We start from the raw sequence: 72,089 nt of genomic DNA, 5'->3' as shown, positions 1-72,089 counted from the left end.
ACATAATCCGTAGAAACCAATTCTCTGACTCACCAGTGACCCGTACTTTGATTGTGGTGATGGTTTCATGGGTGTTTGCATATGTCCGAACTCATCAAATTATACACATTAAATATGTGCAGTTCCTTGTATTTTAGTTATACCTCAAGAAAGCTGTTCTGGAAGAAAGAAGAGAAGTAAAATGGCTCGGTGCAAAATAAAATGAGCTGGTCCTTTCCAATGTTTACTTTTGGGAGGCAAAATTGGAAAAAAATAAATAAATGAAACCGATGTAAGCAGGCAGTTTGCAATAAGAAACCAAGCTGAAAAGCCATGTTGTAAGACAAGCAGGGGCCATTGTGGGCCATGAAGAAGCCCAGTTATGAGGAAGGAGAAGCCTGAGAGGGCAGAGCAATAAGGGGGTAGGAAGCCTGAGGGAGGAAGCTGATAGAAAAAGATGACAGCGAGCACTGGGAGGGCAGCAGAATCCCATTAACAGACTGATTAGAGTGAAGACCCCTTGAACTACAGCAAGGCTAATGGCCACTGTGGGTCTGGAAGACGGCCTCATTCCACTCTGCTGCCAGGCCGCTTGCTTTCCTGAAGTCTCCATGGGTAGGCATCCTGACTACACATTGCTCAGGCCTTGAGGTCACTTAAGGTCAGGCATGTTCTTTAGTGTGTGTGTGTGCGTGCTGCTTTTCTATTTGAAATACTGTTTAGAGGCATGGGTTGTTCAGTCAGTTAGGCATCTTTCTTTGGCTCAGGTCATGATCCATGGGTCCTAGGATCCAGCGTCCAGCTCCCTGCTCGGTGAGGACTCTGCTTTTCCCTCTCCCTCTGCCCCTCCTCCCTGCTCATGCTCTCTCTCTTTCTGTCTCTCTCAGATAAATAAAACCTTAAAATAAATAAATAAAATTAAATACTGTGTATATGTGATTTAACATCAATTACCATTATGTCTAAGAGCAATATCAGATACCATGTATATGCTTTCCACAGGACGCTGCGGTTCAGTGGTTCGTTCTTTATGCCAGTTGCAGGTAAATAGAGGTATTAGCATAAGATGCAAATAGTTCACTGTTATATTTAAAAAGTATTTATGCACACTGCGTTTATTTAAGATGTGTGTGTGTGTGTGTGTGTGTGTGTGTGTGCCTGTATTTCTTTAATGTTATGGAACAGCATTGTTCCCAGGTCACTGTTTCCACATACGTTGTAACAGAACATAAATGAACATAGGGATACACATCTCTGCCAAAACAAGGCTCGGCTTCCTGAGGACCCTGACTTCAGGGATCACTTCTCCCTCCCAAAGCACAGAGAGAACCCAGAGGCTGGCCATCGCAAATGTCACTCGGGCACATTGAAACATAAACACAGCAGTATGAAATTAGGGGATGCTCCCTCCTAGAAAAACAATACTGGTGAGAAAATAAATGATCATGATTGAAAAAAATACCACAGCACTGCATTCTCTTCACATCTCCAGTTCCATTTTGCTTCCTTAATTACTTCTCTTTTATTTCCTTTTCATTTCCCGGTACAGAAGTCCAGTGACTTTGCCCTCAGCCTCTGTGTGCAAAATGACTGTGGGGACACAGACACGCAGTAATGACCCATGACCCCATAGAGGCTTGGTCTCTGCCTTTGGAACAGTTGCTCGTGCTCTGGCTTCTTGGGCCAGGGCTGAGCTCCTGGGCCGCTTCTCAAAGCCCTTCCTAGCCAGGGCCCGCCCTCTTCATCTAACTTTATTTCCCTTGCCAATAATAACCCATTAACGCAGGCCTAAACTTCCATCTTTATAAAAGGGCTCGTGTAGATTTGCTACAAGCAGCTAATTTGTCATAACTTCTAAGCACATTATACCCCCGGGACAGGGCCAGAAAAATAACGTCTGGGCCCTTGAAGATATTTCTTTGCCTTGCTGTTGTCACAGCTAAATGGAGTGATTCATTAGCCCTTGTGAGAAACTCCTGGCTGTCATTCTTAGAAGCTATTCCCCTTACCATGCCATATCAAGTCAGTATTCAAGGAAAACTGAAATCTCTCCTTCTCTGAACTCTCATAGTACTTTGAGTCTACAATTCCCACAGCCCTTATCAACAGAGCCCTGTTCCTGGATTATTTCTGCCCTCATAGGGCCCAGCGCCCTGCCCGACTTCACTCTGCAACATCTGCGCAACTGGCTCGGGTCAGCTCCCTGTGCCTCACTATGGCTGGCAGGACGAAGGTAATCGTAATTGCTTGAAACTTAGTTTTCCTTTTTCCTTTTTAAAGGAGCTACATGTATTACCCATCTTGCTTGCTCCAGACAAGGGACTACATGATTTATGCATCCTGTTGAATTATCTCCTTGAATCCCCAGAATGAATTTAAGAAGCCAGCATCACTCCCATATCCATGATCCGGACTAATGTAAGCGTTCCTTTGCCAGTAAACCCACCTCCCAGTCTTCTCTTTTTCCAGTGGCTGAGAAAGTAATTGAGACCTTCAGAGTAAGAGAAAAATACAACCTCAACAGCAAGCAATGTAAATTAACCTCTTCAACCTGCCTTCAAGTGTTTCTCCATGTGTGGACCTCAGGAAGCAGCAGAGTCACAGACTAAACCAGAATTTCTGTGGACAATTTAACATACAATTAAATGAAGATTCCTGGGCCCCCCCCTCAAATCTACTGGATCAGATGCTTTATGGTGAGGTTTTGTTTGTTTGTTTATTCATGAGAGACACACACAGAGAGGCAGACACATAGGCAGAGGGAAAAGCAGGCTCCATGCAGGGAGCCTGATGTGGAACTCAATCCCAGGACCCTAGGTCATAACCTGAGTTGAAGGCATGACGCTCAACCACTGAGCTACCCAGGTGCCCCTAGGATGAGTTTTAAAGCACTTAGGGTAGTTTTGATGAACACACAAGTTTGAGAAATGGTCTTAGACTCAGTCTGTGTATTGGTCAGAATATGTTAATTATGCTGCGGTAACAAACAATGCCAAAATCTCAGGGGCTTAATGCAAGAAAAGTTAATATGTCCCTCAAGGTGGGTATGAGTAACTCTCCAGGGAGTTGTTTTCTATGTGATAATTCAGTGAACCTAACTATACTGATCTTGTGGCCCCTCCATCATTCACTGTGTCAGAAGGGAACTTGCCTCCAGAAGGAGTTATGAAACAATATTCCATGTTCACAATCTTCAGAAAAAAGAGAACTGAAAACACTAGTTGATGTGGTTTGAAGTGTTGGGGTTCGGAGCCAACAGCCAAGAAAGAATTCTTGAGATGTCTTTCATGCAAAAAGGTGGTTTTATTAAAGCACTGGGACAGGACTCATGAGCAGAAAGGGCTGCACTGGGGTTGTGAGGAGTGGCTGATTCTATAATATTTTCTATCCTGGGGCGGGGAGGGTGGTGTTAAGGTCCCAGGAGATTGGGTCTATAGGTTTCTGGAGATTGCTTTTTTCTTGTAAATCATTAAGACAGTTGCAAACTGATGGAGACTCATGTCCTGCTAGACTGTGATCTCTATCAGTTAACCACTTATTTTTCTCTTTCCTTTGTTCTCGAGCAGCCTGGAGTGCCTGAAGAATGGCACATATATCCCACCTGGGGTGTGGGGGTGTTAGCTTATGCTTTGCCCTTAGCTTGCCTTCTGTTCCCTCGTCCTGAGTGATTACCAGTAAATTATACCTTCTATAAAACAGTGTTTAAGTCCCCATGAACACATACTACCCTTCCAGGAAGCCCTGATTTGTTCTCTAGTTTACGAAATCCTAGAGTGACAGGTGAGAAGGGTGTTTAAGTTAGTATTTGCATCTTCCAGGTCCATTCCAGGAGCATTTTAGACCCCTAGGAGAAGAGCCATGGCAAAAGACAGTGATCATTTGCCTCATTACCTCCCTTTCTTTGTGTTTCCATGTGAAGAAAATGAACTAGAGGTAGAATTTTCCTCATGTCATGTTCACAATGAGGGCAAGATGTTCATATTGCTAAATACTCCTAAGGAAGCCTCCTGGTGCTACATACTTATCTGGCCCACTTCTAGATGCTGGAGATATCTCAAAGACAGTTCCCTTGCAAGACTTGGGGTTGGACTACTCAATCACTGCCTTTGCACTGCCTTCCCTGCCCCAGAATTTTCCTACTCCTTGGTTTACCATGGAGCAGGCAAATCAACAGTTTCTCCTTCCTTCCCATCTCCCTGAAAAATAGTACAAAAGCCCTCTGGTTTGCACATTACAAAGGAGAAATAGCCACAGGTCAACAGAATAATGAGGACAAGAAGTGTAAGAAAATGTTTATCTTAGGAAAAAGGCTGGTAAAATGGAGGTCACATAAAGGCATATGTTAATCTGCCTGAATTGTCCTGTCTTCCCACCAGGAGGAAGGGACCACATGCCCTTTGGCTAGGCAGAGGCTGAGTGGAGGAAAGGATCAGTGAACAGAAGACAGAGGCCAACTGCGTTTCCAATTACGCCTCAGGAGGAAGCCAGAGACTCTAGAACAGTGTTCTCCACAAGAACCTTGAAAAGACTTTTGCAAGCTCCATAAGTTTTTGTTATTCTTTTTCTCCTCAGATAAGAAATGGCATCCTATGTTTCAACCAGACTTTTATGTACTATGTTTATACAAATGTATGCATGTACATACTAGAATGTTCTATGAGAAAGGAAGGAGGGTGCTGGAACTAGTATGACCTGAAAAGGGGGCCTGGTTATAACCCTGGGATGGGTTCAGTGACAGCTCCTTTAGGAAGTTACAAAGCAATATAATTTTTTTTAATTTTTAAGCTTTGTGCAATAACCATCCAAAGTCAAAATTGAAGTTGACCCACCTCTAATTTTTCTTTCAGGAGTTGGTGTTGGCTACACCTCTCTATTTGTTAGATATGAGGGCTGAAAGAGGACGTTGGAGAGTGAGCTTAGAAACTTCATTTTATGGACAAGGAAATTGAGGCACAGAATTACAGTCATCTGAGATGAGTCCATCCTTCATTCCAAGGCTCTTTCCTTCCCGACAGCCCACTGCCACTCCATCTAAAGGAGACAGTGAAACAATGGGAAACTTTGGCAGTCTCTTCCCTCTATTCTCAGAATGGGTTTCTCTAAGTGTTCCTCTCTTCAATAAGTGTATCTTACCATTTTCTTGGTAATGGAGTTAAAAATAAAGTCTAATGATGAGCAACTAAACTAGTCACATCTCAGGCTCAGGTCTCAGATGAGAGACTTTTGGTTTCTGGCCAGAAAAGTGATCTGCACTGAGTCACTGACAAGGAAGCACAATGAGAGGCCAAGTATAGGTCCACATTTACCTTTCTCACCTCCTCCCTAAAAGTCTTTTTCTGGTGCTTTTAATGCTGCACCAGATGGCTAAAGCCTGGGTACATGGGAAAAGTCTTATTTCCCTGTGGTTCCTCCTCTTAACAAGAAATAATAGTGCTCAATTCCATCCTTGTAAGAGGAAGCCTAAGTAGATAATCACTCACTTTCCTGTTTTCAGATTTCCAAGATAAAACTGGCTTACTATGCCTACAAAGACCATTAAATCTCTTATTTCACCAAAGAAGGGAGTCCCAGGTACTGTTAGCTTCATGCATCTGGCCTGCCATGTCCCTCACGGCCAGGGCAGCCCAGAAACACACAGAGACACTTCTCTGAAAACAGAGACTTTGTTCATGGATACCATTGTTACTGTTTGTGGACTTCCTGAGTTTTCTACTCAGTTGCTAAAGACTCTTGCTTCTCACCCAAAATAGTTGAATATGTTGAAACTGATGCTGGTAGAGAAAACTATGCAAGAATGAAACAAACATAATCTTCTCTGGATATTTTTTCACACTAGAAATCTTTCAACTCTTCACCCCAATCCTAATACCAGGTCACACCGAAGATTGTATTCCACCTTTAGAGACAAGTGGCTGAATGGCTACCATCAGATACATTCCATATTCCTTCATGAAGAGGTAAGGCTATTGACTGCATGCGCCAATCCTGACTCCTGCCTTGCTGACAGCTCTGTCTAAGGAATTTCACCACATGCTAGTCATGCAAACCTCTAGGACTTTGTTCCTCTTCTGTAAACTGAAAACAATCATAGAACAGCTTCATGGGTTGATTAAGTGAATATGAAAGTGAATTAAATTAATATTGATTAAATAAATGTGACGATTAAATAAAACAATATATATAAAATGCTCATAACAGTGTTCAATAAACCTTAACTTCCCTTACACCTTTATCATTATGTGACTCCGCTCCCTCCCTTGGGAATAGCCAGTTGGACCATTACTGTGTACCTGAACCTAGGACAGCAACTGAATTCATAGACTGGACAACAATTTTTTGCTGTGGCCCATCAGTGGACATCTTCTTGTCCGTGCAGCCTACCCTAGAAATATGAACTCAGAAACATGCTGAGAAAGGCAGGTAGATAGAAATGGAAGCAGGCATTGAAAGTGAAGATAGAGAAAAGCAGCTACTGAGCACCAGGCCAAAGACCCCTAAGTACTGCTTGTTCTAGAGTGCTAGTTTCTTGAGGCCTCCTCTTTCCAGTGATAGACCTTTCCTGGAATCCTGAGTACATGCAACCCTATAATAAGCCATCTAGTATTTGAAGTACCCAAGTAGACCTCCTTTTCTTGCCAAATTATAACAAAACAAAACAACAACAAAAACAAAAATGCATAATCTGACTCCAGCCTACCTTTCCACGCTCATCTCTCAGCTTACTTCTACTAGATATAAGGCAATATAGCCACACCAACTACTTTCTCACCTCTAAACACATCCTATGATGTCATGCTTCAGAGCCTTTATTCAGGCTTTCACTTAGCCTGGAATGCCCTTCCCTCCTACCTCACATCATCCTCATGAACCTCAGATGAAGTGGACACTGCTAAGGTTTCATCCAGATTCATCCAGATTCATCCAGATTCCAAACATTTTGTTTCTAATGTTCCACACCTGAAACAACCTACAGAGGCCCACTCTCTGGCTACTGGAACAAATCTGCCCATTAGTTCTTCCCAACCCTGTTCACCATGGCCCTTAGCCAATGACCAACTAATGTGAGACTATGAAAGTCCAGTCCCTTTGCCTGGAAGCAGGGGCAAACTCTGAAGTATAAATAATTCTCTGGAGTTACCCCATAGCATCAGGCTAAACTACTCTCCATGGAACTCGGCCAGAAATCTCATCCTTGCGTGGGTCTTCTCCTGACCCTCTCTTCTTTTCTCTACACTCCCTTTTTAGGTCTTCCCAGGAACACTTCCTTAAGAAATCACTTGTCAACTCACCTCCTTCTGAGGAGCCCAAGCTAAGATGCCAGGTAAAAATTATCTTCCCAGCTTCCCTTGGTCAGTTCCCTTCTGCCCCTATAATCTACCACGGCATTAGTACAACAACAGCATACTTAACTGCTTTCCATATCTGTCTAGATGGTGAGTTTCTCGAAGGGGAAGGTTTGTCTTGCTGTTGTTTATTTCCCCAGTGCCTTAACACAATCCTTGAAAACCATTTTTTAAAAAAAGTATGTGTTGTACAACTATCTACTATCTACAATATCCCTAGAGCTATAGAAGAGAAAAATCATATAAAGTTACTGACTTCAAAGAGCTTCTGGGCTTCAAATTTCTCATATTTGAGAAGGTGATGATTATCTCTAAGTTTCCCCCAATCTATGATCTTATATTTGAGCAGAATGATGACAATTTCTCATAATCAGCTGTGCCATTTAGTGTTCCATATGCAAGAAAGGCTTGAACACCTGAATAGTCATCTTTTACCTCTGAATCGAGATATCTGATTATCCAGCAACAACTTATAAATTTTCAATTTTATAAATGTCTAAATATGACTTGGAGAGGTACAAAAATATTTTGAAAACTCAGACTCACAAATTCACTCATTAGTTTATTATCCAACAAATATTTATTGAATGAGTACTTTGCTCAAGGCATTGTAAGCAACAGGGTGATAAAACGGACCTGGATATACAACAGTTTAAATATATCAATTTACTGTTATGCCTTCATACACAGTAGCTCAATGCCTAACACAATTGTGAGGTCACGAATATGCATTTTTTTCTAGGCCCCATAGCCAGATGGAGGGGCTCACACAAGATCACACAGTCAATAAATGAGGAGCTTGAGCCTATGAGGTCTCTGACCTTAGACATCTAGCCATTTCCACTCCACCACATTGCTTTCCTTTACAAAACATCCACAAGTATCAGCCTTTACCACATTTTCTCATTTGTTTTAGCTCGTAGAGCTAGAGGTCACCTTGAAATGTCTCAGAACATCACCCTTTAACATGGGCCTTTTAAATGATAAACATTGAAAATACCTACTTAATAAGGTAAAGACTGCTTGCATTCATTTAAGCTCTATTAAGTCTTCACAAATAATGTGATTTTATTCCTAAGTACAAGTGACACATTCTTTGTTGGGCATATGTACCAACTGAATAGAAATGTAGAAGCTTATGATAGATCACACCTGTAAATAAATTTATATCTTTATAGATGAATTCAGTTATAATAATAAGTCATACATAAGGATACATTTAGTTATAGAAATCTAAACATATGTTTATATGAGATGCCAACATATTTCTAGATAATGGTATCTGGCAAGAGCACAAAAAGCTTTAAAGCACTTGTTATTTATTCCCAGGAAACCAGGATCAGGTTCAGAGCATTCAGAGTAAGGTGGGGGAAAAATGACATAAAACATAAGTAACACAAAAACACCAACACCATAAAAATAACCAATGAGATATCTAAATTAGAGTCAAGAAACATACATAGGGAATCACCCCTGTCAGCCCCCACAAAGTGGATCTAAGTTTTAATCTATGTCAGAATAAAAACAAAAAAAAAACCCTGACATTTGGGAGATTGTATGAGGAGTGAAGGTATGAATACACAGAAGAGAGTCAGCTTTGTAAAGGAGGAGGCCAAAATGTTTAAGGAAATAAGAACTAGGGCTTTTGCGATTAGAAGGTCAAGAAATTCAAATACTAAGTTTGCAAAGATGCCTCAATAGCAATGAAGTTGCCTGTTTGGTGACAAAGATCCAATTTCAGCACTATCACAGTTTAAGGCTTTCCAAAGTGAGGCACCTAACCCCTGACTGGATGGTCTGTATGCCATGAGTAGGACTGGTCCACCATGGGCCACTCTACAGAATGATGTGGACCTGATCCTCCACTGGAGAATACCCCAAATGTCCAACTCTTTAGGTCTTTTCTCATAGGTCAGTTTCCCTTGAGAAGGATTTTCTAATCTCCTATCTGGGGTATTGGGTAGAAGCCTAGATTCCAGAAATCTGGGAGCCAATCAGGAAAAGGGGTTTGTGAAATCCTACCATACAGTATGCAAACTTTAATTAAAGCCACTGCTTCCACCAGTGTCTCTTCCCAGGCTTTGGCTATAGCTGGCATGTCTGGATCCAGAGCTTTGCTGGTTTATAGTCTGTAGAATATACCTTCCTTAGGCAGTCTGCTGAGGTCCGAGAGGAGGAGTCATGTAGCTGAGCAGGGAGGTGGCCTCACTTCTTTCTTCTGTACTCAGTGGCAGTCGGCACTTCTACTTTTATTCTTTCTGGGATTCTGCAATGGGAACTGTCTTGCATCTTACTGGCTTCCCACTGCCCCCCCCCCCACACACACACACACTGCTCCCACATCACCCTACCCCACCCTCAGACATTTGGGTTTCAGATTTCTCTGCTATGCCAGGTCATTTATTGCTCATCCATCCATGTTTCATCTTCCAAATTTTGTTTGAGATGCTCGCTCTCCTTTTCTTTCTCCTTGTAGGTTTATATCCTTCTTTATTCCTCTGCTTTTGTTTCTAGAGAGAAATAAACATATGTGTGCAATTCACCATGTTAAATCCAAAGTACAATGATTTAAGAAGCCTCGGTTGCAGATATGCAAAGAGAGATTTGAAATGTATAATCAAGTGAACCTGGCAAGATCATAAGCAGCAGCCACAAAAGCAGCTTTGAGTTCAAGGGGAGTTTTCATCATGATTATGCCAATTCACAGGGGCTCGCTGAAACACAAGCTTGGGGTAAAAGGTTTTCACATTCTGCTTGTGGCAGGACATGCAGGGGGTACAGCAGGTATGAATGGATTCAGGCCTAGGCACAGGTTCCTTATTAGCTATGTGATGTTGGGCAAGTTGCTGACCCCTTCCATGGCTTCTTTGGAAAAGAGATTAAATTGTATCTCCTTCACTGAGTAATGAAAATGAGATGAGATCGTGCACATGAAAGTAGGGTAGCACAGTGCCAGGCACATAGGCACTCATTCCGCAGCAAGCAAAGCTGATTCTTTCATAGCCCTTGGAACCAAATGTGGGCCTAGTGGGCATCCATTTGTCTCCGCTTACTGCTCTTTGCCCCAGTAGCAAAGGGCTTATAGGGAAGGAAAAATAGAGCAATCAATCACACGTGCTGTAACCTTCAAAGTCTGAAGAATAGCACCCCAGGCAACTCCCGCACCATCCAGCGAAGGGTGCTGGCTTCCTTTCTCATCCACGTCACACACCCGAGGGCTGCCTGGCTCTGCTTGCCACCATGGAGGGGGAGACTCAGCGGGACTTAGTTGGATGTTTTCTTAACTCTTCAAGCATGATCCTACCCCTGAGGATATGGGTCAAATGACCTGTGAGGAGAGGAGAAAGGGAAGGGAAAGGCATTCCATATTCATGTGACTCTTGACCCACTCAAAGGTCACTCTCCAAGCTACATCACCCCTTCCTGGGAACAGTTAGCACCTGACTCTGGACAGAGTGGTTGGCCTCTTCCTTGTGATTTAATTAGTTGCCCACAGGGTGGTTGGCTGAAAGCCCACTTTCCATACAATCTCATAACTGGAAGGAACCTTCAAGATCATCCATCCAGGGCTTAAGTCTCCTCTGTCACATCCTCAAGTCATCGTTTGCCATGTCTGGATCCCTCCAGCGATAGGACACTTAATAACTTTGAGGGGAAGCTATGCGGTCTGTGGATAGCTCTGAGTACTGCGATGTTCTCATTTTAATCAGTTCATCCCTTCACTATTTTTTTTTTGAAACATTTCTAAAGTTTAGGAGTAGCAAAGAACTCTGGAGTCCATCCCTGCTCTCAAGAAGCTGGTGAGGGAGGAGATGAACAAATTCCCAAGAACTCTAGAAGAGGAATGTGATGAGGGCTACAGAAGGAAAGGCACAGGGTGCTCTGGGCCCACCTGTCTAGACACTGGTTCCCGACCACATTAGAGGAGGGGAGGACAGTTTAACCCCCCAGGGACAATTGGAAATATCTGGAGACGTTTGTTATTGTCACAGCTGAAGGAATGCTGCCAGCATCCAGTGGAAAGAAGCCAGCGATGCTAGCAGACATCTACCACAAAGAATTACTCTGCCCAAAATAGTGCCACTTAAAGAAACCTGATCTAGAGAATTTAAGGAAGGCCTCCTGTTCTAGAGAAGTGAAGTATTAGCCGTTAGCCAAAGGAGAAGTCACAGTTATCTACCGAGAGTGTCCTAGCAAAGCAAAGAGAACTGCAGAGGCAATTCGGCATAGCCAGAAACTGGAGAAGGAAGGTAATTTGGGGACTGGATTTATGACTTGGCCTAGTTCTACCCACTGGGATCTCACAGCACAAGTTCATTCCTCCTTCCTCAGGAGGACCCTTCAAGTGTCTGAGGACAGCCATGCTGGTCTTAATTTTCTCTTCCAGAAACCTTTTGGTGTTTCTCCAACAGACATCTTTGTGACTCTCCCAATCACACTGACATTGTGTTTGCTTCTCCCCCTGATTCAGGGCCATGCCAACAACTAAGCCATCCTACCAGGTACGAGAGTATGGACATGGAGACATGTGGGCCCATCATCCTTTCCAGAGGTACAGACAGGATCCTGAGGCTATTTCCCTACAGCTATTTTTTTCTGGGTAGAAGGAATCAACTGTGTAGGCACATCACTCTTATCATACTTGTATGGAAAATGAACCCTGACTATCGTTGACCTTGAATGTTCCTGGCCCTGGCCTGAAAAACTTGGCGAGAAACGTGTGTATACAGAGTGAGCCGGCCAGATGCAGGTCTTCAAACCTAACTCCAGGGTCAGGAAGGAAGAGGAAGAGACAAAGGAGAGAAGGGAGGGATTTCTCCTTACACCAGGCCTGACTGTCAGCCTTCACAATCAAGAGTGCACATCCACCTGGAGCAAACACTCCCAGGCTGCACAGCTCTGTCAATTGCTCTGTCAGCCCCTTTCCTGACCGAGGCCGGCCTCCACAGACTCAAGGTCAGGCAGCTTAGGGCAGGACACAGGAGTCAGTTTGGGTTACAGAAGTAGGGAGGGAAGCAGGGAGTAGACCATCAGGAAAAAGTTTCTCCTCCTGAGAAGGTGGAGGAGACTAGGCTAGGCTCAGCCCTGGGGTATAAAAGGAAGTAGCATGCAAGACTGCTTGTGAAAAGTACCCAAGACCTAGGAGTCACAAGGTGGCTGTGTGGGACAATCTCTGCTCACACAGATAGGCCTAACATGTAATTACATCTGAGATCCAAGTTAACTTACCAATGGCCAATGTAGACTCATCATTGAAACCAGCAATTATTCTTTCTTCAAGTATTTTGAGTTAAATGTGTTTTGCTTTTTATTATTATTCTTATTATTCTTTAAGCTGTCAAGAGATAGAAATTATTGGTGGGGATATGTGTTCTACATTTGAACTGATGCATTCATTCATTAATTTTGAGTAGCCTCAGTTCACTAAGTCAGTTTAACTCAACAAATACTGATTGTCTCCAATGTGTCAGGCTCTGTGTTACCTTCTGGGATGGACAAAAATGAATAGGAAGTGTATCCCCAAGGTATAATATACCCTCATGTAGGATGGCTAAGTAAAACCATAGAGATACAATGTGCTAAAGACCACAGAGGAAAGAGAGAGTCTATTCTGAGAAGGGATATAAAAGATGTCATGGAAAAGGTAGCATGTGATCTGGGTCTTGGAGGAGGAGGAGGATTTTGATGGAAGAAGGGAATTTTGTTTGTGGAAAGGAGAAAGAGAAGGGGAGAAACAGAGGAGACAGATCGAGTGTGGTTAAAAGGGGCAGGCTCTCTTTTTCCAGCTTGTTAGGTGGACGCAGCTTAAGCCAGAAGAGCTTCATCAAAGAGACATTGGTGTGTTTTCTTATAGCAGAGACTGTGCCTATCTCCCCATGGGCTCTGAGACCTTCCTGTGGTGACATCTGTTCCCCTACGAATCTCCAGTCTGGCTGGGATCATATGTCAGGTTCCATTTCACCTTTTCTCGTGCAATCCTAGTGAAGATAAAAGCCTACTTCTGTGGTCTCCACCCTAGCTGGCCATCTGATTCGCCTCAAGGACTTTTGAAATGTACATGCTGGGACATATCCGGATTTATTAAAATGCTAGGCTATGGCCCAAGTAACTGAACTTAACAAGCTTCCCAGATTTTCCTGACGCTGTCAAGGATTCGGAACCACTGGCCTGATTGGAAGGCTGGTGTCCAGTGGAGATGCCTGTTCACCCATGGCAGTTCTACCCATGTCTACAGGGCCCAGCTGCATTTGATGAACACCATCTGGGCCTCATTCAACCTAAGGAGCAGTCAAGGAAGCCGGTCATCTCTATGCTAGTCCTGCTTCTCACTTTTCTCTATGAGCTTGGGCAAATCCCTAAATTCTTTCTCCCTTACTTTCCTCATCTGACAAATGGAGACTACTGTCATTCGCCATACATGGTATGAAAATGGAATAGGATGATGTTTGAAATGAGTGCATTCAAAAGCAAAGGCATCTATGCATATTTTGCTATAATGCCTTATTATTAACTCACCTGCTTCTAGCTCCTTGTGGGCAAGGAGGACTATCTCATTCCCCTAGAAGGAGCCATCAGGCAGGGTTCTGCGCACAATAGTCCATGGCAGACACCTCAATAAATGAAAATCCACTGAGCTAAGGCTGTCCTCTGCCAAGACACTAAAATGTCCTCTTTGTCTGAGGGTAATAACTGCAGTTACTATTTAATTAAGAAAGACTTCTAAGGAAGAATAATCAATTTGCAAATTACACTGGGTAAAAAGCAGACAAGGAATTGCTCGACCATCATGGTAGTCGATGCATACTAAGTGAGGGGAGAGTTCCAGCACAGAGGCCTGCCCGCCTGCCCACTCTCTGCCTTTGCAGATTTACAGTCTCCAGAGTTCACCCAAAGTTGTCAGCTCAGGGAATTTTGATGCATTGGTATATTTCTTGGGTCAGGGGCCAAACCCACTGGGTAGAACACTGTCCCTTTATCAGTGAGAGAAATGATCAATCTGAAAAAGAATATATAATTCATGACCAAATAGAGCAAAGCATTAAATCAGGAAGCCGACACTAGCCCAATTTATGACATTGCTTTACTAAGTGTATTCCCCACTGTGTCATCCAACGGCCCATCTTGATCTAAAAACACCTGCTTTGGAGAATGGGGCTCTCTTCAGTGCTGGGGAGAAAGCAAATCGCCTCAATCAGCAGCCATTTCTGTTGATGGAAAACCTTGTGGCCCCACGCCAGCAACATATAAAAGTAAATAAAAATTGAAGTGCAGGTCTGAAAGAAACAGCGACACGGTATGGCTACATTAAAATATTTATGCCCTCAGACTTTTAGACATCCATTATCTACAGTATGTTAATAAGAATGCTAAACTGACCTTGGCTGGGACACAAAACTTCCAGTGCCCTGCAAAACAACTCTGTCCTCCCACATGCCTTCGGTTCTGGAGAAATACACAAGGGAGAAGGTGAACAGAAAAACTCCCCCTGGGGCTCCTGGGTGCAACTCGTGATGGGGGTGAGTCCCGGGTGTCGGCCAATAATGAGCGCGGTGACACTGGGGGGTGGCTTGGCCTTCCTAGCCCTCCGTCTCCTCTATAAAAGGGTCGCAGAAGAGCAGCGAGTCCCAAACCTGGCTAATTGCTTTCAGATTTGAAATGAGACGTTTGAACACACAGATTGTCAGATCCCACCCAGACTTAGCATCAGAAGTGGGAAGGCGGCCCCACTCCTCACCCCCCGCAACCCCACCCATTCCAGAAAGTCCGAGAATGAAGGGAATCCTGGCACTGAACCCTGAACCACCCTACCTGTAATGGCCTGTGGCTAAGTCCTACTCGGTGACATTTCTAGCTCACCTGAGAAAACCTTCAATTGCTTCTCATTGCCTACGGAATCACTGGCTCTGGATTGGATTCAGTCGTGGTGGTCTGGGTGCCACCTACTCTCCTGGCTCATTCCCTCACCACCAGTTGTGCTCTTACAACTTACTCCTTACACGAGTCACTTTACTTCAGACCTCCACACACTCACAGAAGCAATCTGCATTTCCCAAAATGCTTCCCCCATCCCTCAAAATCCCAAGTCCCTTCTTCAAGACCCAGCTTTAGCGTTTATTTCCATGATTGCTCGTCTTCTCCATGGCATTGTTGTGGGGCGTGCCTGGCTGTCGGTCCCACCAGACTTTGAGTTCTCCTCCTTGCCTCTCTTGTGATACTCCTGTCTGGGGGTGCACAGGTGTGTGCAAAGGGGCTTGGGGTCAGCAGGATGTGCTTAGGATGACTGTGTTCTTTTTTAGGGTGGGGGACATTTTTAATATTTAAACAAAAAGAGCCAAGTGCAAGAAGTACATGAAGTTTCAAACTGAGACAGAAGCCCTCAAACAAACATTAAGAGAGATTATGACAAGTTATGCTGCCCAGCCAGCAGCAGCATCCCAAGCTAAGGGATTGGCATTGGCATTGGCATTGGCTCCTCTGCACTCAATCTGCACTCAGTCCCCTGGAACCTAGAACTATGTCATGGGAAATTGCAAAAAGCACTAATGGGTCTGAAAATAGTCATCGGTCACCTTTCTTCCCTTCTTCTTCTTCAGCACTATTCCTGGCACATGGGAGATGGCTCAGTACATTTGTATCCAATCACTAATTGGATGAAAAAAATGGACATATGCATTAGGAACAGTGATGTCTATGTAAAAAAAAAAGTTTCTTCACACCAAGTCCCCCCAAAATGTCAAGATTTCATCATCTTTCTAATACCAACCTCTCTTTAATACAGTAAAAGTAATATACACAGTCCCTGCAGGCCACTTGGCACTAAATAACAATGTGAAGCTTCCATGGGCTGGGATGGGGTAGGATTCTGTTATGTCTCGTTCAGATGAGAAGAAAGGCAAACTGCCCACAGTGGCTCCCACCCTCACAAGCCCTAAAGGACCTCCAGGGTCACAGAGACCATTCAGCCAGGATCGAGCCCCACCGACTGCCTGGGGGAGAATGGCTACTGAGCTGTAACCAAAAACTAGAAGGGCTCATAGCTACCCTGGGCTACTAAACTTGCTCAGTCATGGGTGAAAGTGAGTGAGGAGAAATGGGGCATGGGGGAGGATTGCGTAAGGCTGACATAGCCACATACCAGAAGAGTGGAAATTCGGAGCCCAAGAACCAAATACCAAGGTCTCTTTCCCTGCGCCCCCATTTGCAGACATGGTCGTGCACCTGCAGGCTTGAAAAAGAAACCGAAAACTTCAACCCAGGGGTTGAATGACCCCTCACAGTTAAGCTCTAAGGCAAAAATGCTTCAGGTGGAAACCCAATGGGACAAACCAAGCTTAGAGCAGCATTCACAAGCAGAAGGAATAAAATTAAACAAAAGCCTTCCTGCTGCTTTCTCCCTGCTGCCTCCTCCAACCCTGACCCTTGCTTTTATTTCTGGCCTTCCTGGCCCACTCCGGTAGCCCTCTGGCTCCTTCTCTCTCTCCCTCCCCTCACCAGCAAATCTTCTCCAAAGCCTTGCCTCCCGGATGTCCCTCAGCGTCACCACCCATGCCCTCCATGGCCAGCACCTAGTCCACGGCAGCTGCTCTGTCTCTCCTACACTGAGATAATAGCCTACCTGGGGTCCCCACACCTGACGGGTACCCCCCCCCCAGTCCTTCTCCAACGTGCAGAACGAGATCCTGTGCTTAAAACTCTTTTGTCTTCTCATGGTCCAGAGGCTTCAAGTCTAAAGTCCTGACCCTAATGGCCTCTTCCTCCCCAGTCCCATCGCATCTTTGCTATTTCTCAGCCTCTAATCTTCAGATACTGCCTTCTTTCAGGCCACCGGAGTGGGAAGCCTTGCTGTGTAGCATGTCCTCGGCCTTGGAAGCTCTCCCAGGCCCATTTTGCTTGTTATCCTCCTCTCCTCCTTCAGCTCTTCCCTGATCTCTCCCTCGAGGCCTAAATCCCTCCTTCCCAGCACTTGCCACAGGCATATATGCCCATCACAGGGATAACTTACATCCGTGCATTTCTTTCATAATACATTGAAAACTCCATGAAAGCAAAGATTATGTGGTTTTGCTCACCATTTTGTCACCAGTATGTGGAACTTTTCCATGGTAGATACTCAATAAACATTTGTGGGATGAATGAACGAGTGAATGATGGAACGAGCAAGCTGCAAGAATCCATGGGCCCGTGGCAACTGCAGCTGTTAACACAGCTCACCAGGAGGTGAGGCCATGGGCATGTCACCTTTTCTTATAAGATGACATCAGGTCATGTGACAAATGAGGAAAGGTGGCCTCAGCTTGGCCACAGCTACTGAGGCTGGGGCTTATGACTATGTAGACCTTCACACAAGAGTGACCCCTGATGCCAAAACTCCTGCTTTCCACCAATCTACCCTTCAGCCACATGTACCCAGCAAATTTTATTGTTTGTCCCAGATATACCAACTATAGATCTCAATTCTCCCCGAGCCCAAGTTTTAGGCAGCCAGAACTGCTTCCAAGTGAGTCAGATGCTAGAAGCAGTGGGACTCTTTCTTTAAGGAGCTCATAGATACAGTCCCCTTCCAGGATAGATATAGATACAGATACAGATGTGGATATAGATAACAGAGAGGCAACACTGAGGAAGAGGGAGAAGGAATTAACAGGATGTTAACTCCTCATGAGTTCTAGAATCTATGTACCTTGCATAACACTTAGGTCTCTACTTATCTCAGTATCAGTTAAACTGGATCGACACATAAGACCTAAGAAGAAGCTAGAATTATACTCAAGTAACTGAAACAATGAAGCAACTGTTGTTTGTCAAGCTCCGGGCACGGTGTCACCTGTCCCCTAGCTGTTCTCGCTCCCTCTGTGATGTGAATGAATGAGTCAATGTCTGAGTTTCATGAGGCCCTTAGACTAATTGCAATGGTCAGTGCTAGAATATTATCATAACAGGGTTTTAGGATTGGAGAGATTTGAGAAGGGCGTTGTCCAGCTGAGTGGAAATTTCTTCCTCAAGGAACCTTCTCTTCCTCCTCCTCCTCAAACAATGGCACCGTTGGAAAGGCTGACATGAAACCCTGAGGTTTTGCCATCCTCCGAAATTATAAAACCAAGTGTCATATGAAATCTATGGACCAAACCTCCCAAATCAAAATATACCTTCCAACTCTCAGCAGCCCAAAGGGTAAAGATTTTTTTCCCCTAGGCGTAAAGACTCTTGATGATAATCTTTCTTTCCACTTATGTATCACCCCACAATCATATCCGTTCATTTGAAATCCCAACCATGCTTACTGTCCCCCACTTCCCAAAGCAGGAGATTAAGACTTGTAAAAGCTAAACCTCTTGCCCAAGGTCATCTGGCTAATTAGTAGGATAGCCAGGATTCAAGCCCAATTCTTCCGATTTCAGAACCAGGGCCCTTTCCACAACACTCTGCTTCCAATAGGAGAGAATCATGCTCAGATTATTAATATTATTAAATTAAGACCTTGTAACAGATGCCGTAAAATTTTAGTACTAAGAAAAATAATAGCCTCGTGTCCCAAAGGTAGTGCCAATTCCCCTGCAAAGCAAAAATATTAGTGGTGTCCCACTGGCTGAAATATGCTTGCCAGGTGGCACTAGCCAAAAAAGGAGACAACATATTAGCCATGCATCATAATAAGTATTGAAAGATGTCAACGTTCTTCAGGTGAACGAAAACTCCTGGTCGTATACGGACAGATTTTTCCAGACAGCAAGACATCATCCTAAATGCCAACTCTATCTCACTTAAAATGCTGAGCCAGGAGTTCCTATAAGCTGCCAGTCAAACGAAGTCTGTGCCTGCCTTGTGTACTTGAACTGACAAACCACTCTGGGTCCTAAAGAAGAAGCAGAAGGAAGGGAAAAGTATCTTTGACTGGCTAACATAACAGATTTAAAACAGATTTCAAAACATTTGAATCTGCATTCAAAACAGATTTAAAAGGAATGTAAGCCAAGTCATAGAAAAGCTCACACTTTGGGATCCCTGGGTGGCGCATCGGTTTGGCACCTGCCTTTGGCCCAGGGTGTGATCCTGGAAACCCGGGATCGAATCCCACGTCGGGCTCCCGGTGCATGGAGCCTGCTTCTCCCCCTGCCTGTGTCTCTGCCTCTCTCTCTCTCTCTGTGACTATCATAAATAATAAAAAAAAATTTAAAAAAAAGCTCACACTTTAAAGAAAACAAGTGTTTTAGTTCAGGTCCAGGGGACTTTTAAACTGCACTACTTAGGTTCAAAAGATGACACTCATACTATTGTGGTCGTGAAAATAAATGGACTACCAGGAGGAACGAAGGAACAGTGCCGCTGAAATCTTTATGAGTAATCTGAAATGAAATGTTTTCAAGCAACTCACTTCTCAACCAAGGCTCTGCAGATGCTCCACAGATGACACCTTTCTCATCATAAACATGATGAAAAGCACGCAGCGGAGGTATTCAGAGCCAAAGATTACCAGAGATCACCTTCATTAGAAGCACAGCACAGACCTCAGGCTCCATCCTGGGATATTACACTTCTTGTGTCTTTACGGCCACTTGGTCGAAGAAGCCGTTGTGGATCTTAAAGGTGATGAGTATTAAATCAGCAATCAGAACCCAGTGAGGTTCCGACACACGTAACTCGGTGCAGAGCCTGTGCAGAAAGACCATGTAGGCTTCCCCAGCAGGACAGAGTGTGGACGACAGGAAGAGAAAACAGATGGCTCACATGATTATATTCAAATACATTAGCACTTTACAGTTGTCACACATTTGTCCTCCCCACATGTTGTGCATTGGTAAAATAGGCATTTCCTACATCTTCTCCCTTTTGCAAATAACACAAGCAGGGCTCTGGGCAGGTGAACTGATTTGCCCAAGGTCACACAAATGGACAGTATTAGAGTCGGGACTTGAACTCAGCTCTTCTAGCTCCACATTCCATTTGTTTCCAGAATACAGGGGTGTCTCACTGGCTCAGTCAGTAAAGCATGTGACTCTTGATCTCAGGGTCTTGAGTTCAAGCCCCGTGGTGAAGGTAAGAGTTTACTTAATAAAAAAAGAAAGTACAAAGTACAAAAGTGCATTTCCACCCCACTGGCCTCTAGTCCTCTAAGCAGGATGACTAAGAGTAAACCAATTTTCCAAGAAGAAAGAATTGGTAGGAAGGTAAGCTGGGATTCTCTCCTGAACTGTAACCAGAATATTCACATCTCTGCCCCACGCAGACCATGGGCTGAGTTAGGAAGCATCATAAGAATTTATAAAGTGTGAAGATATACATTTTTTAAAACTAAGACTGCCAACATCTACTACCACACCATTACAGAATATTCCAAGGCCTTTTACTAATCTAGCCTGTTGACGTAGTCCAAATCACTATGCAGTAGGAAGTAATAAAAGTGCACTCCTTGAAGGCACACTGTAATTTTTGACCAGTCTCTGGCCTGGTTCATGTAAATAATGAGAGTCAGGTGGTAGGCAATAGTATCTCACACTAGACGGTGCTTACAGTTTACAAACTGCTTCCACATGCATGATCTTATTTGACCACTATGACAGTACTGTTGTTGGATATTATTATTAGTGTCAGCAAGCCCTCTTGCCCAACCAAAGACCTCAACAGTTAGAACCAGAAATAGACAAGACCACTTACCTCATGCTCTAACTAAAACCCATTGTGCTCATTTCTTATCGCACTTTATTGAGACATTGATGAAGGCATTTTGCAATGACTTGGCACATCCCAAGACACCTGGACCAGGAAAGCGCTGATAGCCTAGAAGAACCACACTCCACACACACCCTTCCCTGCCCCTGATAGTGGGATGAACACCTACCAACCCTCACCCACGATCACACCCTCTCCACCTGTTCTTGCACCTGAACCTCTCCTATAAGACTCTAGGTGTCCATCCTGCTGGAAGGGAGGTCAGTTGTTAAGGCTTGAGCCCACCACCTCGCTTGGCTGCAGACACCTGAAATAAATTTCTCCATTTCTCTTTTCCAACCCCTCCCCCACCATGTCCTGAATTACTGGCTTTGCTTATGATAAGTTTGTCTGAGTTTGTTCAGCAACAGTGCTGGCAAACCCCATCAGGAGCCATGCTTTCAACTTGCCCCGCCTCCTTGGGTTCCCAAGATGGCTGGGGCAGTACCAGGGCTCACCTCTTCATTTCCCGAGTATAGCAATCTAAGATACTGATCTGTGATAGATGGGAAACATCAGTGAATGTGTAGACTTCAGATAATTGACGTTCAAGGATACTACATGATTTACCCATGTTTACACAACTAGGAAATATCAGTGCCCAGGATTCCTTCAGGAGCCCCCCCCCTGCCCCCAGCAGTATCACTGAAGGTACCTGTGGGTTAAACTTAGCCTTCCATCCGTCATTGACCAAATCGGGAGGATGCCTGACCTACCTTTCCTGCGTGGCTCTGTCCCCTTTTTCACCCACACACATTGCTTTTCTTTAATTTTTTTCAATCCTCTTCTTTTGTCCTCAATCCAAGCTTGCATGCCCTCCACACAACCTTCCTCACCTCCTGAAAAGACTCTTCCAAACCCTGACTGTCCTCTTCAATGGCCTCCCTGATTCAGAAGAAGCCAGATGCTGGCCCAAACATGGGTACCCACAAATGTGAGAAACAAGTGAAAACAGAAATAGTGAGCCAAACAGGCAAAGGTTATCTATCTTCCTCCAGCCATGGAGGTGTTTTAAGGGTTGGAGCTGAGGTCTCACCTCTGATATTGTCAGCTGGAGTCATTGCCTGGAGGCCTGCTCAGTGAGATTTCCCGATTTCCCTGTAGCACGTTCTCCCCTACTACTTGTCTTTGTCCTCAAGATCCAAGGACTCTCTGAGCAAGGTGAGCCAGCCTGTAGGAGTGAGGCAGGAGCCCTCAGTGCTGGGAGAGCACCTCTCGCTGCCAACAGCTACATGACTTTTCCGAGGACACACTGTGCTCTGAGAAATGAACCCCCACGGAGGGGGGTGGGAAGAGTAGAGACTGGAAGGCTGTATTGGAAAAAAATCTCTCACGGTTCAGCCTGGTGTGTTCGCACACACTCTGGCCATGTGCTGAACACAGCACCTTTCAGCTGGAAAGCTACATACACAGTATTTCTTTTTCCGAAGCTCAAGAAACACAGAAAGACTAGGGTGCATCTAACATCATACCGGGAAATGGTTGCCAGCCGCTAAGTGGGATTTTTAAGGTGAAGACAATTGGTCACAGATATTTCCAATTTAGAAGTTTGTGGATGGCCTTTATCCAGCCTTTTATTGCTTCTAGTAGTCATTTGATGGGAAATAAAGTGACTATAAATTAGTGCCTACTAATTCTCTGTAATAGAACAGAGGTCAATTTGTCTTTTGAAAAAAAAAGCACAGGCTCAGAGAACAAATGAATCAGTTCTCAGGGGCCCCAGTGGCTTTCTGAGGTTGGGGATGGGTAAGGTAGCTGCTCTGAGTCTTGGTTTGAGGTGGAAAAGGTCACAAAACCCTATGACAAAGAGAAAGTACACCTGAAACTGATATAACCTTGTTATCATCTAAACTTCGATTAACATTTTTTTAAAGATTTTATTTATTTGAGAGAGAGAGCTTGAGATGGGGAGGGAATAGAGAAGGAGGGAGAAGCAGACTCCCACTGAGTGGGGAGCCCGACATGGGGCTCGATCCCAGGACTCCAGGATCACGACCTGAGCCAAAGGCAGACACTTAACGGACTGAGCCACCTAGGCACACCTAACATTTTTTTTTTTTTTTTACAAAATTAAAACAAAAATCCTAGAACCTCTATAAAGAAAGAAAAATAGAATGGGGATTGTAAAACTTGAAGAGAGAGAGGAAAAAAAAAATGAAGCCATGCAGATAAATTTACGCAGTCACCGGGGCTAGAGGCTGTATGGCCTAACTCAGCAGAGAGAAGAGTGGTAATACTCTGGATATTGCAAACAAAAGAAACAGTGACAAAACTCTGTTTCTGCCTTTAATCATGGGTGTAGGGGAATCCAAGTGAGTGATGGCTTGTGGAGACCGCAAAAAAAAAGCTGCATCCACATGCTCTTTGAGGACAATGAGAGACCCAGCCCTACGGTGCGTTCATCCTTCAGCTTGTGCTTTTCATGCCTTTTCACTAATGTCCTGCAGAGAAATGCTCAAGTCCTGCCTCCAACTATACAGCAGGCTCCCCGAGCAGCAGAAAGGGCTCCACACGGCTACAGGCCAAGTTTTGCAACATACCCACTCCCTTCCCCACTACCTGGCATCCCAGCCTGTACACCTGAGTCAAAGCCTTCAACCTTGAGCACCAGACCCTGGTTATGGCTCCTAGTTGGGAATGCAAGTCTAGCAAGGCTATCCCTACCCTCCCTCTCCAACCTCATCTAGTCAAGTCCAATCCATGTCTCCTAAAAGGCCTTCAAACCCATCTCGTTGCCAGCCACCAGAGGCCCCTGCATATTTCTATTTCTGTGCCTGTACTCATTTCATTCTCTCTACCCCAAATATTCTTCTCCTTCATATTTGCATATTCAAAACCTTTACCTGTTCTTTACAAGTCTGTTTGCAGGTACCTGTCCCCATTCCCCAGTTGGTCCTCATCCTCCAAAACTATGAAGAGGACAAAGTCATTTGGGGTTTAGTGGCAAAACAAGCTATGGAGGTCATAATAATTCCTGTTTATTGAGCACTTACCACATGCCAGGAGCTCTGCCAAGAATTTCAAGCACATTATTTTAGCTGATCCTCACAGCAGCTCTAGCACATATCAATCCCACTGTATAGATGAGGAGGCTGAAACTCAGACCTGTTTAAACCTTCCCTTAGGAAGGTCACAGAGGCCATGGGGGTGGGTCCTAACCCTGGAGCATCAGTGTCCTAAGAAGAAGAGAAGATGGGGGCACAGGCTTTTAAGGAGGAAGGACCACACACTGGACGAAGACAGCCATCCATGAGCTGGGGAGAGAGGCTGCAGGAGACCCTGTTGACACCTCGATCTTGGACTTCCATCCCACAGACACTGAGGAAATAAGTTTGTGCTGTTTCTATTATTGAAGTCACTGGGCTGTGGTACTTTGGTATGACAGGCCTAGAAACCGGACCCAGGCTATACCAAATGAATCCCTTCATTTACAAACTGCTTCTTAGGGATACCTGGGTGGCTCAGTGGTTGAGCATCTGCCTTTGGCTCAGGTCATGATCCCAGGGTACTGGGATTGAGTCCTGCATCAGGCTCCCCACAGGGACCCTGCTTCTTTTGCCTATCTATGCTTCTGTGTGTGTTTGTGTCTCTAATGAATAAATAAAATCTAAAAAACAAAACAAAACCCTGTTTCTTAGTGACTCAAGCCTTCCACTTTATCCTATTTAATCCTAACAATTACTCTAATTTCCACCCCCCTCCCTTTTTCTTTCTGATGAGAAAACAGACTTAGAGGTGCATCCGTTCATACATGAATTTGAGACCAAGCTAGGATTCAAGGCCAGGCTTCCCAATCCCTACTTTCGTGCTCTGACTACCCTGCCTTGAGGCCTTTGGGCTATCAATTCAAAGTAAAACAAACAAGATTGCAATAATACTTTAAATATGAAAGAAATTAAGTTATTTAAAACATACTCACATAAACAACAGATTGGATCAGTATACCCCTCAGGCTGGGGCAAAAAGGACCTATGCCCTGTACCTTACACTTTACAGGACCCCACATGAATTAGAGAAAACACAAACAAAAAATAAATATGTTAAAGAGCTTCACAGACACCCTTGTTACTCAAGATCTGGCACCTAGCACTGACACAGTCTGACCCAGGACTTCAAACATCTGCTCTGGTAACTAACACTGTTCAGGTCCCAGACAAATGCCACTTTGCACCTCCTGCCCTAAGTCCTCATTTTGCAATATATACAGATATCGAATCATTATGTTGTGTATTTGAAACTTATAAGTGATATGCTGATTATATCTCAATTTAAAAAGAAAAACAAAAAGCAAGTGAACCTGAATGTCATGAAGGTTTGTGGATTTTGCCACTTGTCCAGCACTTGGAGTCAGGCACAACTTCTGGGCGTGGAGAGGATTTGTGCTTAGCTAAGAGAAAAGACTAATTAACTTGTCAAATCCTTTCTCTAAGCATGAACAGTGGAATTGTGCATAATGAAGTACTATTTCCCAGTAGCACTGAGAGTGCTTTTTCTGCTTCTCTCCACATTCCGGTTTGTAGTTCTGCATGGACTCGTGAATTAGGTATTCACAACAGTTGCACATGGCAACCGAGGAATGTTTTGCAATATTAAATAATGCATATATCTTTTAAATATATATATCTATATATCATGCTTGAAGTATGATACTGAGATTTTACATTAGCACCTTGAGGAATATTGAATGCTAGAATTGCAAATTTATTTTGAGAAACATCTAATAAGATTTAGCTAACTGTTCAAAAATTAAAATTAAAATTGTTAGTTTTATTTCTGATTTTATTAAAACATTTCGAAAATATACATAAAAAATAATTTTAATTTTATATTTTGACTTTGATGTTTATTTATCTTCTTATGAAAATATATTTAAATATATTTAAAATATATCTTGAATACAACTACAGTTTTAATCCTTCAGATGATCACTATGAATAGAACTCAAATTATGTGAAAAATCACATAATTAGGGATTTTTGCTCAAGTTAAGTGAAGAGAATAAATTTAATGGAATAAATATATGGTAATTTATGAATTATGTATGTCTTCATTTTATTCTCATGCAAATGTCACCAACTCATCAAGAGAGTTCTCAGATGTGTGCATTAATAATGAAATTCAGCCATCTTTGGTATTTTGCCGATTTTCCATCATTAAAAACATAGAGCTTTATATATTTGGTATCGCCATGATGAGGGCACATTTATCAAGGTAGGAAGATAGAACTTATTTTACAGAACAGTTTGTTAGCTTGATTTATAATTTTTAAATACTTAGGCATACACGGTTTATGGGCCTCCACTGACACTGTTGCTCTGGGCCTCACACATGTTAGGGTAAGCATGCATTTTAGGTTTCTCTTTGATGATATTGCTGCAATTGGGAGCACCTCCCTTGTATCGGGCCCTGTGCTCCCGGTGCAGTTGGACAGATGCCTAATACCCAGGCCCTGCCCTCGTGAGGCTTAAGATGTGGCAGGCGTGGTGGGAAACTGGCACATGACAAAAGTAACCACAACAGGAAAGGGGTGCACAGTAACTGGGTTGACCGGCAAAGGTGTCCCACAGCAGGTGAAACCTAAGTGAGGTCCTAAGGGGCAGAACAGCCTTTACAAGGGGAGAGAACGCATGTGAAGGAAGGAGACACAAAGGCTCTCACAGCATCTCAAGCAGCACGTGCCCCAGGAAAGCCATGGCTACCGTAGACCATGCTGAGGCGCCTCATGTGGATTCTCCAGAGATGATGGGAGCCTCTGAAGGTTTTTGAATAAGGGAATAAAATGAACAGACTTGAAGTTATAAAATAACATGAGTGGCGTTCAGTGGAAAATTGATTATGGAGAGAAGAGGTTGGAAGCAGAAAGAACAATTACGTATGGACAGTAATCCAGAGAAGAGCGGAAGGGCCCGGAAAGAGGATGGACTTAATGATTCTTGGCTAGAGCAAGAGAATATTGAGCATGGAGCATGACTTGAGTGCTTCTGAATATAGCCTTTGTTTGGGGGTTTCATGAAGAAACGAACTAAGAAACGATGAGGGAAGGCAGGAAAAATGAAAATATATTCCATAATACATTGATTTTTTTTTTTTTTGAAGTGTGCTGATGATGGAGACAAATGTTTCCATTTCTGGTGAAGGCTTGAGTGGGCCGAAGTGAGCTGTTCATGTGGGCAAACTTGACTTTTTAGTCACCAAGCAAGACTCTTTAAAAAGAAAGGGATGTAAAACAACCCTCCAGCCCACAGGCCGCTTACACGCTGCCACCTCCTCTTGTCTCCTTGACTGCCTCCCAGGCTGCTGGGCCCTACCACTAACAGCAGGTACAGTTCCCCTGAAAAAAAACGAAATTTAGAGTGCAGTCATGCTACCACTGACATGCCTGCCTGTAAGATTAGAACTAGGTGCTGGGGAGGAAAAAGGAATGAAGGAGAGAGAGACAAAGAAGAGGAAGAGAAGGAAAGAAAGGACCAAGAAAGGATGAGAGCAGGAAAGTGACAGTGATGACATATCTGGGACACACCATGAAGGTTATTCATTATTTATCTGAAATTCACTTTTCCCTGGGTGCCTCATATTCTATGCAGCAATCCCAAATATATTCCGGACAAAAGGCTGATTAATCATTTTCCACATATCATCTCATGTAAGCTCTACAAAACTCCTGCCCTTCGTTTCTAGATTAGGAAACTGAGACTCCAAGCTGCGAAACGACTGCCCCAAATTCACCTCGCTGGTGAGGAATGGAGCCAGGCTAAGACCCCAGGCAGGGCGTAGGCCCTGGAGCCCTAGATAAAGAAAGAAAACAAGCAAGGAAAGCAAGTCCCCCTTGGGATATGTTGAAATAATTTAACAGAAGCTTTAGCTCAAAGAAAGAGAAAGCAATTAGCAAGACCCATGGTCTCTGAAGATTGTCAACAACTACCTCATTGTTGGTGAGGAACTTCCTTTGGGGAGCTGTGTTTAAATTGTAATCCCAGATCTTTGACCGAGGAGACCCCTTCTCTACCTCCTGTTGGTGCAGTAAATTAAAAATCTTTCTATATTCTGAGAAGGGAAATGAAGCTTTTCTGGTAAATTTCATAAAAATGTGCCCTGGAGATGAAAAATTGCATTCAAACCACAGCCATCTATGTTAATTATGAGGAAGGATGGTGCGATTAGGGAAAAAATATGAATTATGAAATATTTCTGGGTGCTGCATGCTGGGAGAGACTCTGATGAACCAGAACATAGGTGTGAGGCTGTGGGGCTGGGCTGCTGCTGGTGGGCAGTGGGCAGGTGGCAGGCAGCCAGCATGCTGAGCTTGGGCGACAAGGCCCCTGAGCACAATTTATGAGGAATAAAGGACAAGCAGTGGTTAGTCTGGAAATAGACAGGTAAGGGGAAATACAAAAGCCCTCGGATTACATAAAATGCTATCAGTTCTAATTTCTAATGCCTAGAATTCTGTTACTGTGAAGGATAGACCCAGGATGGTAAGTAAAGTTTTATAGGGGTAGGTTTCTACTCTGTATGGAAGATCATCTTCTAGAAACCAGAGTGGTCTAATGGTAGGATGGGTCATCCCTGGAAATAGTTCTATTGTCTTTTTCTGCAACCCTCAAGCTATATCTGGATGCCAGGCCATCCGGGATGTTACAGGGAAGGTTTCTGAGTTGAGTGAACATCTTGGCCAGGTACACACTTTTGTATATACACACTTACACAAATATGCCTGTATTTAAGAGATTACGCTCTGATTGCAAATAAAACCCAAAAGAGGTGAAGTTATGTCTCAAGTCTGTCATTTTGGCACTCCAAACTCATAGGGATTTGGCACATTCACAGGTCCCCCAAGGATGATGGTGACAATAATTCTGCGACTCTCTATTCCAGACTTTAAATATATCTACTTGCAGATAATACATCATGGGCTCTCTGATATATAATCAAGATTGCCTGCTCACACTCTAATGAAACACACACACACACACACTTTTTCTCATCCTTAAAAGAGAAAGAAAGAGCCACCCAGGTTTTCACCTTTATGAGAACAATTAGATTTTCTTCCAATCCTAGAAACCTCATTTTTGATCTGAGCATCCCATGACCAGGAAAGGATCCTCTCTCTGCGTGCTTATGGCAAACCACAAAACATCAGCCAACAGGACCACACATGCCTATATTAAATTCTCCTTCCATTAGTGGCGGGATCTATAGCACTCTCCTTGAAGGAAGAAAAAATATTAAAATGCTTCATTTCTTTCCCAGGATATATAAATTAGTATAGTTATTCTCTCAGAATCAAAACATGTTTAGATGGATTCAGGACACTCCATTTGAAATATCCGTTACCCTCAAATCAAATTTTCACTGCCGTTGAGTGGCAAGGGGCGATGCCCTGGGATCAGCGAGCTGCTAAGATTCCTTCTGCTCGAGTGTTTAATTTCATTTTACTTTCCACAAATAAGCATGCTTGGAGCCGCTGCCTTTCCTTCCTCTAGAGTAATCGAAAAATTTAATTCACATTAAGCCAGAGAGGATGGTGTTTCTCCCTAAGGTCACTCAAGGCAAACATTTTAAAGCTCTAACAGCCCATCAGTCAGAGATGCATGCCTCATCCTGTCCTGATGAGGTGCCTCCTGGAGCCAAACAAAGCCTTCTGCCCAGCTCACGCCATCCTCCGCACCCCACCCACTCGGCCCCCGGCTGAAGGTCACCCAGAGAGGCCAGTAGGTACATCTCTAGATTCAGTGCCCACTCTGATCCCTAAGATGCCTACTGTATACATCCCAGGCACCCGCTCCATTTGGAGATGCAGGAGTTTCTAGGCTTCATTTCTGCTTAAAAGATTAATGCGTGTGGGGACCAAAAGCCTCTTTGCTGCTGCAATTTGAACTGCAAGCAGCTTACCCGAGAATGAGTATTTCCAGGGCTAGGTTATGCTTCAAATCTTATCATCCCTTCCCTAAAAACTAATAACATTTTGCACTTATACGATGCCTTTCATCAGCCATAGGTGATACACCACACATTGCTTTAAGTCAGAGATGAGTAAATCATTAATTGATCATAATGCCCCGAATAAGCACCTTCCGATTGTCATGCATAAGGATTCAATCAAGCACAATGGCATCTATGCATATTTCTCTTCTATTCAGGTATAAAATGTGTGCAGTGACTTAGAAACAACAAATTTCTCCTGAACACAACCAAAACATAGCACCAAAATGACCTGGAACTACAAAGATGGGAGAAATTCTGCTCACGGATCTCAGAACTTTTTATCCGAAAGACTCGCAGAGCTTCCAAGGAAGAAGAAAAAGAGTAAGAAGCACCTGAGTATTCTTACTCAGAAAAACACCTAAGAAGCTAGATTCCAAAAAAAAAAAAAAAAAGAAGCTAGATTCCCCTTCTGTCAGCATAGAACAGCACTTCTTAGGCGCTTCTCCTTCAAAGATAATACATATCTTTTTTTTTTCTTTTCTTTTCTTTTTTTTAATGGAAGGAAGGTAGTGTAGTAAAACAACGTGAGATCTTGCAACAATTCCACCTGATTCAGCTCCTGGATTTTTCTTTATTTCAATTGTGGAGTTAGAATTTCTGCTGCAAAAGGGAATCATGCGGCCACAGGGGTGGAATCAGAGTTATCAGAGGTGAGTCCACCTGGAAGGAGGCTGGAGGAACGTTTAGAAATGTCCAGTGTGGGCAGTTATTCCCCGCTGGTCTCCTGTCTGGCTCAGATAGAGAGAAGCTGCAAGTAGAATGACAATGCTTTACATTTGAAAACCATCTCTGCCAAATTTGAGTCAAGTCAGGTGACTTTGTTGGTTATCCTCCATCTGAGCCGGATTCATTCTCTACTATTCTCAGTTTGTGTAAGCTTTGCTGCTTCAGGTGGCATCACAACAGTGGTAACAACATAGCAGACACCACAGGCCCTTCCGCATTTCACAGAAATCCCAAATCCCTCCAAATCCCTTCTTCCAAACTTCCCACTGGGCATGGCTGTCATAGGCACCCTTGCCCCCTCCCAGTGGCCACCATGTCCCCATGGTTCCAACTTCGGGCTCGCTCTCCAGAAGCATCAGCTACTGCTCCTCTGCTCCTCTGGGTCTCCTGCCCATCCTCACCCCCTTTTCCATTCTACTCCAGGTTGGGGGGGAAGCGGAGCAGGAGATTTCTTCTCCTCACCCATGGGCAATTCTATTACTGGACTGCAAACACCAGTGCCCTCAATCCTCAGTTTTCAGGACTTGATGGAGACCCTGGATGCTGTCATTTCCTTTGGCTTCTTGCTTACCATGGCCATGTTCACTATCACATCCCCTCTTCTAGAGTTTTGCGGCTGTTGCCTAACCTCGGATTGGACTTTAGACGCTCCAGAATTAAGACCCCTTTATTTGCCAAGGGCAGAATTCCACATAATTAATTCAAACAAAAATGGAAATTTGCCATATTATATTTAATTTTTAATAGATGATCTCACTAAACCACTCAAAGACACAGAGGAGCCTCAGGAACAGACCAAAACTAGAGTGCCTTTATGACTGCTTCCCTGAGTTTTTCCCATCCATACTTTCAAATGCATCCTCATTACCCTTTGTCACTGCAGCTCAGCATTCTAGGCCACCCACAGTTCCCTCTGAGGCTGGAATATCTAAGTCCCAGTTCCAGATTCCCAGGGGAACCATGTCTGACCCAGTGTGGGCCCAAATGACATCATATAATATGGTTGTCATGGGAGTCCGCAGAGTGGAGAGACAGTTTCCAGAAAAAGCAGAAACGAAGTAAGAAGCTCCTTAAGTGTATAAAACAGGTCCTCCAGTGGTGGCGTCCAACTGAATTTACGTATTTCAACTCTCTCTCCCAGCTGGTAGAGCTCCTTCTTCACATATTAAATACCATGGCATGGAGGTCATTGCTACTGGACAGATGCCAGACACTTGATCAAGGAGAAAAAGACCTTGGCCCAAGAGTCCAGTCAGTGTGGTTCTCATGAAAGAGCCCTACCCCCTTCCCCAATTCTAACAGCTCTTCCCCACACCTAGATGGGCTCACAGCAGGCTGCACAGCACTCTTTGCAGATGGCCCCACAGCACTCAGGGATCAGGCCAGTCTGCTTTGGATGTCGGTTCCATCACTAACCAGCTGAGGGTTTTCAGGTCAGCCATCTGCCCTTTGTGAATCTCAGCTTCACCATCTGCAAATGGACACAGTAATACCCATTTCAAAAAGTTGAAATGAACTAACACATGCCAGGCAGGTGAAACAGTGCCTGGTAAACTTTCAATGCTCAGAAGAAGATTCCTTTCTTTACTGTTATTATTATTATTGCTGTCATTAATATTAACCTTCACAATAGAATCTACAAATGCTGTTTTAAAAGGGGCAAATGTCTAAAACTAATATAGCACTCTATGTAACTAACTGGAATTCAAATAAATTTTTAAAAAATAAAATAGGCAAACAATTTTCAGTTGATTTCAGAACTACAGACCCTACACCATGTTCCAAAAATACTCTATAGCACATTCTAATAAAGCAAATGGCTATAAAGCAAAATGAAAGCAAATGGTAAATTTTAAGGACTTTTTGTCTTGTTTTTTTGTTTGTTTGTATTCTCTGATACCTGCACAGAATGTCATCTCTTAATCAGAACTGTAGGAATTAAATAAGAAAAAATGCATAAAGGACTAAGGACTGTGCCTAGACATCGAACATGTTTAACATGTGATGGCTGTTGCTTTATTACTATAATTAGCATGATTACGATTACTATTTTATTATTAGTCCCAAGAGGAAAATTGCTTAAATAATTATTGGCAAATCCTTTAAGGTGATCATTTCACTGACTACTGTGCAAAGCCATGAAGTTTCCATTCCTGGTTAAGTTTAAAATTAACATGTATAGATATAGACATAGATATAGATACAGAAGTAGATAGAAATCAATATATAAAAACTCAAAGTAACTTTTAAAAACTATTTTTTAACTCTAAAGAGAATCATTGATTAGCACGGCAAAGAGAAGAATAGCTGCTCTGGGAAGCCGGCAGTGTTTTGGTGGTTATTGCTGGATGCAGCTCCTCCTAAGCTCCACACTGCTCTCTTGCTCAGGCAGCTTCCTAGCTTCTGTTGCAAATAAGTCCCTTAAAACCTCAAGGCAAAATACACAACTTGCCTTGGCCTCAAGGCCACCACACCTTGAACAACTTATCTCGGGTGTCAGTGACCTAGATTCCCCATAACACCAAAGGGAGGAATGAATGTTGGCTTCTAAAACCTGGGATGCCTCCCTCTGCTCTGGGCTTCCACCTGGATCTCCAGGCTGATTTGGAATGAGTTCTAAGGTGATTACTGGTTAGGAATTCTGAAAGGGGAGGTAGCTAGTATGGACACCAGTGTTAAAATAATTCCTTCTACAAGGAAAATCTAGGGGCTGGCAGCAGCCATTACAGTTCTTGGCCAGGACCTGTAAAAGATATCTTCTTTAGGCAGGCACGAGGGAAGTGCTGCCTCTCTGGTGCTGCTAGATTTGTTCTCTGTGCTTGGTATTGATTTTTCCTTCAGCAGAATAGCAAAGGCATGAGAGCATGAAGGAGAGGTGGGTTCCCTTCCTCACCACGTGCTCCTAGTGATGAGTCAAAGCAACTCTGAGCCACTCCTTAACTTCCACATGCTAAGAGAAATTGAGCTGGGGACTCTCCTCTAGTTAGAGATAGCTGTGATAACAGGAGCACGCTATGAGGCTCTCTGAGAAACGTGCATTCCCCTACCTCTTATCACTCTCTCTCCAGTCACATACAGCCTGTTCAGGGTGTTAATAACCATATGACAATCATCCACATACAATTTCAGTGTGGATCAAAGCGTACTACATTTAGAGCTGATTTTCCTCCCAAAGCAGAAAGTTGTTGTCTTCTTTATTTCCTTAAGTTTCTCAAGAATTCTGCAAATTATTAAATGTGTTTATTAAAAGATGTTTTTCACATCAGAGAGACTGATCCGTACAAAGCAAAGGTTTGAGCTGGGCAGGTCCAGTGATTCTAGCTCTTTGATGAGGAGAAATTGCTTCTGTGCAAGAACTAATACCCACCTGGTTTCAAACCTCAGCCTCTAGCAAATATGTCATAGCAAAAGACATTTCCTGTTTCTCTGACAGATTGTCCCAGGGCTGAAATTTAATCTAATATATCAAAAGTGGTAGGTGGGAGGGGGAGAGAAAGGCAGAGAAACACTGACTCCCCAGATTTTTACAGTAGCTTGAGACACTACTGTGTGGGTATTGGTTGGTGTTGATAAGCCGTAAAAGTAAACACTGAAAGATGAAACAATAAAGAACTTGCACAAATCTCTACATCTGTATTTTTTAAATGATAAAATATTCACACCAAAGGATGTGGATGTTCGCATGCAAAAAAAAAAAAAAAAGAATCTACACAGACTTTACATTCTTCACAAGAATTAACTCAAAATAGATCACAGATCTAAATGTAAAATGCAAAACTATGAAACTCCTAGAAGATAGAGGAGAAAATCTAGACGACCTTGAGTATGACAATGACTTTTTAGATACAACACCAGACGCACAATCCATAAAAGAAATAATTGATGAACTGGACGTCATTAAAATTTTAAACTTCTGCTCTGGAAAAGACACTGTGAAGAGAATGAGAAAGAAAGCCACAGACTGGGAAAAAATATTTGCAAAAGACACATCCAATAAAGCACTTGTATCCAAAATATACAAAGAACTCATCAAACTCAACAATAAGAAAACAAAAAATCCAATTGAAGAAATAGGCAAAAGTACTAAACAGACACTTCACCAGAAAAGGTATACAGATGGCAAATAGCATATGAAGAGATGTTCCACATCCTATGGCATCAGGGAAATGCAAATTAAGCAACAATAAGTTAGCACCACACTCTAAAATCCAGAACACAAGCAACAGTAGATGCTGGTGGGAATGCGAAATGGTACAGCCTCAGTGGGACAGTTTCTTACAAAACAAAACATTTATCTAAATGAATTGAAAACATAAGTTTTCAATTTTGTCCACACAAAACCTGCACATGATGGTTTAGAGCAGCTTTATTCATAATTGCCAAAACTTGGAAGCAACCTAGAGGTCCTTCAGTAAGTGAATGGATAAATAAACTGTGAGACATCCTCACAATGGAATTTTATTTATCACTATAAAGAAAGGAGCTATCAAGCCATGAAAAGACATGAAGGAACCTTAACTGCATGATACTAAGTGAAAGAAGCTGATCTGAAAAGGCTACGCGCTGTATGATTCCAACTATATGACATTCTGAAAAAGGCAAAACTATGGAAACTATAAAAAGATCAGTGGACACCAGTGGTTAGGGAGAAGGGAGGGATGAATAGATGGAGCAGAGAAGATTTTTAGGGCAGTGAAACTATTCTGTATGATTCTGTAAAACTGGATGCATATCATTACATTGTCCAAACCCTTAGAATGCACAACACCAGGAATTAATCTGAGATAAACTATGGTCTTTGGGTGATTATGATGCATCGATGCTGGCACGTCTGTTATAACAAACATCCCACTCTCCCGTGGGATGTTGATGACAGGGGAGGCTATGCGTGTGTGGGGACAGGGGGCACATGGGAATCTCTGTATGTTTTTCTCACTTTTGCTGTGAAGCTAATACTGTGAACTCCATTCAAAAGGGAAAAAAAGATGATGTGACATTATGATGAAGTCCCCTTCCATAGGAGGGACAAAGAAAGATGAAAAGAAGTGGAAGACTCACCAGTCAGATTTTAAAATGCAACTTGTTGCTGTTACAGAGCTGTAATAACACAAACCCATTGCACAAACCTTTGTATTTTTTGCTTGGCCCCATGTTGCCATTTCTTCATTGTTCCTTTTTCTTTCTGCTCTTGCCTTCTGCTCCTGCCTATTCCCTCTTTGCTTCATTTTCCGGTTTGTACTTGTTTCCTGCTGAGGGGACACATCTGCATTCCAAATCCCCACAACCTTTCTAGTTGGCTGCCCTTCAGGCCCTGATTTCTGGACTCTACACCCCTCTTACCATACTATAATTAGGAAGCTTAGTCATTTTTCTCTGACTCTGAGGCAGGCACCCCACCACTTGGATAGGGTGGAATGACACCAGAGCCAGCATCCTTACAAAAGCCAGGAAACATTCTTTACATACACACAAATCATCAGAGAGCATTCCAGAAAAAAAAAATAGCAATTTTCTAAAAGAATATCTACCCTGCACTTGTCTTTAAATATGGCTACCATCCACAGATTGATTTCCCTAATTAATTGTGTAAATCTTATTGAGGCACTGAGGACATGGTTGCTAACCTCAGGGAGTAGAGGACTGTCTTTTAAGATAGACTTACATGCAAATAATTACAGTCTGATGTGCTTAGTTCAACTTTGGAGGATTATTCAGAGAAGGATGATTATGGAGAACATAATCGACATTGCACAGAAGCAATAAAAAAAAGAGAGAAAGGCTTCCCAGAGGAGGGGACATTGAAGAGAAATCTAAAAGGAAACACAAGTATTTTCCAGGCCACTGGGGCAGGGCAAATACAGTTCAGCTGAGAATACAGCCAAGGTTCCAAAGCAAGAAAGCACATGCAGTGCTAGGAAAGGTACCAGTATTTCTGAAGCAAGGAGGCAGGAGAGAGGGTGGCAGAGGATGAGGCTGAGTAGGGAGGGGTCAAATAAGGAAAGGCCTTTGAGGCATGCTAAGGGAATTGGCCATCACTCTGGAAGAAGCCTTTCAAGGATGTAAGCAGGAGGTTCCACATAAGCAACTAGAGGAAGGGACACTAGGAGGCCACCTCAAAAAGCCAAACAAGGGACAAGTGAACAGCAAGTGAGGGAAAGCAAGAAGCTAAGACACACCAAGGAATCTGGCTCAGAGGGCTAATTATGTGGCTGAGATTTTCACTAAGATCTAGACTACAGGGGCAGAGAGAATGTGGACCTCATAAGGAGATGAGAGATGCCCATTGCTGGCATAGGGACATACTCATTAGATGAAGGAGTAAGTGTTGAATGAGTGAAATGTCAAGAGCAACAGTTTGGTTAAAAACACTGCTCCTCTGTAGTGTTGTGTCTGTGTGGCCTGAATGTGGGAACAACCCAATTTGCAGAATCAATAGACTGATAGCCAACCACCAATGTTATATCTCAATCCCAGGTACCGTCGTTATCTCAGAACTCAACTCACTCTTCTCCCTCTCCACTATCAAAAGTCATGGCCTCATCCTCAGCTTGAGCAGGAGGCCATAACCACTGCAGCTCACAGGACTCCACGTCAGGTCTGAGAACCATGTGCAAGAAGTGCCTTCTCTCTCTCAGGGCCTCACTTTTATTAAAGAAACAATAATGCCCACCTCTCCCACTGCACACCCTCACTTTAGGGGCATCTTGAGGAGGTTAAGTTATCTTATACAGTTGGCCGCATCGTGTGCTGTAAAAGTGTGTTGATAAAAGCCCACTTATGAGATACTACCCCCTAAGAACTTAGCCTTATATTCCAAATGAGGTTGGTGAAACTCATTCCTTAATGTCTTTTTCTGGCTAGGAGTGCATAATCTCAGCTTTTCTCTCCAAACCGTTTCTCGTATATGCCACGATGGCCAACACTTAAGGCTGCTGTTGTTATAAATCGGTAACAATTGTTGAGCACTTGTTGCTCGGCAAGCACTACGTTGACATACCTTATTTCATACCACCCTTACAACAGCATCACAGCAACATTAAATATCGCCACCTTACAATTGAGGAAACGGAACCTCCAAACTGTTAAGTAAAATGCTGATGGTCCCACACAACGTAAATAGAGCAGCCCGGATTTACACCAGGTTGTCTAAATCTCCCAGCTGCGAAGCTACAGTTGAGTCAAATGGGGAATCACTATTTCAGAACTGCCCAAGGAAAAGAATGTCACTTCACTGGGGAAAGCCTAAAGGTATGTGCTAAGTTGTCCTATTCCCTGCAGCTGCCTGAAGTCTCCCTGCTTAAAAATGCATAGAACATTGAAGCAGAGAGGCAGAGTTTCAAAGAGCCTTCAGATGTGCCATGTACCTTTTAGACAAGTGCAGTTTTTACTTTTAATACAATAACAAGGACCCCTTCATCTAGAACTTTCTCCAGGGCTCACATTTCAAAGTGTGTGCATGCATGCACGTGAGCATGTGTGTATGTGTGTGTGTGTGTGTGTGCATGGGTACACCCACATGATGCAATACCACTCCCAAGTTTTTATCTGCAATGAGCTGCCATTAAATGCAAGCTGACAGGAGAGGAAAGGAGGCATAATCACTAGCTATCTACGCAATTTTTAAACTGCTCAAATGGGGCCATCATCTGAACTGAGATTAATCCTGGCACCCAAAAGCTACAAAGGAAAGTTTCTATCCTCAGGAGACACCTTAATCGAGACCCTGACCAATGTCAGATAGAAATCTCCCCAGAATATTAGAAAACCATTGCAGTGTGAAGCCTCGATTTGGCCAAATGCAGGGCCCCTCTATTCCCAGCCCCCATTTTGAAAACTGGCATTTGTCTTCTGATTTTCTTTCCCTTTCAATTTGTTTTCCTGTCAAAGGGATCTCTCCCCCTTCTCCTACTCTCCAGCACCACCTGATTGAATTCCGTTCAGGGCTCCTGGTGGTCCTGTTCTCCATGCCGACTTGATGGAGCCCTTTTGCCTGTTTCATACCATCCATCTCTCTGGGCAACTGAAATTGTGCTGCAAAATGTAGCGCTACTTCGTGGGACCTCATTAACACCAGCTCCAAGGGAATGGACTTCAACAGAGGAGGCATTAAGCATCCAAACAGCACACTGAGACAGCAAAGACTTCAAGAGCATGGCAGACAAGTGATAGAAATCGAGTCACTGATATAAAAAGCTGGGCGGTACACAGAGGGCCAGGGGAAGCTTTTCAATTTATATTTCACGTTGATACCACATTGGTTCCCACACAGCAAGGATAGGTGCTGAAAACAGAGAGATGGCAGAGAGTTTGTGTGCCTCCTGAGGTCCCTCGGTTCACCTGAACTTAAGCCAAAAATAATATCATAAAACTAATTTAGCCATCACACCAATAGGGCTCCTCAGCCATGAGGCAGACTGGATAATTATATGTTTCCTGCAATTTCTGACACTCGGCTAGTTTCAGCAAATGGCACTTCTAAATATATATTGCTTTGTCACAGCTACCTGTCTACCTCAGTTTTTCTTCAAGGAAAAGAAGCAGAACAGAAAGTTAATTATGAAGATGGGGAATCCAAGTCATTTCAGTCTAATTGAATTAATAGACCCCAACGTCAAATGCCCTTGGTGATCAAGGACACAAGGTAATCAAGCCACAGGCTCTTAAAGTCCATGCAGGCAGTAGCAGAGCAGTTGCTTTACCCCCGGAACTACCCCTGGAGATTGGACTGAAGATCCCCTGCAGTTCTGTCCTGTGTGATCGTTGGTGCTGTGTCAGCCACTACCTGTCCTAGCCAATTGTTTGTGTTTCTCTATTACTTGTATGAAGCCAGAAAGATTTCCCCAACCTTTTTTGTTGCCTGTCCATTGGTTCCCCTGAGTCCTTATGGAAAGATACCCAATTTTCTCAAGTGTCTTCCAAAATAAATTTTGATTTACACATCTATTCACACACACCACAAACAACTAACAGAGGCCAACAGTTCTCATTTGGCAGAAGGTGATGTGGCTAAGATAAGGGCAGGGCTAAACCTTGGATGCCAAAGTCTCTGGCCAGTCTCTGGTCTTCCCTACTCAAAGATGGATGACCAGCAGAGTTTGCCCCACCTTCCACACTAAACAAAAGCAGGTCACACAGAACCACAGAGGAAAACAAGCAATGGGAGAATTTAACATTATTTTCCTGTCCAATGACCTAAGTAGAAAAAAATGTGTGAGGGGCACCTAGGTGGCTCAGTGGTTGAGCATCTGCCTTTGGCTCAGGTCGTGATCTTGGGTCCTGGGATTGAGGTCCGCATTGGGCTCCGCATGAGAGGCCTGCTTCTCCCTCTGCCTGTGTCTCTGCCTCTCTCTGTGTGTCTTTCATGAATAAATAAATAAAATCTTAAAAAAAATAAAAAATATGTGATGAACTATGCTTCTAAATTATAGGTGACCCATAAATGACATTAACTGAGAACTAATATGCTAACTGCTGTTCTAGGGTGCTAATTTCTTAATTCATTAATCCATTGCAGCAACTCTATGAAGAAGGAAATGGTATTAGCCCCATTGTGTAGTTGGGAAAACTAAGATACAGAGAAGTTAAACTGCCTGAGGTCAAACAGCTGGTGAATGAAAGAGGCAGGATTTGAACCTCGACATTCAGATGTCAAGACCTGTACACTTACCACTGCTACTGTGAAGACTTATTATTATGCCCTTAGGAAACAATGATAAAAAACACAATATAATATGGAAAGCATCCCCAGGAGTGCATAAGGCCTGTCTATATCCAGGAGGTGTGTGTTGCTGTTCAGGTTTCCGTATAGTAATTAGGGAAAGAAGAGTAATGAGCACAGCTACAGCAAGCAGAGGCAGAATGGCTCTGGGTCCAGGCTGAAAGAGGACTTTGGAGAAGAAGAGTTACTTGAGGAGAAACACTTGGAAGAATAAGGATCGGGACAGTGGAACCAGCCTACAGTGGTGTAAAGTCGTATAGTAATCACAGAACCTATGGTGGGATGAAGATTTAAGTTTGAATCCTGGCTCATGCATGGACTAGTTATACAAGCTTACGTTTTTGGTTTTATTGCTATGTCACACACCATCCTAAAACTTCATAATATCAATGGTGTTTACACTGCTTGTGAATCTGCAATTAGGTCAGGACTTAGCAGGATCAGCTTGTCTCTGCTATGCCACCATAAACTGGAGTGGCTTGACATTGGGGGCTGGAATCATTGGAAGGCTTAGCACTTGGTGTAGGTTGTTGGCTGGGACCTTAGCCAGAGCTATGGGACCGAATGTCCCCATGTGATCTTTCCACATACCCTGAGCTTCCTCACAACATGGTTATGCGCTCCGGTGGTAAATATTCCTAAAGAAAGAGAAAGAGCTAGATATAACAATGTCACCTTTTATTAAAACAACCTGAGAAGTCATGTAGCATCACCTCTACAACATTCTACCTCTTGAGGCAATCACAAAATCCTGCCAAGTTTATAGGGGAGAAAAAAATGGACTTCCCCTCGGGGTAAGAGAGAGGCAAGACTCTGGATGAGCCACGCAACAGGAAATATTGCTAAGACCATCTTTTGAAACTATAATCTGCCAAAGTCACTTGATTCTTTTGAGCCTCAGTTTCTTTATCCGAAGACTTAGTATAACAACATTTCACAGAGTTCTCATAAAGACTATAGATAAGGGAGGTTATATGCTTACATGCAGTAGATGTTCAATACCAGTTTCAGTCCAGGATGGAGGTTGAATGTGGGACAGCAGAAATGATCTCTTCCTCCTTAGATAGCTGTTGATTCACCTGTACCAGGACAAGGAACAAAGCTTGTTAGAAATAGAATAAGACTAAATACCAAGCCATACATCCTTCAGGCTCTTCCTAATTATTCGGGAAACATCTCACAAGGATCTCACCTTCAGGAGGTATCAGCTCAGTTCTGGAATGAAGACAGTTCCTTGCTCCCATTAGTAGTGCACTGATGTCAGGGCCTTTAGGCTGAATATAAACAATAAGTAACTAAATATGACTAGTTAAATAATGGGGTTTAGAAGGAATCTTGATCTCATTTTTGGGTGTTTACTAATGTGAGGAGGAAAACTCTTTACAAATGTTCTGACAGAAGGACAAGCTTCTGGTATTATTCCTAGAATCCAAAATTCTCCCTAAATAAGTTTTGAGCCTGGGATATTCATAATGGTTCACAGTAAACCAGTTTAAAATATTTAAAATATAAAAAATGTGATCAGATTCACAATTTTCAAATGAGACAACCCATGGATTTTTAGACAAGTCCACAGTCTTTGGGGGTAACCCCATGAGTTACCAGTAGGGTGCTGAGGCAGTCCTAGACAAGGCCTCCCAAATGATTCAGTGGATGTGACAAAGCTACACTTTGGGGAAATTACCTCATTTTTAGCCCAAGTCCATGGTGCAGTTTCAGGAGAGGCTCCCTCTGTGGAGCAGCAGTTTGATCACTGATTCCAACTTCCTACTCCTTCTACAAGGGTTGAGGAAGAAAAGCAAAACAAATGGGTTAAAATGCACTCTGTCTCAAGATACTATTTGTGAGGGGCCCCCCACAAAGAAGTTCTTCAAAAGGAAGAGATGAAAGGGGGTCCAGCTTTCTGCTGGCATTTGAGCTGGCATTTGCAGCATTACCGTATGACTTTGAGCAGGCCTGAGAAGCTCTTTGATTGCCAAAGAACAGTTGCACCTCTGTCAGAGCGGCCCTCATGACTCATGTGGCTCAGCAGCAAAGGAGGGATAAGAGCAGATGTGAGGGGGAAGATCACAGCAGAGGGAAAATAACTTGAATACAAACCAAAAGGCAAGGGGCGGGGGTTGGGGGGAGAACACAAAAGAAGGAGAAACGGGAAGAAAAGAGGAAAAGAAAGAAGGATTTGCTATACTATGGCAGAGCACCTGTTGTCTTTAGAGACAACAGCACACCCAGGAGGGAATGAATTGTTCCTTCTTGATCATGAAATCGAACACTAATGCCCAGAAAATGTCTCAGTGGCAGCACACGCCTACTTTCTCTGTTGACTTCACACAGGAGAAGCTTGATCTATGTTGGAGAGCGTGGAGAACTTATGAACGTGTTTTTCTTTAAAATATCGACACTTTAATGGCACCTACTGTGTGCCAGGTATTCTGTTAAACTCTTCTTAATCTTCTCAACAATCTAAGAGACAAATAAGGAAACTGACATCCTTGTCTCTTTCAGGTAATCCTGGTTCTCACCACCTTCATCCCACACCACCACATTAGCAATTATTATTTTTTTAGCATTCACTGTGTATCAGGTGGTTCTTACATCATCTTACATACTTCGTCCCACCAGTCCTTTCACCAACTTTATGATATGGGCACTATTTTTATTTCCATTTTTCAATGGAATGTAAATATCATTTTATAATGACTTAGAAAGGTTATCATACATAAAGTGACAAAGCTATCGAGTGGCAGATCCAAGGAAAAGAGCCAGTTCAGTCTATCCTCAAAGCCAGGGCCAAACCAGCATGACACACTCATTAGGCAATAAACACTCCTTGCTATTTCTCATGCATTAAGCATTGTGAGAGACTCTGCTCCCAAGGAATTCACTCAGAACCATCGTGTTCCGTGCTATTTCCACTCTCTGGTGGGCGCCTTACAAGGAGCCAGGCACTGAGTCATAGAACAGTAGAGCTTCCCCTCACCACTCCACCCCCATCATACCCACACAGAAATCAAGGTCCGTGGTGTCAAAATCAGGATTCAAATCTTATGACTTCAGTCTACCACCCTCTTTCAGGAAATCCCTGGCTCAGAAAAATGGGTCTATATTAATCATGTCAAATTTTGCTGGATGAGTTTCCATCTTAACCAGACAACAAAGCACAGGACACAGGACTAGAATGTAAATTTCACATCCACTTTCATTGTTATCATCATCAGACACCTTCTTCTGTCCCATTTTCTGAGTAGTGTGAAAAGAGAGTCTGATGTTTTCCTCTATGGACAAACTCCATGTGCCTTCTGCAAACTCCAGAAATGGGCTTAATTTCATTAAAATTAATTCAGAATTGTCATAAAAATCTACTTCAAAATGTTTGTTACTTATTTCATTCTGAGATAACAGACAACCAAAAAGCAAATCCAAGATGAAAGATGAATTTTTTTTTAATAGCAGTCCCAAGTTTGGTCATGATCAATTGACAGTTCCCCTGAAATTGTATTCATTTGTTTATTAAAAACAAAACAAAAATATTTACTTTGTAACATTTAGATCCTGTGTAGTGACAGGCAGCAAGAGACACACAAGGACAAGATGGGTTTCTGGCCCCAAAGGAGCTCCCTATATCACAGAGGGGACTGGCATGTCTACAAAGGAAATCCAACAGAGCATCCTTATAGCCAGTTAATCAAAGACCTTTACACAGAGAAACCCTAAGAACAGGGATGTGAACAAAGATGGAGTTCAAAGATCTCTTTCTAATTCCATCAGCTGGATAATAATCAAATGACCATTTACCAAAATGAGTTGAAATTGCAGAATCCCCTGATCTGTCTTCAGAATTAATGCTCAGATAATGAATGCCCAGTTCCTTCAGATGTTTAATTACTGAAGGGCCTTACTCTCAAAAGAGAGGCTATACAAACTCAGGAAGTGACATGGAATTTTAATGAGATGTGATCTTGAGAGGTCATATAATTAAGGCTCCATCTTCAGGCAAGACTCTTATTTTTAAAAACCTCAGGGAGAGAAACTTGACAACCTTCCTGTTGACAGTTTTGACAACTCTCATATAGGTCCGCAGTGGTAGCTTTTAGAGTATGTCCTCCCATCATGGCCTCCAGGGTCCTTTGCAGAGACTTTGACAAGAGTGAGGCCTGTGTTTACCCTGCATCTGGAGCTGAGGCTCTTGGTCCCTTTGGTTCTGGAGGATGATCTGACCCAGCAACTGGAGGAACTGGGAGACTGTGGGGCCAAAGGCAAGGTAGAGGGTACATTGTATGTGTCCCATGGGGAAGGGGAAATGGAGCTGGGCCCTGGGGCTCATGATAGTAGCTGAATCTTAACATTTAATAATAACTCACATCTGGATAAAGCTTTCACATTTACAAAGTTCTTTGACATACACCATCATTTGGTTTCACAGCAGCCTTGTGATACAGATTGGTATCTCATTTCACTGAATAGAAAATGAGACAGGATTTAAGGTAGATAAATGTGAGTCTACCATTACTACTCTACTACTGTTCCTGATAATAGTAGTAGTAGTAGTAATAATAATAATAATTGCAAACATACATATGTTCCAGCCACTTTGCATGGAATATTTCATCTAATCTTCATAATGGCCTGGCAAGGTAATAATAATTTCTAAAATGCCCATTTTACAGAAGGTGAAACTAGGATTTTAAAATATTAGGTCTCACACTTAACAAGTGGTAATAGAATTCGAATCTAGGTAATTTGACATCTAAGACCATGTTCTTGCTATATCAATTAGCATTTTTAAAAATAACCATTTCTATGAGGAAAGGGATTCAAAACTCTGTAAAACCCTTGACCAAGTATTCCTGACATGCATTCTAACCAACCTCAACAGTGAAAAACTCCACGTCTCCCAGTTCCTGGATAATGTCATCTCTACCCACCTGGTGAGCCCCCACTTGCCCTCTGGAATTCATTATTCTTACTTTCTCACGCACTAACAATTGGCTAGGTCAATAATGTCCCTCCCCATAAGCAGGATACAAAGATTTGAACTGAAAGCATAGGCTGCAATTCTCTTGCCTTGAGCAACAGGCAAGAGCCTCAAAGAATAATACAAGACCATTGGTAATCTTCTTTCCAAAACACTTTCCCACCTAAGATTCCTCAAAATGTTGAGTTTTGTAGAGGATATGCCTGTTGAGACATGGAAAGGGTAAACATTTGCCCAAAGTCACAAAGAAGTTAGAGGCAAAGCAGGGACTTAACTCCAGTCTCCTGGCCCATTGACTCTGCAACATACTGGCCAACAGGTCAATTCAACAAGCACTCAGGGTGCTATGATCTCAGTGTTGTATTCAGTTCCCCAAGGCTCACGAGGAGATCCATTTATTTATTCAAGAAACTCTTCCTGAGTACCTAGAAGGTGCGAGGGACTGCTGGCGCCACTAGAGGTATAAAGGAGACAAAGCCGTGCTGCTGCTTTCCTGAAGCTAGCATACTGGTGAGGGAAAAGAGACAACAAACATATAAACAAGAAAATAAATGTATACCCAATGCTAGAAGTGCAGGGAGAAAAGCAAAGCAGTGTGATAGGGATAGATAGTGATAGGGAGTATGAAAGTGGGGGTTACCACTTTATATGGGGTGATGGCTTGAATATAGGCTGAGACCTTGGGGAAGTGAGGGATGAGCCATGCAGATCTACAGAGGAGCATCCCAGGTAAAGAGAGGAATGAGTGCAAGAGGCTGGAGGCAGGTATGTGCTGGCATCTCTAAGCAGCAACAGAAAGGCTACTGTGATGGGAGTAAAGTGAGAAGGGAAAATATTTGTAGAAGATGAAATTAGTTAGAGAGGCCAGACTAGGTGGGGCCTTGCTGGCTCTTGCACAGACCTAGGCTTTACTCTGTGTAACCTGAATAGCCAAAGGATGGTGAAACAGAAAACGACATGGCCTAATTGATACCCTAAGTCCTGGCTCTAGAGAGTCAACAGGTGGCTGATGGCCTGCCATTCAATTGTCTCCTTCTCCCCGCATCCAAATCCAAACTCCTCATTTCCTGCAGTATAAGCTATCCTGGATTCCCTAATCAAGTCCTGGCTCTAGGACATGATGGAGAAACAAAAAAATCAATTCTATTTCTAACCTGAACAACTCTGGCTCCTAATTATAAGAACCAAAACTGGATATGATATTCTAGTCACGGCTTTACTATTCTTTAGAATTTCTAAGCATATCCGATATTGTGCTTTTCCTTTTTGGCAAAAACACTAGATTACAGTCTCATGCCTTGTTTGTTCATTATTTACCTTTAGCTCTTTTTTTATGTAGTCACAATGGAGTGACCTATCTTGTATTTACAGCCTGTTCCTATTAAAGTTTATTGTTCATTTATGACCACTTATACAACTAGCCAAGGTCTTGGTCTAAGTTGACTGATTTCTAGAACCATATCTGCAACCCCTAGCCTGGAGTCATCTGTGAAGTCTGTGGGTATGTGGACCTAATAAAGCAGCATAATTTTTAAAAACTGTATGGTAGATTAAAGATGACCACAAATTCTTTCCTCTTCCTTTCAGTGAGAGGTGAGTTTACTTCTCTTTTCCCTTGAATCTGGGCTGGTCCAGTGTCTCATTTTGCCCAAGAGAATGCATGGAATACAGCAGAAGTAATTTTCTGGGATTTCAAGCCCAAGCCTTAAACAAACTGTCAGCATCAGCTTTTTTTTGCGGGGGGGGGGGGGGGGGTTGGCTACAAAGATAGTAGAGAGAATTGGGCTGGATTACTGAATTAGGAGAGATCACATGGAGAGCAACTCATAGAGGACGAGAGACCATCCTGGACATTTCAGCCTCACTAGAGACCCCCTGGAAACGAGGAATATTGCCTTCTTCTCAACCAACTGTGTGGAAGGCACTGCACGCGGCATTGTTGTATACACTGGGGATCGCACTGTCATGGGAAGAATTGCCACACTTGCTTCCGGGCTGGAAGGAGGCCAGACTCCCATCGCTGCAGAAATTGAACATTTTATCCATATCATCACGGGTGTGGCCGTGTTTCTGGGTGTGTCCTTCTTTATCCTTTCTTTGATCCTTGAGTATACCTGGCTTGAGGCCGTCATCTTTCTCATCGGAATCATCGTAGCCAATGTGCCGGAAGGTCTGCTGGCCACTGTCACGGTATGTCTGACCCTCACTGCCAAACGCATGGCAAGGAAAAACTGCTTAGTGAAGAACTTAGAAGCTGTGGAGACTTTGGGATCCACGTCCACCATCTGCTCAGATAAAACTGGAACTCTGACTCAGAACCGGATGACCGTTGCCCACATGTGGTTCGACAATCAAATCCATGAAGCCGACACGACAGAGAATCAGAGTGGTGTCTCGTTCGATAAGAGTTCAGCCACCTGGCTCGCTCTTTTTTTTTTTTTTTTTTTATGAAAGGCCTCTAAAAACACATTTATTGTCTTATTAGGGACTAAATGAAGAGACAAGTTCCCAGGCTGATCCTTCAGCTTTCCTAAGGCCATATGGTCCTAAGGCCTCATGGTTCAAAAGTAGCATGTATCCAGGGTGGAGTAGGGGAGGACAGCATCATTCTGGAGGTCTCCACCACCACAGATCTCCATCTCTGGGGGGTGTGTCCAGAGCTGGACGGATGTGGCTAAGAGCCAGCCATGGCAGGTAGCTGTCCAATGTTCTGTAGTACCCTGTTCTCTGGAGGCTGTCTGACTCCTTTTGGCTCATGGATGATGGCTCCTATGCAGACAGGTCTAAGTCTGGCTCCAAAGTGTTCTGGGCTCCAGATGAGTGGCTGTGTTGAGGGCAGGTGTGGTTCAGTAGCCCACACAGACTAGAAAGTAGTTCCCAGTTGAAATATATACTGTCCCACCAGGGCTCCCCCAGCTTAGGGTAGAAAGGGAGAGGCCATGGCCCCTCTGAATGCAGCCGTGTAAGTGACCTCAATCTGATCATGTAGAACAGAAGAACCACCTAGCTGATCCCAGTCAACCCATAGAATTGTGAAAAACAACCAGTTGTTGTTGTTTGCTTTTCTAAGTCACTTAGCTTGGGTGCCATTTGTTACACAGCAATAGAAAGCTGAAAAACTATCCTCGACTTTGGTGTTCCTAAAAGGAAGCATAGTGGGAAGGAAAGGAGAAAGAAGAAGCTGGCTGGCCTGGCATTTGCACCGTGATTTGGTTCCTAATTATTTTTTTCTTTTGTAAATCATGAAGCTATTACCAGTTGTTTCCTAACATTGGTCTTCAGACCAGTACTGACTACACAGAACTATCTGGGAAATTTGATGCAATTACAATTTCTGAAACTTCCCTGGCAATTTGATTCAGAAGGTCTTGGATGGTGCCCAGAAATCTGCATTCTTACAAGTGATTCTGATGAGCATCCATAATTAGCAATCTTGTCTCTAACTGAACTACTTGAGGTTTGAAGTAGGTTTATCTGTCTATCCAATTGGCCTGGTACAGTGTCTGCCATGTATAGGAACTACAGATTATGTTTGAGCGTGGGCAAATAAATGAAAGAACAAACAAACGAATCTGAAATGAGCAGAAATATCTGTAGGTATTTTGCTATACCACAGCCTATTCTGTTCAGACCATCTCCCACCCTCCTTTGCCCCCCAGTGTCCATGATAGCATATTGCTTGTATCTCATTCTTCCTTCCCTTTGTTACATGGCTCCCCAGTCAGGAATCCTGTAGGGATGAGCAGGGTGTGCAGACAGTTTTAGGGAGGGGCTAAGTGGAAGGGCAATGCATATATATAAAAGTAAACAAAACAGCAATACACATACACTGCTTGGCACAGTCCTCGAGCCTTCTTACTAAAGGTAGCCCCTGAGAACTGGAAAATAAACTCGTTTCCTCTTCTTATTTCCCTAGGCTATTCTTCTCTCTTTGGGAAGAAGTTCAAATTCAAGGACACTGGCAGTTTAGGGAGCTGGGAGGAGGAGAAGTAGAGAAAAGGCAGAGAGATGTTTGACAGAGGAGGAGAGCAGAGAAAGCCCAGGACACTTGGGGAGCTGGGAGGGACCAAGGGATAATATCTTCGCCAAGGCGATTTGCTTGCTTTTTGCACCAAATTCTGTTCCTGTCATGCCTAGGAAGCTCAGTCGAAGGCCTTGGAGACCTGTATTTTAAAAACCTGAGAATCTGAAAGCCTTTCTCTCCCACTTGGGCTTTCAATCTTCCCTGAATACAAAAGACTGAAAAAAAAGCAAAGATCTTGAAAAACAGTCCCAAATCATTTCCTGCAGCCTGATTCATTCTGATCCACACCTACTCAAATTACATTGGTGGCTTTGTTCTGACTGCTTTACTTACCAAATGAAAAGGCAAGTTTTCTAGGTACTGGGAGCAAACATACACAGAGAACGCAGGCCAAAAAAAAAAAAAGATCCAAGTTGAAATTTTAAAAAGTGACCCAAATTGAAACCAAAAAAATGAAACCAGGCGAAACACATTTTACAGATATTTTTAATGCCAGCTAGGAATGTGACTGCTATTTCCAAAAAGGCTTCAGATTTAAGAACATCTACCCAAAACTTTGACATCAACAAAATTTATATTTTTTACACAAGATGCAAACATTTACGGTAGAAAGTAAGAATATAAGGATTAATAAAAAGAGGAAAAATTGTCCATAATCTCACCATCTAAAGGTAAGTATTGCTAAAATTCTAGATATAGCCATCCAGATAATTATACCTATAGCTCTATTTACAAAATGTGACACTATACATACCTTTTCTTCACTCAATAAGAAACTAAACAATTTTCTAGGTTAATTCAGATATGCATTGACATCGTTAATGAGAGAATAGTATAGTGGAAATATATTCTGTTCTTAAAAATTAACTCTTATTATCATTACAGCACCAGAATAATGTATGTATTAATTAATATATTATTAAAATATATTAATATATATTTACGTATCTTCTTAAACTAAATAACTTTTGGTGACAATGTTGGATCAAAGCTTTTGGTAAATATTGCAAAACAGCTCTGGAAAATTTATACTGCTCAATATTCTCACTAGCTATATGGCAATGGCCATTTCCCCATATACTTGTCACTCCAGGTCGTAGCTTTTTTAAAAAAAAAAAAAAAAAAAAAGATTTTATTTACTTATTCATAGAGACTCAGCTAGAGAGAGAGAGGGGCAGAGACACAGGCAGAGGGAGAAGCAGCCACCATGCAGGGAGCCCCATGTGGGGCTCGATCCCGGGTCTCCAGGATCACGCCCTGGGCTGCAGGCGGGGCTAAACCGCTGAGCCACCCGGGCTGCCAGGATGCAGCTTTTTTTACTCTTGGCTTATGGGTCAGAGGAAAAACGCTTTCTCCTTATTTGAATTTTTCATTTCTTCTTCACTGGTGAGACTTTCAAGTTGGAGCTCTTCTCACCTATCTACTGCTCGTTATTTTTCTTCTTTACTTTGGGTTTTTAAATGTTCTATTGGAATAATGACAAATTCAGCTTCAATTTGTAACAGACCTTTTTCAAGTAGGGATAATGACCTTTTGTCATTGATGACACTTCTCCTAGGTTGTCACTGTCTTCCACATTTGTTTAAAGAATAGGGAGTTTGAACCAACTGGGTTCAAATCTTGGCTTTTCCACATCCTGGTTATGTAAACCAGGTAAATGTCTCTGTAGTCCTCAGTTTCCTCATCTCTAAAATAAGAAACATAACAGTACCTTAATTATAGGATTAGATGGCAAATCATATCAAGTCCTGATAACAGTGTCTGGTACATAATAAGCTTTTGATCAATTTTAGATACATGAATTACAGTAAATTTGTTGCCAGAGTACTTGGATGGTTCAGTCAGTTAAGCATTGGACTCTTGATTATGACTTGCGTCATGATCTCAGGGTTGTGAGATCGAGTTCTGCATCCAGCTCCATGTCAGCACAGAGCCTACTTGGGATTCTCTCTCACCCTTTCCCTCTGCCTCTCCCCTCATGTGCACATACTCTCTCTAAAATAAAATAAATCTTTATTACAGTAAGTCTGTTGCCATTGTACAATGTTAATCTTATTTGATGTTAATATTTTTTCTCTTACAGATTCTGATCTTGAGATCATCCTTGGGAAATCCTCTACTCCCGTTGTTACATTTTTTTCTAGCACTATTAAGTTTTCTTTTCTATATTGAGTTGGATTTTAATCCACCTAAAATTAGCTTTAGTATAAGGTATGAGATAGGGAAGCTAACTTCATTTTTATTTCAATACTGTTTATTGAATGATCATTCATTCCCTACTAGATTGAAGGATCACATGTGTTATGTACTAAGTTCCTACATATGCAAAAGTCTGGTTCTTGTTCTGCTCTTGCATTTCTGTTTCACTGATTGGTCTCTCTTTGCCTATGCCAATAATCTACTCTTAATGATTGTGGGTAGCTTCATAGTATACTATCTCATGGGGCAAGATTTCCCCCATATTTTAGATGAACTTTACTGACAGAAGTTTTGTCCAATTTTCTTCACAGGGTAGATGTTGTGATGAGCACCAGATCCTTCTTCAGGTATAGAGGATTATTCTACCAACGGCTGAAAGTGCTCAAGAGATGGTCCTCAGCTGTGAGCACTCAGCTAAAGAAAAACACCACACCTGTGATCAGGCCTCCTTCTTGAAGCAGCTTGCATGTGATAACTGACCGATTGGGAGCTAGGGGAATCCCAACTTGGTATAACTAAAGATTCAAACTAGTGCCATGCTCCCCATGGGGAGAGGAAGCTTGATACTCTTTTGCAGACCAGGTTTTCCCACTATTCAGCCCTGCTTTTTCCACCCCGTACCCCATCTTTCCTCAGTCCGCAAGCACTCCCATGCTAAACTCAGGCTCAGTCAAGTCCTATTTCAAAATATTCCCTGCTAAAAGCTAAAGCTGTTGGGGTTTGAATAAGAATTATATTATATCTAATGATTAATTTGGTAATAATCAGCATTTTTATAGTATTGTCTTCTCATTGTATAGTATTATCTTCTCATTGTGTTTTTCTCCATTTGTTTCCATTTTTCTTATATTTTCAAAAATGTGTGAAATTTTCTACACATAAATCCTGGAATTTTTGTAAGTTTATTTTTAAGCATTTTGTGCTTGCTATTGACACTACTGTGAGATCTAGTATTTTTCCTTCCTCTAGTAGAAAATAAATTTACAATCCCAGACTGCCTTGTTGAAGAAATTACATTCATTTTGTGTGACTTCAAAGGGTAAAACTCAAACAATGGAAACAAATCACACAGAGACACATTTCAGTTCGTTATTTACACAACATTTCCAAGAACTAAGGGCAATCTACTTATTCCATCCCCAAAGAAGATACAGGAAGGACTATCTTTAGGGATTGAGAGTCCCATAACCCTAGAGGCATACAAGAAGAAACTAAATGATTCTTTCAAGGATGTAGTAGACTGGAATTACATGTATACTTGGACTAGATTCAGCAACCAGGCTGCATAGTGAAGGCAGATTGTGTGTGTTTAACATCTCTCTCTCTCCTTGTTCTCCTAGACAGAGCCTTGTATATCACTGTTCCTATTCTTTTGCCTCTGAATCATGCATTTATAATAGGACCTGCTAAGCCAAAAAAAAAAAGAGAGAGAGAGAGAGAGAGAGAAAGAAAGAAAGAAAGAAAGAAAGAAAGAAAGAAAGAAAGAAAGAAGTTAATGTTCTTTATAAGAGAAATAGATCTTAGGTAAGGGAATAGGTCACGTGACACATGACTGCCTGAAATGTGAATTAAGCTTTATCACTAGTTATGATGACCTGGAATGAACTCATAAATCAAGAACCAGGAAATATAGCCCACAGGAGACAAGAACAGAAAAATCCACCCATAACCTAGAAGCAGGAATTGGCAAACAGAAGCCCACAGGTCAAATCTAATCTACCACCTGTCTTTTAAATAAAGTTTTTTTTTTTAAATAAAGTTTTATCAGAACACAAGCACACTTTTTTATTTAGAGATTATCAGTGGCTGCTTTTGGACTGTAGGCAGAGTTGGATGGTTGCAAAAGAAACTACATGACCTGCAAAGCCTAAAATATTCACCTGGTCCTTAACCAAAAACAAAACAAAACAAAACAAAAATTTGCTAACTCCTGCTTTACAGGCAAGGTAACCAGAAAGAACAATCTAGTACTTAAGACATGAAATTTGGAGTTAGGCTAAGCTTTAAATTCTGATTCCATTATTTAGTAGCTGTATGACCTGAAGCAATAACTATATCATTTTCAAACTGCAGTTTCCTCTTCTGAAAGTGATAACTCTGGTGTTTTTGTCTACCTAAATAGAATTGCATTTGGTATACTACTTGACACATAATATAATCAATATCATTATATTTAAAATGAGTTCCTAGTAGGTAGCACATGGTTACTGGTGTTGCTATTCTTATTTTTAAATCTGACAATGCCTGTCTCTATTTGATGTGCTTAGAAGATGAAAATACTAATAAAAAAAAAGCTAAGGGGAAAAAAAACTGGAATCACTTTTAATATCAAAGTAGATGTCAGAGCAAGGAAAATTAGCAAGGATAAAGAGAGACATTACAAATTAATAAAAGGCCAATTCATCAAGAAGACATAACAATCCTGAATTACAGTTGCCAGATAAAATACAAATGTTACTTAGGATATATTTATACCAACAAACTATTCATTGTGTATCTAAAATTCATCCTAGTCATTTTTTGTTTTGTTGTTTTGGCTGATTTTGACAGCCATATCTTTAACATATATTGCATCTAACAATAGAACTTCAAATTGCATGAAGCAAAAAGAAATAGAAGTGAAAGAAAAAATGGACAAATCCTCAAATATAGTTGGAATTTTCACACTGTTCTCTCAGTACTCAATAGAACAAGTAGGTAAAAAAGCAGCAAGAATGTAGAACAACTGAACAACATTATCAACCAACTTGACCGAACTGACATTCACAGAACACTCTATCCAACAAGAGCAGGATACAAATTGTTTGCAAGTGCATATGACAGATTCACCAAGGTAAATCATATCCTAGGCCATAAAACAAACCTTAACAAATTTTTAAAAAAAAATCAAAACCCAACAGAGTATTTTCTCTGACTCCAATGGAATTAAAATAAAAATCAATAACAGAACCATAATTAGAAAGTCTTCAAATACTTGGCTATTAAGCAACATACTTCTAATTAATCTGTGAGTCAAAAAAGGAAGTCTCAGAGAAAATTAGAAAATATTTGAACTGAACAAAAATTAAAATACAACATATCAAAATGGGATGTAGCTAATAAAGTGCTTTCAGGGATATTTATATTAGAAAAGAAAAATCAATGTTTATATTGGAAAAGAAAGAGGTTTTAAATAAAAGGTCTAAGATCTCACCTTAAGAAAGTAAAAAGAGAAGAAAAATAAACTCAAGTCAAGCATAATAGAAATAGAAGAAAACTAATGAAATTGGAAAGAGAAAATCAATAAACTAAAATCTGATTCCTTGAAAAAAATAAAGAAAATTGATAAGTCTTCAGCCAGACTAACAAAGAAAAAAGAAAGAAGATATTAATTACCAATATCAGGAATGAAAGCAGGAATAGCTTATCATACCCCCATAGCTATACAAACAACTATGTGCACACAACTAATTCAACAACTTAGTCAGGTTAAGTGTATTAATTCCTTTACAAAACACCAACTACCAAAATTCATTTAAGATGAAATAGATAATCCAAAGAATTCTTTAGCTATTAAAGAAATTTATTAATTTGTAAAACCTTCAGAAAAGGAACTCTCCAGGCCCAGATGGTTTCATTGGAGAATTCTACCAAACATTGAAGGAAGTTAGAAAGCAAATTCTACACAATCTTTAATAGAAAATAGATAAGAAGGGAATACTTCCCAATTCATTTTGTGAGACCAGCCAAAATCAAAACCAAAGATACTAAATACCAAAAATAGTACCCAAGAAAACTGTAGATCAGTATCCTTCATAAATATAGATGTTGGAAATCCTAGCCAATGCAAAAGGCAAGAAAAATAAAAGGCACACAGATGGAAAAGGAAAAATAAAGTGTACTTTTAAATAGATCACATTTGTCTATATAGAAAATCACAAGATATCTATTTTAAAAAATAACTAAATGAGTGGGAAATATCGAGAGGGTGACAGAACATGAGAGACACCTAACTCTGGAAAACGAACAGGGGTAGTAGAAGGGGAGGTGGGGTTGGGGTGACTGGGTGACAGGCACTAAGGGGGGCACTTGATGGGATGAGCACTGGATGTTATACTGTATGTTGGCAAATCAAACTCCAATTAAAAAGATATACAAATAAATAAATAAATAAAGTAAAAAAAAAAAAAACTCCCAGAACTAAAAGTGAAATTAGCAAAATTTCAGTATACAAAATTACACACAGAAGTCTGACAATGAGCAATAATTGGGAATGAAAATCTGTAAAAATACCATTTTCAATAAATCCTCCTAAAAATGGAGTTATGTAGAAATATAATAAAACATGTACAGCACATGTAAGCTAAACACTACAAAATGGTGATGAAATAAATTTTGAAAGACCTAAATAAATGGAGAAACAAAATAAAATAAAATAAAATAAATGGAGAAACATACTGTTCTAATGTATTCAAAGATTCAAATTGTTCCATGGATTTAATTCAATAGCAATCAAATCCAAGATTTTTGTTAGATATGGAAAAACTGATTCTCAAGTGTATATGAAAAGTCAAAGGAGCTAGAATAGCCCATTTTGAAGAAAAAAGAAAGAGTAAATGTAGATAAATTATACTATAATTATAAGACTTAATATAAATCTACAGTAGTCAGAACAGTATGGTATTTCTGGATAGCTAGACATTAAAATAAACTAAAGAGAGTAGAGACCTGGAAATATGATCAATTTACCTCTGAGAAAGATGCAAAGGTAATTCAATAGGGAAAGCTTGGTCTGTCCAACACTTGGCTTTGGAACAATTAGACATCCATATGTGAAAAATTGATTTTGACATATCTTTCACATCTTATACAAAAATAACTCAAAATGGGGCCCCAGGGTGGCTCAGTCAGTTAAGCATTTGCCTTCGGCTCAAGTCATGATCCCATGGTCCTGGGATCAAGCCCCATGTCTGGCTCCCTGCTCAGCAAGGAATCCGCTTCTCCCTCTCCTCTGCAGCTCCCTCAGCTTATTCTCACTCACATTCTCTCTCATTTTCTCTCTCTGTCAAATAAATAAATAAAAGCTTTAAAAAAGAACTCAAAATGGATCACAGATACAAATGTAATAAGTATAAAGTTTAGAAGAAAATAGGAGAAAATCTTTAGACAAAAGTTCATGGATATGACTCCAAAAGCACTAGCCACTAAAAAATAAAAAAGATAAATTGCACCTCATTAAAATAATATTGTTAAGATAATTAAAGGACAAGCTACAGATTGGAAAAAAGTTATAATATATAACTAACAAGAAACTTGTACCCAGAACATATAAAGAACTCTCGAAACTCTGCAGTAGGAATATAAATACAATTTTTATAATGGGGAAAAGAACTGAACAGACACTTCAACAAAGAGAACATATAGATGACAAATAAGCACATGGAAATTTATTCAACATTATTAACCATTAGGGAAAAACAAATTAAAACCATATGAGATACCATTACACATCTATTAAAATGGACCCCCCGAAAAAAAAAATACTGATACTACTAGGTTCTGGAAAAGATTCACAGCAACCGGAACTCTGATACATTACTAGTGGGAATGTAAAATTATGTGGCTACTCTGGAAAACAATTTGCTGTTCCTTATAAAGTTAAGCATATATTTATCATATGACCCAGAAATACTACTCCAAGATATCTAGCCTAAAGAAATGAGAATCTGAATTAACACAAAAACATGTTCACAGGAAAGTTTATTCATAATGACTGAAAAATGGAACCAACCCAAATGTTTTTCAATAGGTGAATGGATGAACAAACTGTGGTATATCCATACAGTGGGTTACTACTCAGCAGTATAAACACTGCAGTCATAAATTATTGAAATACATAACAGTTTAGATGACTCTCAAAGGCATGCAGCTGAATAAAGAAATCATTTCTCAGAAGGTTGCATACTATAATTCCATGTATATGACATTCAGGAAAAGGCAAAACCTTAGAGTGGAGAATAGACTAGTGATTGCCAGGGTTTAGGGGTAAAGGAAAGGATAGCAAGACATTTCATGGAGTGATGAAATTGTTTTGTATCCTGATTGTTAATGGTAGTTACATGAATCTATACACTTACTCTGTATTTTTATTTTTTAAAAAATAATTCTTTAATGTATTCAATTTATTCAGGAAATATTTAAGCACCTCTCTCTTTTAGACACTGGCTTGGATTCTAGCCTTCAATGTGCTAAGAAACAAAGACAAGAGACAAGAAAATAAATAATTCTAATACACTGCATTCATGTGCATAACAGGATGCGGAAGAAGCACATGTCAGGAGAACCAAACGTGCATTGACCTTGGGTTGGGCAGTCTGGAATGCACACTGGAGAAGAGGAGTAAAAATTAAGAATGAGTTTTCTAGTCTGGAGAAGCAAGTGGGTGAAAATACCAGAGGGCATTTGAAACAAAGAAAGCAAGATGAGGAGACTGAGGCCTGGAGAAGCTAAGTAACTTGCCCAAGTTTGTAGAAATTTGAAACTATTCTAACATTAAAATTGTATTTTAAAAAGGGATGGCAAAAAAAAGGAGGGGGAGGGATGGCTGGGTGGCTCAGTGGCTCAGTGGTTGAGCATCTGCCTTCAGCTTAGGGCGTGATCCTGGGGTCCTGGGATCGAGTCCCACATTAGGCTTCCCACATGGAGTCTGCCTATGTCTCTGCCTTTCTCTGTTTTTCTCTCATGAATAAATAAATAAATAAAATATTTTTAAAAAATTTATTATAAAAAAAGAGAAAGATGATTTCACTGGGAGGAATCAAAAGCCCAGAAGGCAGAGCTGAGAGCCATGGAAAATTATTCCCAGGCTTCAATAGTTGATCAAAGTCAGGCATTTAACTAGTTGGTTTCCAGATTGCTATTTCTAAAATACTAGTAACATTTTGTGTGCCTTTCATTCTCCCTCTTTTTGAACAGAAATGTCTATCACCGTTATCCTATGCCTGCTCCCCCACTGTATGCCGGGTGTGGGGAGTTAGTTTCATAAATGAAGAGGAACTGTACTTGAGAAGTTGCATTTAAGGAGCTACACCTGAAGAGCCTCTTCTTCTGCTGGACCTGATAGAGATAACAATTCTGGACTTCAAGCTAGTGCTTCAGTGAGATACTCTGGGGCAACCTGTGCAGGACTGAATGTATATTGCATGTGGGAATGATGTGAATCATTAGGGACCAGAGGGTAGAATATGGGACTGAACCTCCAAGATGATCCCCAAGGAACCCACATTTGGTTATCCACACTCTTTTGTAGTCTATACCCACATTGTACGAGTGTTGATCTGCATGTCCAATACTATACAAAAAATAATAACATGCCATCTCTACTACTAGATTATAAAAGCTCTGGCTTCCATTTTGGACACTCTTACTCATTCACATGGCTCACTCTCTGGAGGAGCCAGTTACTGTTGTGTGTAGGCAGCCCTGCAAGAGAAGCCAACCTGGCAAGGAAATGAAGGCCCCAGAAAATAGCTATGCTCACAGTTTTGGAAGTGGATCCTCCAACCCAATCAAGTCTCAGAAGACTGACACCTCGATTGCTGTGTCGTGAGAAATCTTGAACCATAATAACCCAACCAAGCCACTCCCAGCTTCCTGACCCACTGAAACTGTGAGATTGTAGATGTTCATTGTCTCAAACTGCTAAGTTCGAGGGCAGTGTGGTACACAGATACAGATAACTAAAACACTCGCTCTCCCTCTGTTAAATCCTAAATCAGTCCTTTGCAAGCATCTCTGAAACTCAGAGATGAGCAGCTGAGTGCAAGGAAAGGGAGGAAGCTGAGCCAATAACAAATCAGCTGGGAACGAATAAGGAGCCCAGTAAGCATATGCTTAAAGCAAGAGTTCCAGAAAATTGCGGATAAGGATGATCTGCTTGAAGAATCATAATACTTCCCTAGTATAAATCGGGAGACAGAAATTCCAAACACTCTTTTCCAGAGCAAAACGGTCAAGCAGAAAGTATCGGGTAGTTAAATGTAAATCAATGGATACCTGTCCAGTTCTTTAGCTCTAGGCTAATTTAATGCAGCAATAAATTTTTAAGAATAGGATCTTCATCACTGTCAGAGCAAGAATAGAATTCAATTCAATCCAACAAATATGTAGTGGTCACCATTTCTGCTGCAGAAGAAATGACTGATGCTCTAAAACAGAAACTCGATCATCAATGGTATTGCGATAGAGCATTTAATCACTCCACTAGGCTTCCCTCACAAGGATAATAAAAGTTAGTGCCTGGGCATATTTGCTAGATTGCTACAGTCAGGATTTAAAAGACTGAAGTAAGACAAAAAGACAAGGGAAGAGGCCCGAATTCAGGGGAGGACCTCAGGAAAAAGACAGAGGGAAGGATTCCCGTTCCGAAGATGGAGTGTGGCAAAATATGTTAAGAGCCTAAAAACAATGTTTAGGGTGGACCCCAAATAGGTAATTTCCAAGAGAGCAAAGTAATATTAATCATCATTGTCATCATGGCAAATGTGGAGGACTCTTCTGCAAGCCGGGCATTGTTTCAAATGTTTTTCATGCATTAATTTATTTAATCTACAATGACCCTGTTAGATAGCTGCTAGTACTTTCCCCATTTAACAAGCACTGTCTAGAAGCTAAGTAAATTTCCCAGACTCACAAAACTCCTGAGTGGCAGGGCCAGTATTCAAATCCAGACATCCTAACCCCACAACTAGTGCCATGTTGCCTCTCCGTGAGTCAGTGTGGACTACTGACCACTTGTTCATTTAGCGCATGAGTTTATACTTTCACCAGAAGAAGCCAAAGATAAAAATATAAAATGAGAAACAAAGTCCCATATCTGTCTTTTTCTGCTCAGCTCCCCCGGGTCAGATATGGAAGAGATTCTATTTAAAAATGCCCCTGAGGTCAGCCATGTGCAGCTGCCACCATTGGTACCTGCTGACATCCAGGTTCCCCACTTCCTGTCCCAGGAAGCCCGATCCAATAAAAGGGAGTGTCTCAGAGCACACCCCTCTCTCAGGCCTTTGGGGGAGACCTGCCCTTTAAACCACATGCAGAGACCCAGCCTTGCCAAGTTGCTCCAGACCACAGCCTTCAGACTACTTAAAAATTAAAGAATCTTTTTAAAAAAAAAAAAAAAAAAAAAAACTCCATCCGATACAGGATATCCTGAACAACTAATGCTTTAATAATACATATAAGACAACTGGTAATAAAGCAATATTAATACCTGTGTGTATAAAATGTTATTAAAAGAAAGCTAAAATATTATTACTAATAATAAGTAAAAAAAAAAAATAACCAGAAGAGTTAAGCTGGAAATACAGTCACAAGTTTCTTTTTTTGTTTGTTTGTTTCTTTGGCTCCTTGCTTATATAACAGCAAAAAAAAAAAAAAAGTATCTAAAATTCTCTGGGTAATTATACATGTGTTCTAGTAAACTGAAATAAACTGAAAATTGTGCCTCTTTTGTAATGCTCTCTTCAATGCTCCAGAAATACCCTTGGGGTCATCTTTACCTTCATATTCTCCCCTAATCATGTGCTTATGTCTGTGCTGTTCCCTCTGTCCCATCTCCTAGATCAGGAGTGGGTAAACATTTCAGGCTTTGTGGCTCACACAATCCGTGGCAAGTACTCAATTCTGACACTGTAGCAGGAAAGCAGCCAGACACAACACATGAACGAATGAGCACGGCCATGGTCCAAAGGCACTTAATTTATACACCTTGAAATTTGAACTCATGCAATTTTCACATATCAGGAAACATTAGTCTCTTGATTCCCACTTCCCAACCATTTAAAATGTTAACAGCCATTGTTAGCTCACAGACCGTGCAAAAACGGGAAGTGCATTGGATTTGTCCCAAGGGCTGTACTTTCCGACCCTTGTCTTCGACTCTAAGCTTCTTAAAGGCAAGGAAAAGAACTCGTTCATCCTTCTCTCCCCACTGCCTAATGCAGAGTCTGCATCGGGGCAGAAGCTCAATGACCACATCTTTAATAGTAGAATAGGCCTAAGTAATAATTTCTCCCTGTGAAGATCTGAGGGTACATCGTTAAGTTCTTTGCCAATTTAATTTGATTTCTGATGCAGATTCCCATGTTTCTAATTATTGCACCTTAACTTCAATTTCATTTCTGGGTGTACGGCTCATACTCAAATTTGTTTTTTGCCTTTGTAATTGACTCCTGGGTCATCTTTTCTTAACTGCCCATTTCCATAAAATACTGGCTTTTCTACCTTGAACTCTGGGTCATTCAGTCTGCACCTAGAGGCTATATATCTAAGGCCACCTGCTCTAGATTTTCCCAGACTATCTTGTTTTCAAAGATTCATGTGTGTAACCAGATGCCTTGGCGTGGCAGGTCTCAGAGGCCCATAAGGAGTGGAAGTCACATGCACTAACATCTTTAGATTTATGGGGCTAGGAGAGGGTACAGATGTGTGAGTTGGATGCAAGACGGCAAAGGAACCTCTGCTTGGGAAGAATTGACAGAACTGGCTGGCTAAACACTGTAACTCCTGGGGCACAAGCAACCCGAGCTCAGCGTGCTGGAGGAAGAGTGCATTCACATGACAAGTCATGACAGGTCGCCATCTCAGAACACAAGGCTCCATTCCAGGGACACCAACTTCACATCCAGATCTCCGGCTCCACCAGCATTGAGGCTGTAAACGTAGAGGCAGCCATGAAAATGGAAACAAAATTTTGGCTCAGTACAGCTACTCTGTACATGGAGACCGAGTCTACAGAACTCTAGCTTAGCCAGCAGAGCAGCAGGCTATGCCCAAGAGTGATCAGCAGACTCATGGGAGACACCTAGCTACTCCCAGGAATTCTTAGGCTCAGAGACTCAGTAACATTTCATTTCCCAAGAGTATATAGGATCACAAATGTATATGATTGAAAATCAACAGAATATCAACGATAGCACATGCCTGGTGTGTAGCAGCCTTCAATAAACCTCTGTTGATAAGACAATGGACTACTATCTATGGTCAGTACTTTGTTTAGTCTGCATCATATCCACTACCTAAAATCATGCCTGGCATACAAATGGCACTCAATAAGTATTCGTTGAATGAATAAAAGTTGAATTTGTGCCTTTTCAATTCATTTCATTGTTTTCTATAAATGTGATTTATTAGTGAGAATACTTTTTAAAGATGTAAATATATTAATGAATCGGGGGAAAGTCCTTTGTCCTGTGTCCTGATTTATGTTTTAAAACATGCGATCATTCTTCCTAATGTCATTCCTATGATCCACTTTCCTTTGAACCTGCAGCTACCATTATCCCCTTGTACAGGAGCTTATAAATTAGACCAGCCCTCTGTGGATAACAGTGCTGACGATGTTTGAATATCCATTTAATAGCAACTAGTGCTGGCGTTTTCTTAATGTGGTTTCTCTTGTAATTCTGACAGCTTTATGAATGCTCCAGTAACTTTCAGCTAAATCATCACAGAGTTTCAATTTCCATCTTTAAGCCCTGCAGATAGATCCGTAAGCATATTATGCTAATAAATAACTGCATCTCAGGTGGATGGTGGGAAATGGTCTAAATGAACATACAAGGTAATAATGCCGGTCCTTAAGCTTGTGCCGGCCCTCATTCACTATTTCCCCTTCAGTGATCAAAGGCGTAGAATCCAATTAAAAATAAAATTGGTAAATGGTGCTGACACAATTTCATTCTTGTTGTTTACTCTAGAAAAAAAGAGAGCATTTCCGGTGAGTCAGTGCTCTCCCAGCAATTTCCTACTACCAACCCAAAGCACCGGGGGAGAGGAGCAGGAATATGTGGGTGGCTGTGTTTCTCAGCTACTGGAAGAGAAAAGGGATTCTGCATGTATTATTTAGGGAGCTAAGTTTGCATTTGTGGCCCTGGCTTCTCTATGTCTTACTATGCCCAGTTGAAAAATAAGGAACTCTGACCCCAAAGGGGTGCCATCAAAAACATTCTTGAAAAAATCTTCATTGTGTATTATTTGCTGGGTTGTCTTCTATTTATTTTAGGGAGACTTGCTTTAAAATGTACTTTTTTATTCCATAACATTTCAGAGTTTCAAATGCCCAACTGGATCAATTCAAAGATTTCTATTTTCAAGAGAAAGGGGAAGAGCATCTGGGTGACTCAGTGATTGAGCTTCTGCCTTTGGCTTAGGTTGTGATCCCGGGGTCTTGGGATCGAGTCCCACATCAGGTTCCCCACAGGGAGCCTGCTTCTCCCTCTGCCTATGTCTCTGCCTCTGCCTCTCTCTGTGTTTCTCATGAATAAATAAGTAAAATCTTTAAAACAAATAAAGAGGGGAAAAAAACCAAGAAAGTGTGTTATGAACAATAAAATGTACCATGTGGTTGACTCTTTTGGGGATCTCTAATTCCCAGCATTGGAACCTATCAAAAAAGTTGTTGATAAATTTCCAAAATATACTGTGATTAGTAAAATGAATTTATAATCTCTGTCCAGTAAACTACATAACTCCTCTTGTCCCAAGTGCAGATTTCTTGGACTCACCATAATCTCCTTGCACTGAATTCAATCTTCTGCTGTCCTAAGGATGAGTAATCAACAAAAACTAGTTGAACATCCAGGAGGACATCCTTATGCCACCAAAGAATGCATCTTCAGTGTCATACATTGATGGCCCCCAAAAGATATGTCTGTGCCTTCATCCCTGGAACCTGTAAATTGACCATATTTGGGAAAAGAGTCTTTGCAGGTGGAATTATGCCAAGGATCTCAGAGATTATCCTTGATTCATGTGGGTTCTAAATCCAATGAGAGATATCCTCTTAAGAGAAAGGGAGCGGGAGGCTTCAGATATGGAGATGCACAAAGAAAGCCACATGAAGCTGGGAGGCAGAGTGATGTAGCGTCAAACTAAGGAACACCTGGAGGCTCCAGAAGCTGGGAGAAGCAAGGAAGGGTTCTCCCTGCAACACCTCAGAGGGAATGTGACTCTGAAATCACCTTGATTTTGAACCTTTGGTCTCCAAAACTGGGAGAAAATGCATTTCTGTTGTTCTTAAGCCATGTAGTTGGTGACCATTTGGTAATCAGCCCTAGGAAAGCAGTACACAATCAGATACCAACTTCAACACTTCAAACTCAAAGACATGTTTAGGATTTGAATCTCATGTGTTTATTAGAATCCTTTCTGTTTTGACAAGCAATTCCCCAACCCTAACCACCATCCCTCGACTATGCCTTGCCAAAAAGAAAAAAATCCATTCTTGTATTTACTTTAAGCATGCTAGCACATAGTGTTACCAAAAGAACATAGCTAAGAATTACTGACAATTTATTGCTGATAATTAAGTTGGTTAATTGTTTCTTTTACCCTTGGGTGGTCCTTCTTGTCCTCTTACTGAGCATGAAGAAAGACACTGTTGTCATAATATTTCTAGTTGCTCTTTGATGAATCAACAACTCTGAGAGCAAAGGAAGATCCAAAAGGATGAAGTAAGAAAAGTGCAAAAGACTAATTTCAGCCTACTTCTGGCATGGAGCATTTGGGTTTTCAGGAATATGATTGTGAAATGTGGTGATTTCCATGTATTGACCTCTATGTCCTGTCACATACACATTTCATTGTCCATAAAGAGACCCCATAAAAGGAAAGCAAGCATGATTTCCACTCCTTTGGATAGTGAGTAATGGAAGTCTCCATACCAAGGATACGTTATTGCCAAAAGTCAAAGTCCGACAGACTCACTTCTGGGCTTGAGTAGAGAAATAACCTAATCAAATAACTCTTGACAGTTGTTAACAAACAAGGATGTCTCCTAGGCCCAATCAGAAACCCAGAACATTGTATAACTGGAAACAACTAAACCACGACTTCTAGCCCACTTAGCTGGTTTACCAACTGTTATTCTTAACTTCATGAACAAAACAAAACAAAACTTTAGCTTTAAACAGGATGGTGTTCTGTTTACAGAACATACACATATGCTTTTTAAGGATACATCGTTTTTTAAAGATTTATTTATTCACTTATTTGAGGGGCAGAGAGGGGCAGAAAGGGAATCTTCAGCAGATTCCCAGCTGAGTGTACCTCAGATCCCAACATGGGGTGGGGGGGAGTGGATCCCAGGACCCTGAGATCATGGCCTGAGCTGAAATCATGAGTCAGAGGCTTGACCTTCTGAGTCAATGAGTCGCCCCTGCCTATACATCTTTCAAACAAGACAGTGTAGCAGGCCCTAAACATGTCCTATCATCTCTGTCTCCTCACCTTTGCTCTCCTTTTTTCTCACCAAGAACGCCACTCTCACTTCTCCAATGTCTGCCTATTGAAATCCTACCCCATCCAACATCTGGCTTAAACGCTTCCTCTTGCAGAAAGACTGCCCTCAGCTCCTGTGCCCCAGTGAGGCACAAGACCTTGCCTTTCAATCCCAGACCACTGAAATGTGTCCTCTTCTTTACCTAGCCCTGCCATTCTTTTCAGACTCCTCTGAGCATCCCCTAGAGCTGGGAGAGGGGAAGGGAGACAATCTGTTACTCACCTTTGTGACTCAACACATACCCCATGTTAGGGTCAAAAGAAATAGCTCTTGATGAAACAAAGCCAAACAAAATCATTAAATCATTAAACTACCCATGGTGTTCCCGGGGAATCCAAGTCCCTTTCCCCCTCATTCATACTCGTGGATGATAGTAAATACAACGTTCAATCATCTCTGATTTCTCTCCAAAGGAAATAGAAGTTTTGGCCTGGGTTCTCCTCTAAGTCTCTTCTCTAGTTGGGGCAAAGACTGTGTCTGGTCACCTTTGCTGTTCCTATATTGCTTGTCTCGTGCAAGACAAGAGAGTAGCACTAATCAATGTTTGTGATTATTGAACTGAGAAGCTTCCCAGCCAATGGGGATCAGTATATAGAAGCACACAACCGCTTCCTGACACGCCACTCTTTTCTCTTCGATCCCCACAGCATTGCCAAATCCTGCTCAGTCTCCCTCAGGACCACTCTCTAAATCTCATCTTTTCATTTCTATTCATACTGCCACTGCCCCTGCCTTCATACACTATTATGTTGATGATCTTCCTGGCCTGAAAGGAAGATCCTTCTTTAAAGCACAATTTGTCATGTGCACTCATCTGTCTATTGGAGGATAGCCTCCAGTGCTTATGTATCTGACCAAATCAAGTAAAAACTTCTCGTCTTGTTCCATGAGCATTGCACAGACTTGTCTTGGCCAACTTTCCTAGGATTTTCACTATTCTCCTTAAGAAACCCTGGGCTCTAGCCAAACTAAACTTTACCCACTGCCCAAGTATTCCAGAACTTTCCCATCTCCCTACATATACTCGGGTCGACAGTGCTCACCACACCTGTATGGTTACAAATGCTCACCTGTTCTTTAAGGTCAACCCAAGTGTTACCTCTACCTTGACACCACCCTCAGGCACTGCAGCAAAGATTTTCTGACCCTTGTATATTTTGTTTAGAGCACCTGTGTGGCCCTTATATCTCCTTATATCAGGGACCCCTGGGTGGCTCAGAGGTTGACCATCTGCATTCAGCCTAGGGTGTGATCCCAGAAGTCCCAGGATAGAGTCCCACATCAGGCTCCCTGCACAGAGCCTGCTTCTCTCTCTGCCTATGTCTCTGCCTCTCTCTGTGTATCTCTCATGAATAAATAAATAAAATTTATTTTAAAAAAATCTCCTTATATCAGAGTTGCCTGATTTTACTTAAAAGCCATTTTTAAGGCCTATTCAACCCCAGGCACTGCACTGTAGGCTTGTCTCATCTACAGCACCTCCCAGACTTCTTCCCAGCACCTTTACCCTAAGGACCCAGGCAGAGTATGTTCTCAGTAAATACTTGCTAAATGAAAGAATAAATTAAAGTATAAGCCATGTATCTGTTCTTACAAAAAGTCATCTTTGACTATTGGAGAAGGAACAGAATTTGTACAAAAAGGAGGTAATAAATAGTCCTGGAGTATAACACCATCTCTGTCTTCTCACTGTTCTCTCTCTCTGTCCCTGGAGAAATGACCACATGGGAGGACAGAGAACCTTCCTCAGCCATGGTCCCAAGCCTTGGGAGCTTCCCTGCACCAGCACTAAAGTCACAGTGCATCCCTTCCCTCCCTTCTCCCACAGCTTCTCTACCCCCTGCCCCCTCTGTGGCAAAGGACAGAGCAAATGAAGGGCTGGGGTGGAGGAGATGGGATCTGCTAACAAAGCAGGTCAAACAACAGACCCAGAGGATATGTGGTGAGCCCCAGGGTGTGGCAAAGACAGCAGCAGAAACACCAGGAATGTCTGCCCCTCGCCTCCCACTTGGCCAGTTCCCGATTCTCCAGAGAAGTCTGCCCTTTGGGGCTTGGCCCCAGGCCTCCTCTCTGACCTCCTTATCACCACAGGCTCAAAGGACTTACAGAATATCCCCTACTGGCACCAAGGCCACAGGGCATGGAGTGGAGAGCTGTGCTCAGCAGTCCAGATTGGGGCAGACCAGCCCAAGGTGCTGGTTACACTGGCTTGTTTCAAGCTTGGAGCAAAGACAGTGGGAATGGGACCCACATCCTGTGTAGGCAACGATGGTGGAGAAAGCAAAGGGGCCAAAGAGCAGTTCCAGGGAACCGGGCCAAACACCAGGGAAAGGGCTTGAACAGGGTGTGGAGGGGCCATGGTTTTGGCGTGTGAGGTATGACCAGTACTAGTGAGTGTGAGAGCAGCTGCAGGGTCTGTCTCTTGAGAGACTAGATCATCTCCTTATCCACACCCCACTGTCCCTGGTGAGAAGACACCAGCTGGTGACACAGGGGTCATGGCATCTTAGTTTCTCATGACTGAACTCCAATTGCCCTTTAAAGAGGATTGCAGGTGAACCAGGAGACAGGTCTAGGGAGAAGACAACCATCTAGCTCTGCGTGAGAAATTCTGCTAGACAAGGAGAAGATGCAGAGAAGGCCTCGGCGAGGGAAAAATGCCTAATCCTGGTATACAGCGCTCAGCAATGGGAGTGCTCAGCAATGGGAGGACAAGAAAGAGCCTTCCAGGCAGTGGAGCTAGCAGAGCACAGCAAGGAAATTCATGTGCACTTGGAGGAGAAAGCACTCCCTCATGCAAGGATGAGAAAACAGAACACCTCATGGTCATGAAGAAGACGTGGGGGGAGTGGCAGGGTAGCTGAGGAGAGGCAAAGTGGGAAGTAAGTGGATTGAAACCATCCTAAATTGGGTCCAGGGTCCAGAAGAGGAATTTTGTCAGCAGATTTGCCTGAGACATTTATTAAAATACAAATTCCTAGGCTTCTCCCACAGAGATTCAGATTCTGCAGATCTGGGGTTGGGTCCAGGAACAATAAACAGTCAGGAGCTATTGAGACAGAAAAGTCTGGATAAACGAAATCTGGTTAGTAGCCTAACACATCAAATATAGCAGTAGTGACCATGTAATAATAACTCTATGCCAAGCATGGTTCTAAACACTGTTACCTGTTTGATCTACACATTAGCCTTATTAGTTCCATTTTACAGAAGAGGAAACTGAGGCACCAAGAGGTTAAGGCCCTTGAGCAAGATAGATTGGCAATGTGAGATGCGACTCCGGAAATTCTATCTTGAAAGCCTCAGCTCTGAACCACTCTGTTATCCTTCTCCTTGAGGCTAGATAGTTCTCTGGCCTGTAATGAGGCCAGGGTTAGGCCCTCTTCTTGCAGTGCCTCCTGAGTGCATAGTACCCTCTTCACATAAGATCACTTCCTCCTCATTCCCACAGTCCAGAGGTTTGTCCAGTTAGGTGAAATGGGATGGAATCATCCAGCACCTCTTCTTGGCTTTACCTTCCTTGCCCATTAGCTGAGAAAAACTGATACTTCCATCAGAGAATGTGCTTTTTTTTCTTTCTGGTGTTAATCTAAACAGGTCCCTTATCTCTTTAGGCCAATCGATCGTGCGGCATTGACAACAAATAGTCTGGGAATTAAGCAACCAGAATCTGAAGATTAAGCCAAACCCTACTTATCTGGGTCAGATACTTCCCCAGGTTGCCAGGCTACAGTTTGGGTAGCTCCCTCTGGGGCATCTTTAGGATTCCTTCCCAACCAAATGAGGTCTGTTGAAATCCTTGGTTTTTCCTCAGGTTTCTTCCTTGTCTTTAATCTGAAAGTTCTCTTCAGCTGGGCTTCCCACCACATGACCATAAGGAATTAAAATGTGGAGGTACTTCCCCTGGGAATTCATAATGATTCTCAGTTCATCGTTAGGGTGGCTGTGGAATGAGGAGAGAAACATTGGAATGAGATTAAAAGTGCCTGTAAAGTGAAAAAGTCACTTCTCGATGCTTTGGGGTCAAAGTGGGAATGTCCTTGTGAAGGTCAAATGAAACTGCAAGGAAATTCATTCTTTTTAAGTAGCAAAGCACCAGCATTTCCATTAGCCCAACAGATCCTCTCTAGGACCAGGCCAGTTTATCAAAAAACTACAACTCTCCTGGTTCTGGACAGGGTATGCATATCGACTCCCCATCTTGTACCCCGCTAGGGGAACGGTGCTGGATTCTAGGCTTGAAGCCTTCACCTGTGCTCGACTCTGAGTCAGAGGCCAAATCAAAACAGCGGAGCTTCCAGGAAACCTTCAAGCACCTTTCTTCAGAGTTAACCTGTCCTTGAACAGTCAGGGAAGGCTAAGAGGAGTGTCATTCTGACTATAAATATAGTAAACTGGAAGACAGGTATATTGCTAGGAGATCCTGGAGACCCTGTCCCCTCCAATGCAGAGGCAGGACAAATTGGGCCATTTCGTTGCAGTGGCATGTGGGATGCAAAGCCAGAGCACAAATTATGATGGTGCCCGGAGCTGTAGCCCACTAAACATTAGCACAGGTGGCAACTGGAGAACACCTGCGCCAGGCATGGATGATATTTTGGATGTTTATTAGGCTGGTCTGGGGTTGTTGTCTGTTTCCCAAGAGCAAACTGTCTCATGAAGTCCTCCACAATTGCATATATGAGTTTGGAATATGAATACTAATAAAATAAAGTGATACACCTTCCACTAAAACTTTATTTGTAGATTTTATTTTCTGCTTACAGGAACATTGATGTGAGTGCTTAGGTCTTTGCTGCATTTAAAGTGCCTCTTTAAAAATCTCATCTGGAGCAAATATTCCATTAATGTTTTGTAGTATTTGGCTTCGTTCCTTTGTGTCTTGGTTGTTTGCTTCCCCGCTTCAAGGGAGGCATGGGAAAAGGGGAAAAGGAAGATAGGGTTCTGACTATCAAGATGGCAATGTATACATCATCCTGCAACAGAACAGGATGAAATGGACAGAACCCAAGGAGATAAATTCTTGGTAACAGCAAAGGTAAATCTTGTGGGAAAATTTCACTCTCCCCTTGGTCCCTCAACACCAATCACCAATTCTTTATTTTGATTCTTTTCCGCAGTTGTAACCTCATGTTGTCCCAGAACAGATGTTAGGTAGCTACAAGGACTTGTTGTGATTAATTTATTTGGGTGGCTGATGAGACCATCTCTTGGAGTTCCTAAATCTTTGGCCAAATGAGTCATGCTCCTTGGGATCTTTGTGGAATGGAGCCACCTTTCCAAACTGGCTCTGATGACCAGAATAGATCAGATCTATTCAAGGGCTCCTAAAAATAATGTTAACTTGGCTGGTGTCATCCCAGAGTTAGGGCGAAATACTCCATCACACAGAACTGCTGAAGGAAAACATCACTAATATGTCTCCTTTCATCAGAGCTCTTTGGAAGTTTGCATAGTGTCTCACCAAGCACATTCCTATAGCCCAGGAAGGCAAGGAAACTTGGTGGAGATCGTACCTTCCCTGCAAGCTCTTTGCAGGATGCCAAGGCAAAGGGGGCAAAAGCTCGCTGCTTCATGAGGCAAAGCATTGTCATAGAGCTCACAGGGCAGATCATAACCTTGCTCTCTTCTACCCCTAGAAGGAGGTCTTGGGAGCCCCAAGTACACAGCTGAGATCTAGTGCCTCTTAGCTACTATGCTACATGGCTCCATAGAGCAAAAAAATATTCACACCAGCGTACTCTTTGAGAACAAGGTAGCCGAACCCTAAGTCTTAACCCAAATAGTTCCACTAAGTATCAGAATCAACCCATTTATGCCGCACAACTTCCACCAAGAAACAGGGCTGGGAGGCAGTCACGGCTGGGAACAGGTCCTCCTACTCTGGCCATTTGCACTAGCAGGCTTTGGCTAACCAGTATGTAAAAGATTCTGAAAGTCATATAAACACAAAATTAATAAGCTTCTTGACGTCACCTCTGTTACTTACCCAGACTTACCAGGCATCTATTGTTTCTGTTCTTGCTGCAAAGCCTACCCACGGATGGGGTGGGGAGGTAGAGGTCAGTCACAGAAGAACCCACACCACTGGGGCTCTTCTTCCAGTCATCAACATT

The 72,089-nt window shown here is 42.2% G+C and overlaps 1 protein-coding gene across 1 annotated transcript; it reads left to right on the top strand.

The window, feature by feature from the left end:
• Nucleotides 1–36,753: 36,753 nt before the first annotated feature.
• On the top strand, nucleotides 36,754–70,316 carry LOC121477378 (sodium/potassium-transporting ATPase subunit alpha-1-like). The gene is made up of 3 exons (XM_041731640.1): nucleotides 36,754–36,887; nucleotides 47,293–47,857; nucleotides 70,152–70,316. The coding sequence occupies exons 1-3, from the start codon at nucleotides 36,754–36,756 to the stop codon at nucleotides 70,314–70,316; spliced, it is 864 nt and encodes a 287-aa protein (XP_041587574.1).
• The last annotated feature ends 1,773 nt before the right edge of the window (nucleotides 70,317–72,089 follow it).

The sequence above is a fragment of the Vulpes lagopus genome, chromosome 2 (assembly GCF_018345385.1).
Source record: "Vulpes lagopus strain Blue_001 chromosome 2, ASM1834538v1, whole genome shotgun sequence".
NCBI lineage: Eukaryota > Metazoa > Chordata > Mammalia > Carnivora > Canidae > Vulpes > Vulpes lagopus.
This window is presented reverse-complemented; position numbering and strand designations above follow the sequence as displayed.

Excerpts from the sequence above, each read along its gene's own strand:
- LOC121477378 (XM_041731640.1), top strand. The coding sequence starts at position 36,754 with ATGCTAAGGGAATTGGCCATCACTCTGGAAGAAGCCTTTCAAGGATGT. Across the intron at positions 36,888-47,292 it reads AAGGGACAAGTGAACAGCAA|CCTCACTAGAGACCCCCTGG; the intron begins GTGAGGGAAAGC and ends TGGACATTTCAG. Across the intron at positions 47,858-70,151 it reads AGAGTTCAGCCACCTGGCTC|GGTATGCATATCGACTCCCC; the intron begins GCTCTTTTTTTT and ends GGTTCTGGACAG.